Below are 60,948 nucleotides of genomic sequence, written 5' to 3'. Positions count from 1 at the left end.
ATGACTTGGGAGGAAAATATTTGTCATAGAAAATGAATTTTCAAGTGTTTGGTATAAACTCATTTTTCATGGATTTTTCCCCAAATAAAAAAGTTTCCTTGTTTCCCACGGAAAACTGCAAATCTACTAGACCCTGAAATTTTATTTTCTATAGATTATTTTTCATGAAGAATATTGTTTTTCACTAGATCCAAACATCCCCTTAATGTGATACAATATCAATTTTCTTTAATAATCTTCTACTTCCAAGACGTCAATTGAACATATTAAGATCAACCAATGGGCGCAATTCTTAGCCTGCCCACAATTATCCAAACCATGCCACCATCTTTTCTCTACTATGTTTTTTCAAGAAAGATATCACCTTTGGATAGGTGGGGGCAAGCCGGCCGGTATAGTCTAGTATTATTCAAAAAGTACTCTACCGCCTGTACCATAGGATGATCCAAACTATCCATTTGATGGGCCACAACGAAAATAGCTCGTGCCCAAAAAAAATCATTTCTATAGGATGACCCTAGCCCTTCATTCTATAGAGGAGGAACTTGCATATTACGGAAAACTCTATAGATAACAGGATTAGGATCATCCAATGGAAATGATTTTTTGCGCACAAGCTATTTACATTATGACTCATCAAATGGACCGTTTGGATCAGCCGATGGTGTGGGCCGTATAGTACTATTTGATAAATACTGGATACACATTATAAAATATGGGTTTTGCTAGGCAATTTTGTGGAAGGCCATTTTGCGGCTCAATTTTGCAGAAGACAACAGCCAACTCAGATGAATTAAATGAATAAGACAAAATATCTTAAAAAAACGTGTGGGAGTTCTCTTGTAGCGACTAAATCCCATAAAATCTTGGAAATTATAAGTTTATAACAGCCTTTACAAGCTGATTAGGAAAGTATGAGGTTCATTGAATTGAAAAGAGGCAGTGCAGATATCAATTTCCCATGTATTCATTCTCTAAAACGTGACACATTAACCTTATAAATTTGGAGGTCTGTTAAGCTAATATGCTTTTCTTAGGGACTAATCATATGAACTCCCAAATGTCAAAGTTTCTAGAAAATCATCCCTTCATATGAACTCCCTTATTAGGGGCACCCATCTGATATCCCAAACCACCCATCTGATATTCCAAACAACCTCTCTCTCTCTCTCTCTCTCTCTCTCTCTCCAACAAAACCAGACTCGTCAAACCCAGATCCTACCCTTCCTCTCTAGCTCCCTCCCTCTACAACAAGAACCAAAATTTACCAAAAACCCAAAATGGGTTTTGAAAAAGAAGCAAGTTCATCATCCCAAGCCCTAAATCCCCCAACAGAAAACACCCCTCTTCTCACCAAATCCCCCAAACTCTCATCCCACCCCAAAACCTTCGCCAATGTCTTCATAGCCGTTGTAGGCGCTGGGGTTCTCGGCCTCCCTTACACCTTTAAAAAAACTGGATGGGTCTTTGGAATTCTCATGATCACATTCGTCTCAATCCTCACATACCACTGTATGATGCTTCTGGTATTAACCCGTAGAAAGCTCGAAAAAGAGGGATTCTGTAAAATTTCCTCTTTTGGCGATCTGGGTTTCATAGTCTGTGGCCCGATCGGGAAATTCTCTGTTGATGCCATGATCGTCCTTAGCCAAGCTGGGTTTTGCGTGAGTTATCTAATTTTCATAGCTAATACTTTATCCAATCTCTTTAATTTTGATAATCCCCAAATTTTAGGGTTTCAGCCCAAAACCCTTTACATTTGGGGGATTTTCCCCTTCCAATTAGGGTTAAATTCAATTCAGACGCTGACCCATTTGGCCCCTTTGAGTATTTTTGCTGATGTTGTTGATCTGGGAGCCATGGGTGTTGTTATGGTGGAGGATGTGATGATTTTTCTCAAGGAGAAGCCTAATTTAGAGGCATTTGGAGGTCTTTCTGTGGTTCTTTATGGAGTTGGGGTGGCTGTTTATGCCTTTGAAGGGATTGGGATGGTGTTGCCTTTAGAATCTGAGACAGCTGATAAGAAGAATTTTGGGAAAATATTGGGTATGTCTATGGGTTTTATTGCTTTGATGTATGGGTCATTTGGTGCTTTGGGTTGTTTTGCTTTTGGGGAAGAGACAAAGGATATAATCACTACTAATTTGGGTAAGGGATGGTTGAGTACTTTTGTTCAATTGGGTCTGTGTGTGAATTTGTTCTTTACATTCCCTTTGATGATGAATCCAGTTCATGAGGTTGTGGAGAGGAGATTTTGTGATGGGAAGTTTTCCTTTTGGTTGAGGTGGGTTCTGGTTTTGGGGGTGAGTCTTGTTGCTCTTTCAGTGCCTAATTTTGCTGATTTCTTGTCATTGGTGGGGAGTAGTGTTTGTATTGTTTTAGGCTTTGTGTTGCCTTCTCTCTTCCATTTGCTGGTTTTCAAGACGGAGATGGATTGGAAATGGGTGGTTTTGGATGGAGGGATTGTGGTTTTGGGGGTTATTTTGGGGATCTCTGGTACTTTCTCTTCTCTAATGGAGATTTTTTCTGTAAAGGGATGAATCTGTAGAAAGTTGTATTATTGTAATTATAATGTATAATAAATGGTGGGTGTGTTTTGTTATTTCGAATGATTGTTTGATGGCACTTTCCTTTGTTTTGGGAGGATTTGACATTTGTATACATTTTTTTTGCTATTGGGTTCTTGATTTGTTTTTGTAGCAACTTGGTTGATGTTTTTTTTCTTTGAGCTTGATTTTTCTTGCCTTTTTAGAAATCCACCTTCAGTAATCTTCTGTTATGTTAATGTTAGAATAGCTATACCTGGCCTTAATTTAGGTTAGTCTGTTCTATTTAGTTTTGTTGATGACATGATTGCTGCTTATGGTACATTTGGGGCTTTGGGTTACTTTGCTTTTGGAATATAATCACTACTAATTTGGGCCTGTTTTTTACAATTGGGTTTATGTGTGAATTTGTTCTTCTGTGAGGAGGTTTTGTGATGGGAGTTTTCCTTGTAGTTGAGGTGGGTTGTGGTTTTGGGAGTGAGTCTTGCGGCCTTTTGGTGCATAATTTTGCTGATTTCTTATCATTGGTGGGGAGTAGTGTTTGTATTGGTTTAGGGTTTGTGTTATGTTCTCACTTCCATCTCTTTGTTTTCAAGAGGGAGATGGATTAGAAATGAGTGATTTTGGATGGAGGAATTGTGGTTTGGGGGGTTCTTTTGGGATCTCTCATACTATCTCTAATGGAGATTTTCTCTGTGAAGGGATGAATCTTGAGAAAGATATATTATTGTAATTATTTGATCATGAATTATAATCTATAATCAGTGGCAGGTGTGCTTTGTTATTTCAAATGGTTTTTTTATGGTCCTTTGTTTTGTTTTGTAGGAACATGGGAGATGTTTTTTTTCCTCTTTGGCATTAATTTTTCTTGATTCTTTAGAAATCCATTGTTTATGGTATATTTGGATAGCCATATCTTTTTGTATCTAGGTTTATAAGTGTATGAGTATGAGCTTCTCAAGGGGAATATGAACATTCCTCACAGGGGTTTATTTCCTTGATAATCTGTGAGGTTTTCAAGATAAGACTGATGAAATTTTGGTGTGAGAGGGTATTCTAGTAATGGAAATTCTTTCTTGTTTTTTTCCATCAATTATGTAAATCTGTGAGTTATATGTTTGGGACATGAAATTATCTCTTGGTAGCTCAATTGAAATTCTTGGAATAAGTTTAACTGTAGAAGACCTTTTTGTAATGGAGAGATCTATTGTGAGTCTCTACACTGACTGTAAAACCTTCTGAGATTGCGTACTCCATGCAAATTGGAAGCAAACTCCATTAGCATTAGCTGCCGATTTAGTCAACGGTTTCTAGTTGAGCAATAACTAGTGTCAAAACCACATATGGCAAGTCTAGTGAGTTTCCAATTACAATAGGACTGCACCAAGGATCAGCTCTAAGCTCTTATCTTTTTACACTAGTTATGGATGAGCTTACGAGGGGTATCCATGATGAGGTGCCGTGGTGTATATTATTTGCAGATGACATAGTATTAATCGACGAAACTAAAGCAGGAGTAAATGCTAAATTAGAGTTTTGAAGAACTACTTTGGAATCTAAAGGTTTTAGACTGAGTAGGACTAGGACATAATATATGGAATGCAACTTTAGTAATGTAAGGAGGCGGGACGAGGACGTAGTAAATATGACTGGACAGGAGGTACCTAAGAGGGATATCTTTCGCTATCTTGGTTCAATTCTACATAAGGAAGGAGAGATTGAAGAGTATGTTAACCATAGAATAAGAGCAGGTTGGTTGAAGTGGAAGCTTGCCTCAAGATTTCTGTGCGACCGTAAAATCCCTACCAAGTTGAAGGGAAAGTTTTATAAGACAGCTGTAAGGCCAGCCATGCTGTATGGCCCAGAATGTTGGGCCACCAAGAAGCAGCATGTGCATAAGAATGTGTGTACAGAGATGCGAATGCTTAGATGTGCGGCCACACAAGGTTAGATAGAATTAAAAATGAAGACATTCGTAAAAAGGTGGGGTGGCACCAATTGAGGAGAAGATGAGAGAGCATCGCTTAAGATGGTTTGGACATATCCAACGTAGGCCTTTGGATGCTCCGGTGAGAAGAGGCGACTCGTGCCAAATTGATGGAGTAAAAAGAGGTAGGGGTAGACCGAAAATAACTTGGGTAGAAACTGTGATGATAGACTTGATAGCTAGGAACATAACAGAGAACATGACCTTGAATAGGATAGAATGGAAGAAAATGATCCATGTAGAAGAACCCAACTAGAACCAGGATTAGAGCCAGGTAGCTTCCTTTTAACTTCTTCTTGAATTTTTTTTAAAGAATTCATTTAGCCGACCCCAACTAGTTTGGGACAAAGGCTTTGTTGAGTTGGGAGAGAGAGAGAGAGAGAGTCTCCTGTTGAGCAATAAAGGAACTATATATTAAAAGGTAACCGTCTAATAAGGGCGCGATAAGGGAATGACAATCACTCGTTCTTAAGACCAGCATCCTTAAGACCAAAGAGCAGATAAAGAGGGTGAGCTCAAGGGCGTGATAAGAGAACCACAACCGTTCTTAAGACCAGCATCCTTAAGACCAAAGAGCAGATAAAGAGGGTGAGCTCAAGGGCGTGATAAGAGAACCACAACCGCTCATTCTTAAGACCAGCATTTTTAAGACCAAAGAGTCGGGCAGACAGAGAGGGTGAGCTTAAGGGCGTGATAAGAGAATGACAATCACTCATTATTAAAACCAGCATCTTCAAGACCAAAGAGTCAGGGTGAGCCTAAGGGGGTGATAAGAGAGCGGCAATCACTTGTTCTTAAAACCAGCATTTTTAAGGCCAGAGAGTCGGGAAGATAAAGGGTGAGCTCTCCTATCCTTGTTCTCTTGTAACTGGATCCTAAGAAGCCTCCAGAATCTTTAGAAAAAATATTACTACAATCATATTTCTTCAAACATTGGTAGCCATCCCCATTGGAGTCGTAGAGTTAGTATTGTGGGGGGTAAATTCAATCCAACTTAACCACGCAAAAACTGAAGTGGGGTAATAGCCAAATATCTCCGAGTCTAAATTATATTATACTGCACATAAAGAAAATGATATTTCGACCCATTTCCCAGTATTTTTCACTTCCTATTGCTTCTTTTTTATGGAAAATGAAGCCATGGTTCGTAATATTGTTCAATGCAATGCCTAATCTTGGCTTCCTACTTAGATATTTTCAAGTCTCGTATGTATTTTTAACTTTTACTTTTGAATATTTTTGTCACCTCATGCATACTTATCAGGTCATGATTGGATTTATGGATTCGATTTTCTTGAAAAAAAGAAGAAGAAAGGTTTACTGGAAGTAATTTTTTCATTTAACTCATTTACTAGGATTTTCTTTGAGTTAAACTTTTCTGCAAAATATCCCCTATTTCATAGAAAATAACCACAATACCCCACCTGGTAAAAGAACTAGGATACCCCTTCATAGAAAATGACCAAAATATCCATATAATCATCTTAAGCATTCTAGTGCCTTAAACCTTCTGTGGGATAAAAAAAAAGTAGAATTTTGGTCTCTTATTATTCAATAGGCCAGACCATGTATGAATGCCAGACCTGCTAGAAAATGATCTTTCTGGGCAAGGCATGCATATAACCTTTATCAATTACTGCTTTCAACATGATATTCTATATTCCTCAATAAGACTTCAGTACAGAATTCAGCTAATTCTTATTTGTCAATCCCCAGTTCAATGACATCTATATCTCCACATATTAACATTGACTGACACATCCATTCGTTCAAGAGTCACCTCTCCACATAAAAGTACACCAGCTTCTCTGTGTGTCTCCATAGACACTTCAGGAGTGAGAAACCACAAAAATCAAACTCTTTCAACTCTCAAATCACAACTAATTATGAATATAGAATACTAAAGAATATTCAATTGGTACACATAAAATGAGATTTAGAACAAAAAAAAAGCATCCTGATGCAAAATAGACAAGCGAAAAAAATAAAAATTCAGAACTACAGAAACATGAAGAAAAAAGTGTATTCCTAAAATTACAAACAACAAGCAATCGAACGTCGCAGATAATAGCACACAAAAACTGGCCATCATACCCACATGAGAATACCCTTGCAGAAGCCATACTACACAAATCTGATATTGCAATACCTGCTAGAAAGCGCTCCAACCATCAGAACCCCGCTTAGGTGTTTGACTATCCAAAGATTTGAAAGGCCCACTTGAGCTAAAAGGATCTGAGTCATCAAAGGATGGGAACCCATGGCTCTGGTCTGTAGTGCTACGAATAGAATCAAATCTCGCAAGGCTCTCGCGCGGGGCAAACAATCCACTGTCGTGCATGTTGAAGGAATCAAACCTTGAGTGCATGCTGAAGGAATCAAACCTTGAAGAATTGTCGAAGAAGTGTTGTTCCTCTGACCCTTGGCTGTACGTTGGCGGGGACCCAGAGTTAAACAGTGGAGTGCTAGGAACAGAATCTGCAAAAAATGGGCTCTTCTCCTTTGGAAACATGCTACCTGGCGAGTCTGTTCTAATTGGTGTCAAACCCAATTCACCAGACCCAAAGAAAGGATGTTGCCTGTTTTCATGATCAGAATCCTGCATGGGAATATAAATTTTAAGATGAAAACAAATAAGAGGGGCTACCATTATAAAAAGAGGGTCTTCTGCATGTTTCTGTTTGGAGATAAAGAGGAATATCAAACAGGAAGGACAAAATCATCAGAAAACTAGGAAAAGTAGCAGACTTTTGATTGAGTGGATGAGAGAATATTTAGTTTACCTTGGTGTTAAAGCCCCATATTGAATCCGTATCATCGTTAGTGTCGAAGGTTGGACCCCATGAAGAGTCATCAACATACTTATCGCCGAAAATAGAGGCTTCAGCACCACCATGATCACTGCACAAACAATTGCTCAGAAGCTAAAATGCCTGGATCAACAATTAATATAAAGTAAAACCCTAAGACTACATATCCACTTCACAAAGCAGAATATAAGGAGGAATGCGAACCCTGGTTTTCCAAGAAATGACCTACTGGTCTGAAATTTCAGTCTCTACCCATCGACACTTCTCCAATGGTCACAGTTAATATGTCCTGATATTGTAATTTTAATTGGTTGACTAGAAAAACAAAAGCAAATAATAGAGCCCATCGGTGCAGACTGATTGTTAAAATATGGTTGTTCAGCAATGTTGATGGAAAAAACAAATGTCCTCAATAAAGGAAGTACCATGAAGTTTGTGTTCCTAAATAGAGGAAAGAGAATTTGGGCATGATAAATGAAGTAGAGACCCTGTTCGTTTAAGATTATGTCCACCGATTGTGAGTGCCAAACCGATTATTGGACTCAAATTTAGTCCAATAATCGGTTTGGCACTCACAATCGGTTGACATAATCTTAAACGAACAGGGCTAAAACAAACCAACATTAATAAAATACCAATAGAGCTCGTAGCTATCCCCGTACCTATGACTTTCTTTACCACGGGGTGAAGCATTTGCACCAGCATTGGTTCCAAAGTGTGAACCTGGGAATTCTTGAGATGGACTTTCCAATGCACTTCTTCCCATCGGACTCCCAGATGGGCTTCTAGCTAAATCATCTTCACTTGGGGCATATGCCGATCCACTCTCAGTGACCCGCTCACTCGTACTCAAAGGCTTCTCCAACTTACCATCAGCATTCGATGGAGACATATCTGCAACCGTTGAAGCATCATCCGCAGGAGCTTTTTCATTCCAAACAGTAGTAGACTTGGGCGGCTTTGGCAGAAGCACAACATTTTCGACATCAACAGTAAGCTCTTTGACAACCATGAATCCTGAAATTGAAAATGAAACATCAATCTATTCCGGATAGAGCAGATCTTTGATGAAAGGTTTTATAAGAGCAATTGAAAGTTTCTTCCACTAGGGATAAAGACCAAATACCATAAATGAAATTGATTTTTTTAGACTCTAAGAAACTAATAAAAAATAGGGGAAATACAAGATTACAAAGGTTCAGTGTCCCGCTCTCTCCTTCCCTCTTTAAACTTGGGAGTTTGTGAGCTCATTACCACTGTGAGGAACATAAGAAAATGTAAAGCTATTACTCATACATATTTCTTTGATCACATCAATAGCCACATCTAATCTCCAAAGACCAGCCAATTTATTCTTTGTCCATGAAATAGCATCAGATGAATCTTCCTTCGAAAGAAGGGTTCCACCACGGTCGGGGACGAAAAAGCCCAAGTGTGTCAACAAAGCAGACACCACCTCCTTGTTTGAGTCCTCCCACCCAATCGGTCCGAGGAAGGAAAGCACCACTTCCCGAAAATAAAGTCTAACCACACTAATACCAGTTGGATATGGGTTATTTAAAGAAGCACCATCAAAGTTGATTATATGAGGGTTAGGAGGTGGTGGGTTCCAGTTGGATTTTTATTTTCTCCTCCTTTTTTTTTGAGATTTATTTTCTCCTTCCTGTTTCTATCTAAAATGATCATCTCTCCCATTTTCTATGGAGGCCTTGATAGAGTATCCGCTAAACTCCTTTCCTATGAGAGCCTACGAGAACATGAGGCTGTTAGCCTCCCAATAATCCTATCGGGTGATCTATCTTTGTACTCAAAAGTACAATGGTTTATCGTAAACTCTAGCGACCCGTACATCTTCAACAGAAGGATAATCAGACAAAACTCACACTACCACTATACAATCACCCAAAAATACAAAAAAACAAGAACAAAAACAAGTACTACACCATTGCAGAAGTACAGGTTTCCTTGCAACACAGGTATCTCTGAAAGATAAATAGAAAGAAGAGTAAGAAAAATTATGAACCATAGCCCAATGACAAACGGTATGACTTAGAAAATGCCCACAATTTGAATTTGAATAAAAGCATGTAAAAGCAAGGAAATCCAAGAAGAGCGAGAAATCAGAAAAAAGACGGCTGGTCTCCTTCTCTCGTCTCCCAACTACGATTTTGAGGAAATTCGAGATTCTAAAATCCGCGTATCCAAAACGGCCTCTTAAGCTTGAGAGGAGTGTTAGAGAAAACATTACAGTGACTATGTTGTAATTACACATATCATTGATATATATATATATATATATATATATATATAATGTTTTAGAATCAGCAATAAATGATAAACAGGCCACGTGAATTGTGTTGGCTCTCATATCTCTCTTTTTACTTCCATCACCCTTCTTCCTCTTCTTGCATTATGTACAAAGGTATGAAACAATTATGAACAGAATTATGGAAAAAAGGCACATACTGTTACCCACGGAAGTCAATGAGTAACCTATTGATCTCAGATAATAACAAAGCTAAGTCTAGATCACAAGAATGCATCTGGCCAACATTGCATGTTTATTAGTGGGGATATCATCAGGAGATTCAATTAAGAAATATGTGAACAAAATTTTAGAGAACATGCGTAGCATTTAAAAATGTATCCGGTATGATAATTATTTTTAACATACCTTCATCTTCAAACTTATCCCAATCTTCATCCCAGTCAGCTGCTCCCTCTTGAATGCCAGGTTGCCAACCTTAATTGACAAGCATTGCAAATAATGTGTCAGGAAATGGAAAAATGAATAAGATTCAACTTGAAATGCCAGAAAAAAATGGAGTAAAAAAATGCACGTGAAGCATAATATGAATAAAAAAACAAGACCCATTGCAGAACCTGTTAAGTCTAGAACAGATAAACCTCAAAGTTACACTCCATCAAGTGTAAGTAGCTCACACTTGATGCAACCTAGGAAACAAAAACAGAAAGTTACTATGGAATTGAAGGTACCAAAAGGTAGCTCAACAAGCGCCGTCGGTTTAACGCGTAATCCATATTTCTTGCAACGTTCATTTAAACCTTTCACAAGCTCCTCAAGATCTGATTGTATCCGGTCAGCACGAACCTGGAAAGGCCAGCATTAAAGTGGGTTAAACTAGTTACACATAGCCCCTACCAACTTAGCGTAATCACAATTTACCTGAAGCAATCCATCAGCACTTCCACCTTGTTCCATTTTAACAATTGCATTATATAACTCCATTTTCCTCTCCTACAAATGCATCAGATAGAGTTTAACTAAATATTTACTTACAAAAGGATTAGAAAAGCACGATATATCAAAACAAGTTTACACAACTTCAATAAAAGCCAGCTCAGACAGAAACAATGTTTCAGCTGTCAACCCAGGAAACAAAGAGATTTAAGTACCTGAACATCACGAAATGTTGCCTCTTCAATGGTTAATTTAGATGCTACGTCTCCAACCTGCTTGTACTTCTCTTCATACTTCTTAGCCAGTGATTCGGCCTGAGAATTAAAGCATGTGAGACATAATTTCTGTAGGAAAGAAACTGGGTTTCGGAGAATTAATGCATGTGAGACATAATTTCTGTAGTAAAGAAACTGGCTTTAGGTCAAACAGGTGTACGTGAAGGTGCCTAACCAAGTATCTAGTGTAATACAGAACAGATCCCATTTTTGAAGTTCTAAATAATTGAAGTACAATTTACTGTGTTTGGGTACACGACTACATGAGATCTTCGAATAAGAGTCTGTTAACCAAACAACATTCAAGGTGAAGCAAACAAATTTTACAATAACTGCAAAATAATATGAAGCATCTATACAAAATAAAATCAATATTTGAATTTCAATATATGATGTTAAAGTATACAAGATTAAATACTGCCCTTCTCCAAAAGCTTAAGCTTTTGGAGAAGTCGGTAAGTTTCTAACATGGTATCAGAGCCAAAGGTCTCAAGTTCAAACCTCCCTGATGTCAAAAAAAATAAAAAAATCCACATGCAATGGTCGGCCCAAGGTGGGACCACATGTGCCACGTGCTTGCCAAGTGGGCCACATGTGAGGGGGAGTGTTAAAGTATAAAAGATTAAATACTGGCCCTTCTCCAAAAGCTTAAGCTTTTGGAGAAGTCGGTTAGTTTCTAACATATGCATTACATGTATAATGAACAATAAAATCTTTTTTTTAACTGTAAAAAATCCATTGCCGGGATATAAAATGAACAATAAAATGTTCTTACCAATAAAAAACCAATATATGAATTTGTATTCAATAATATAAGAAAAGTGACTTGTATAGTGATTGCATGCATAGCAACTAAGAATATGTAGATTAAAATTTCATTACAAATTCAAATAGTACAAAAAGAATAAGAGTCAAAAGGTGATCATAGTGGAATCGTGGTTGTAGCAGATGTTGGTAGAAGTAACAGGATGTGACCAGTCCTTTGTAGAAAATTCTGCTACAAAATTCAAAACATTGGACTCCAGCTAGTGAAGCCAACAAAACAACCAACAGTTAGATGAGCGTACTCAAATTGGCATGCAACTAGTCAATTTTTGTAATGCATTAAACTTGAGTGCACCTGTATCAATATTACACAAGGGCCTTAACACATGAACATGTTTTTCCCCATGTAAGAACCAATGTAAACTCCAAATTAGACCACCAATAAAAGGACTGGTCACATGAATTGTTCTAGGGTATTAACTAGGTACCAACTGCAGGCTCTTTAAAATCACAGGTCAAAGGAGATCCACACTGAATTGCAGTCAATGATGACCCTCAAAATACCTTACAAACAAAAATATTAACAACTTTTTCCGAATGGCATCAGATATCATTAAATAGCACGGAAATTCAAGAAAAAACATTATCACCTCATGATGCTCTTTTTTGGGAAATGATCGTACATTACTCTTTACTACAAACATACTAACCAATAGCATGATAAAAAGTACCTTCGAAGACCATTCTCAACATGCATAATTAAGCATGGAATGGGAGTCTAGGATGGAGTGCTCTGTTTGGTTGCCGGGTTTTTTTTGGTTCCTGGGATTTATGTGGTAGAAAAAAACTCCGAGGAGATTGGTGGGAAAAAAAAAGTCCTAGAAGTATCCCGGTAAAATAAAAATCCCATGTTTGGTTGACCGGACTATGGTGGGAAAAAAAAAAACTTTGTTTGGTTGCTTGAACTGTTGGGAAGAAAAAAAATTCTTCTCAAGCTTATTTTTGGTTCCTGGGATTATTTTGGGATGGGATGAAAAGGCAATCATTACAAAAGTGGGATTAAAAAAATTCACCACACAAGCAATCATTACAAGAGTGGGATTAAAAAAATTCTAGTGCTAAAAGGCAACCAAACATGGGATGGGACCAAAATTTTACTAAAACTTCCTGGGACAAAAATTTTACTGGCAACCAAACGGAGCAAGGTCATCGATTTTCAATATAAAATTATTTCTACAACTTCTATAGCGAAAACTTTAAAACTAAAAAGTCCAGAAATCAATTAAGAACATCGAAAAATAAAATGTATACAATACATATTATTTCCATTGAGCCAATATAAGAAAGTATCAAACATAGAAGAAATATAAAATTCCATGGCATTAAATAATAATACCTCACGCCGATCAGCAGATGCCCTTTCAGTAATCTCATTAAGTCGATTGTCACACCTACTCTTGTACAAAACCTGATTCCAAAAGAACAAATTAAGCAATCGATCGAAGAATATTTCACCTAACATGAAACAAAAGTCCTTGCCTACAAAGCTCTAGACATTTAGAATTGTAAAGCAATGGGTACTCGCACATATATCAGCTGTGTATCCTTCAGGCATACTGCATACCAATCATGCAAAGAAACTAGGTAACAATGTAAGAAGTCTCATCATCATCTAGACATAAAACGTATTATACAAGTAAAAGGCTAGAGCTTTTCCAGTTGCTGAAGATAACAACAACAAATGTATATCTCCCCCTAAAAGGCCAAAGCCATTGCCTTATGTACGTTATACCTTAATCCTAAATTCCCAATTCAAGAACACTAATCATCATTAGTGCTACTTTCCATAGCTTTATATTCAATCGCCCCTATATTTTGATTGAATAAAGAAAGCCGTTGTGACTAGGGCTGATTTTATTTATTTTTGAATGATGAAGCATTTTATTAATATGAAAGCAGGGAAGACCCATCGACCAATATGGTCAATAAAAACGGAAAGAAGAAATACACAATCAAACGAACAAACTACATCAAACAAGAAAAAGAGATTGAGGAAGTTGAAAATCTCCATCTAGGCCATGTCGACTCCAAATCGGGCAAGCCAGTCCACGTCACTGATAGCTGATCTCCTTACATGCCGAAAGCAAACTGGTTACACCTCAACTCTATCATGAATTTCTTCAATCATATCTTTGAATCTCGACGAATGGGGGCAACTCTCATCCATCCAACTGATAACATTGAGAGAGTCCTCCTCCATTTTCAGTTTGCTCGTGTATTTACATTCAGTAATCATGATGCCCAGCAAAAGTGTTCACTTTCGCCGCACTAGATTCCTTAGCACCAGTGGAGCAAAAAAAAGGCCCACTTTGTTAAACCGGCATGATTCACGAGAACTCTCCCTACTCCAGCAGGCCCGAGGTTACCAAAGCGCGATCCGTCGAAATTTAGTTTCACCAAACCAGGGTCTGCATGGGCCCACCTGGGAGAAGGCACCTCAAACCTTTCCTTGCTTGCACAAATCTCCCTCCAGCACCTTCGGAGGTCTGTACTAGAGGTAATGTTGGCATTCCCCTCCTTCCATAAGAAACAGATAGCTGCCAGTCACCCTACTCTCCATAGAATCCTCCCTTTTCTCCAAGGCGTGAAAAACCAACGATCCAATAAATCTTTCAGTCGAGTAGGGAACACCCACGACACCCCAAGTCTGCCAACGATGTGGTTCTCAACGTCCCTAGCAAACTTGCAATGAAAGAACAAATGGTCCATTTATTCATCTACCTCCATGCAAAGGGCGCAATGATCGACAATAAGGATTTTACGGTTGAATAAATGATCAACCGTCAGAATCTTATCATAAAAACCAGTCTATCCAAAGTTCCAAACACGCAAACTCTATAAGGTGCAGGGATGTGTCAAACTTTGATCAGATGCAAGGAAAGTGGACTTGGAACAATATGATGATAGAAAGACATGACATTAAACACCCCAGATGAGTTACAGATCCAAACCCTTGTATCACTGTCCAAACCTTTTTATTAGTGCCCACCTTCTTGATGTATCAGGATTCAAGCAAGAGGAGAGTTATTTTCTCGATCCCTCTATAAAAGAAGTTTCGCCTAAAGTTAATCTTCTAGGAGATATGCCCCTCATCCCTTGTGACTAAGGCTGATTTTAACTAACAATCATAACCTATAAGTCTATAAGGCATCCAGATCTTGAAAGCATTGGTTTTTGGATGATGCCACTTTGAGGAAGCATGAATTGTATATTTGGGAGATGCACACACACATAGAGCACAAACATTAAGCAAGTGTAATGCCCACAGCCCAAGAATTGTGATAGGGTCACGGTTGCTTGCCCAGAAACAGCCATCCAAACAGTATGGATGGTCACAAGTAGCATATCTTACGAAATCATATCAAGTAATAACACACACACGCACGCACGCATTTGCAAGTGCATGGACATACGAATGTACTTTCAAGAAAGGGTAGCAAAGTATTGGATGCACAAGTAACTAGAGTTGATGTAGTGTGTCTAAAGGACAAATAACCCATAGCATCACTCTTTTCTAAATGCGTGTATTGTCTCAACTTCTGGATTTCATTTTATCATAGTAGTGCAATGAAAAAGTTGTGTATCCTCTCACTAGATTCTCATTAGGTTCCACAATCGCAAATTACTAATTACAAAAGAAAGGCCTTAAATGATTAGTTACATGCATTATAGAAACATCGTGCTTAGAGATTTCTAGAGAGAGATCTTCAGATTTTGAGATTTTCTCAAGATAGTTCTGGAAAAATAACCACAAAGGGTTAAAAACTAAATAAAAATAAAAGAGAATTTAAAAAACTAACAGTAAACATAAATAAAATGGAAATTCATGGTCACATCACAACATTAATACAAAATATAGAGATCCTGTTCTCTAAAATATCATGTGATTTAATGATCACAGAGATAGTGAGACATTATTGCAAAATATAGAGATCCCAATCTCTACAATTTCACGTGATGTTAATGATCACAGAGATACTGCAGCATTATTGCAAACATAGAGATCCCAATCTCTAAAATATCATGTGATGTTAATGATCACAGAGATATTCTATGGATACAATCAATACAATTTAAGGGTAACATAAAGATTTACCTTCCATTAACAATAAGAAATTAACAACTGAAAAGTGTGAGTGTAGCAATGAAATGTTCAAAATATATAATTAAGAAGCCATAAAAAACATACCTATTGAAACAATAAAAACAATTAACAACTGAAAATACCATTAAAAAAAAACAATTAACAACTGAAAAGTGTGAGTGTAGCAATGAAATGTTCAAAATATATAATTAAGAAGCCATTAAAAACATACCTATCGAAACAATAAAAACTATATAAGAGAAAACCGCTTACAAGTTCTTGCATCTTAGTGCGGTAGAATTCGATCTTCTCTTTAGAATCAAGAATCTCCTTCTCCAATTCTTCAACCTTACATTTAAGAAAATGTAGGTCAGACAGATTTCATTCCATGGTGAGAACATCAATGTACATGGCCAAAAGGCAAACTTGGAAAAGGAAAGAACAGTGATGAAGTATATGAACACATGTATTGTTCTCTAAGAAGTTAATTATATTACTCATGTAAAAATTCTTCCTAAACAGTAAAACAATAAAACTATAACCTATGGCTAGACAATAACCACCGAATGATGCCTTATATTCAAATATTGAACATTCACAAGGATTTCAATCACATACATTTCCCTTGAACACAATCCTCTTCCTGAAAATTAAAATAAAAGCAAATAGAAAAAATTGAAAAATAGGTACTAGAGTAGGATGCATAACATCTTTTAGAAATGTCCTGTTGATTCAGTACAGGAAAATAATCTGCAAACAATAAAAAGAAAAGAGAGAGAAGAATTGACAGTTGTAAGATAAGCTCCAATGTGCTAGCAACCAAATAACCAACTGACTTCGTGCCCATGGTTCCAAATTTCAGCCGAAACAAGTGAGTTTCAGCCAAAATAGTTGGGTATTGATAGAAGCTGACACGAAATCCAGGAAAGTTTTGTTCGACATTTCAACTGTGTCCCACTTCGGTTTCATTTCGATCATGTCAACCGAAACAGTACAACTACATTACAAAAATCCAAAACTTCGATAAAAAACAAAAGCCTGTTTTCAACAAAAGTCCATGACAAGGCAAAGATTTGGCAAAGAAGATGATGGAAATGTCAACATTTATCAACTTTAAATCTCAAAAAGAAAAAAAAAAAAAGGAAGATTTTTAGCTGAAATTGGTGATTGTTTTGTACAAATTAGGACTAGAAACTTCATTTCTTCATTTAATTCTTCTCAATTTCGTCATTTTCTTTGCCAAATCTACTCCAAATATGTTTGGATTTCGTCATCTTCTTCGGATTTCGTCCTGCTCAGACTGTGTCATCTTCTTCATGGCATCTTCCCTAGATCAGTAAAAAAAATCTTCCTTAGATAATCTTTGTCGTGAGGTCACCGTGAGATTAGAAATAACGCCATCATGAGATGAGCGGTGAGGTTACTATGAATTTGTTCCATGTTTTCTCCATTGAGGTAATCTCGGAGCCCTAATTCCTTTTCCTTAGGTTTATGACTTTATATTCTTGCCTTATATTCTTACCCAAAACCCTAATTCTTACCTAGACCCTAATAATGATGTTTTCACTCAAACACGAAAATATGCTATTTTTTTGCATATTGTAATCTTAAGGGATCTTAGGCATGTGTCCATGAGGTAGAATTCAAGACATAATTATAACAAGAAAAATTAGTTCATTTAAAAAAATATTATTTTCTTTGACAATCCTTTAAAATAGGGGAAATCTTTAATTTTATATTAAAATATTAGAAACTAATAAACATTTTTTAAAACATAAAAAAACATAATAGACAATGAACTCACATAAATGGCATAAATCAATACTATTGTATTGTTATATTCTATATACATTTTGAGGTTAGAATAACCTTACTGTTCTAGACATGCGCAACAACGCATGCCACTAAATTTCATGATAGCTGCTAATCTGAGTAAGAAGATGATGACTCCTATTATTGGTGGGCGACCTCCTCTGCACGTTCTTCTTGAGTGACCTCCTGGCTATTCAAACCTCAAAGTATTCGGATGCACATGATTTTCTCACATGGTGTACTATCAAGCTATTTTGAATGGTTGCCTTGCGTATGTGATGGTTTCTAAGTGTGTATTTGTGCTTATTCTAGCATTTCCTAAAGCATCATCGTAAATTTTCATCACTTGCATCTGTTTTAAATCATTTCAGTGATTTTGTAAGGTTTTCAACAAGTTTTTTTTACCAAAACTGACATGTTTCCATCAGTCTTCAAAATGCGGATGCGGGCCAAAACGAGGTTTAAGCAAATCCTAGTCAACTCAGTTGGTGAAGCCGAGTACTCGGTTGGGACAGTTATAACTCGGGAGAGTCAAAGGAGTTTTAATTGACTTTATAAGGCAAAACACGGAGTTGGACAGGAACTTGGTCAAGAGAAATGGGAGACGACGATGATGCGGTGGAGTTTTGAAACTATGGTTTCCATTTCTGTGGTGATTGAAACACATGCCGAAACTGAAATCTAAAACCTTATCTAAGTGTGTGGGGTTTGACTAGTTCATATGGGCATAGTTAAGGCTATGAGCACCCACATACACAAACACATTGTCAAAAAGTTGAGTCATGTGGGTATGGGATGCCATATGACTCATGCACATGAAGAGGCATCATCATCTTCACAGGGGTGGCACCGCCGACACCTTATGCTCATTTTATATACCCACGTTTGGGATAGCTCATGCCTGTTGAGCAACCTGTCTTTGATTATTATGTCCAACAGTACAAGCAGGCATGTGATTAACATGTCGCTACAGAAGTACTTCTTTATCAAGGACCAAATTCATCAACAGATGTAACATGGCGATTATGACAAAGAGACGGATGATGTATTTGAGCTGGCACATAAATCTATGTGGTATTGACATAAAGCTAGGCTTCTTGTGTGTGTGTGTGAGTGGGTGGGTGGGGGGGGGGGGGGGGGGGGGGGGCATGAATGGCCATTGTACTTTATTTATGTTGTACGTTGTCATTATATTTTACTCAGCCATTATATTATACTCCATTATATTGTACTTTCTTTATAGCATTTCATAAAGTTTCATCTTAAATTTTCATCATTTGCACATGTTTCCATACATTTTTGTGATTTTACCAGACTTCTATTAACCACTCCAAAAAAAAAAAAAACAGACTTCTACTGAAATTTTCAACTGAAACTGACATATTTTCATTTCCGTGGCAACCGAAACGAATACTGAAACTGAAATCTAAAACCTTGCTCATGCCTCCAAGTATTTGAGAAGTATTTAGCTATCTTCTTTCTTTTTTTTTGAATGGCAAGTATTTAGCTATCTTATGGAGAGAAAAAAATCTGAATTGGGCAAATTAATCCAGAAAGCCAACTATAGTTTAATTGTAAGTGCCAAAAAAAAAAGTAATTATAATATGAAAGACAAATAAGTAGCAATTATGGTTACCAGAAATCAATACTCTAGATAGTAACTACCAATTCAAACATGAGAATTTTTGTTTATAGGAATACAAAAGGACCAAAAGATTAAAAAATCAGTAGTAATAAAGATATCGACCACAAAAAAAGAAATCAATTGTCCATAAGGAACTCTGAATGTGAAAAAAATGGAAAGTAAAAAGAAAGTGAAGAATAGGGAGAGATGATTAGTACGGTTAGACTATAGTCAAGTGACTGACTTTTTCTTTTTGCGAATGGTTTGACTGAAAAGGTCACATAACCAAGTCTTACCCGCACAGCTAGGTCAGAGTTATCTGATAAAACAACACAGAACTGGATATTTATGTCTCCGAAGTAACTGTCGAAATACATAATTTCTAAAGAATTTCGTAAATATACACTAACTAGCAGTCCAAACCAAGGTTTTAAATTTCGACCGAAATTGGTGAAATTTCGGGTTTCGATCGAGAACGAAATTGAAATCCCTTCTAATCGAAGCGTTACTTTATTTCGATTGAAATTCCAAAATTTAGGTTGAAATTTCACTTATCCTAGGGATGTCACCCAAAAATCTGGATTCTAGATAATTATTTAATATTATCCCGAAATTTCGGAAATTTCCGTCGAAATTATGCACTAGATAATATAGGCATTAAATGATTTCGTTAGATTTCGTCCGAAATTTCGGCTAAAATTCAGTTTTGGTGAGTACCGAAACGCATTCCGAAACCGAAATTTAAAACCTTGGTCCAAACATGAGAACTTTGGTAACCACAAAATTAAAAAAAGATTCAAAATAAAAAAAGATCAACTACAAAAATAAATAAATAAATGTCCACAAAGAGCTGTGGAAGAGGGGAAGAAAATATAAGTAACAGCAAGTGTGAAGGATAGTGAACAATATTTAGTATGATTAGTAGGATTAGATTGTAATCAAGTGTCTTGACCTAATGAAGATCACATAACTAAGTCTTAAGTTAAGACTCATCCACACAGCTAGGTTAAAGCCGTCAGTGGCTCAACAAAGACAGAACTGTGGAAATACATCATTTCTATAGAATTCCTTAAATTATCTCTAACCTTCGTACTACCCTTGAGATGAGGTGGGCCCTGACTGCACTCCACCCGGCGATTCATCTCAACAATCTCGTGCCTATAGAACTAAGCTTACCTCCTCTCTTTCATCGAATGTCTTCCTATCTCCACTAAGCCGATTATAAGGTTTTAAGGTGGCTTCCTTACGTGGATGCGGCTAACCAGGATCACATACTCCTACTCAGTATTCGTCACTCAAGAAAAATATATTCTATCCAATCGTCCATATAATTATGTCGAAGGTTCCTTACATTCATGAATGCTCGCAACCACATAACTCTGTACTTTTATTCACCATTGAAGGAAATAAATTTAAACCATTCATCTATATTAATATGTTTTATCAAGCTTCTGATATCAGTCTACATGTAAAGAGTTACCAATCCTATCAACGATCTGTAAATATAGCAAAAGTAAGTCATATGTAGAAGGTAGCCGAAAATTATTCAAGCACCCAAATCTGAAAGATTTCTTTTGGGAAATGGTGAGTGTATATAAAAAGACATGAAAGGGAACAAACTTAAAGGGCTTCTCGGTGCCAGCAATAGAAGCTCAACAGTAGGAGCAACCTAGAAAAAATGCATTATTATGGAATAGGGATGATAACTTTATTAGACGGCCACACCTGTTAGCGTTCAGAAAAATAAAAAATTTTTGGAAAATTATCAAATATAAGTGCTGGAAGACAGTTTCTCCAAAGCGAAGTGTATAACTCGTCTTGCACTCCTATCTCATCAGACAGTCATCAGGAAACTCATTCAACCACCCTACTAATTGGTTTCCCTTGAGAGCAGTTTTTTTATTATTATTATTATTATTTTTTGCTTTTGTTTTTGAGCCATAATAATGGAAGTATATAACAACATACAGTAAAGAATAGATAATATTGACCTGAGCTATCGGTAAACATGCACGGACAAGTGAGAGTATACGAAGGTCAGTGCAACAGTCCACATGAAGCACCCAAATAACATATGGAGAAACCCATATAGCTGGAATTGATAAAATCTCATAGGAAAGAATGCATCTTGTATCTAGATCTATGTGTAAGATTTTGCATTAGTGGAACAAAAAAGTGGCAAATCAAAAGCAAGTACCTTTTTGTCTGCCTCCGTTGCATCTTGAAACTTTGAGTTCAGTGCACTCTGCTCCTCCTTACTTAGTTGGTTTACAAGGTGTTTCTCCAATACCGGCACTCTAGACTTTGGCTGCATGGACTGAGCTGCACCATCAGCCTGGGGAGGGACTGGAATTTGGGGAGGTGCCTTCAACCCAGTTGCAGGTGTTATAGGTCGCATTCCAGGGATTCCTTGCTGTTGTTGGAAGCCTAATCAAAAGAATAACATGTAACAAAGACCAATATGAAAATAAGAAATCAAGAACAAAGAAGTACAGAAAAAGGAAGAGCTAGAATAGATACAAAAAGGAACACAGATCCCTGTAGAATGCTTTAGAGTATTGTATGCAACTTCCCAGGAAAAAATAAGAAAGAGGGCGGGGTCAAGATAAACAACAGCAATAACTATTTATCTGAAAAATACCAGGAGAGGGCTGCCAAGTTGCACCGCGATATGCAGTTGCGGGTTGACCTGCTGTAGGGAACAACTCATCTAGCCCAATACCGCTTGGGAGAACTGCAGGAAAGGGACGACCTTCTCTGTAGCGCTCCATCAAATATAGTGCAGTACAGAACTCTCTCAGTGAAAGCATGCTGTCGTTATCCTGGTCAGATAAGTCCCATACCTGCTTCAAGACCTCTGTCAAGTGCAGATAGAAATAGCTTTGTGAGCAACTAAGCATACCACACTTTGATGATAACAAGATTGTAGTCTTAAAAAATTAAATTTAGAAGATACAGAATTACTGACATTCCAAATAAATATTCCTTGGAAGAGAGAGGAAGAACAACAAAATACTACATGATACACTTGCAGTTCAAGCAACATGGAAGATTGAAGTCGAAAAAAGAAAAAGAGAACATTTTTAGAACATTGATAGAAAAAAAGAGAGAGATCTTAACTTTGATTATCGATGATGACATCTCATGGTTAGTGCTGTATCTATACTATAGGATAAATCGAAGCACCCTCCTACTTTGAAAGGGGACAGTAAAAGAAAAAAACCTAAGTGTTAGTCAAAGTAGATGCAACAAGTCTCTTCAACCTTTGGTCGTCACTTCCGTTTCTGTCCATCCCTAAAAATCCTCCATGAATCTCTCTCCCTTCCTCTTTCAAAAATCAAAACTAAGTTTTATTTAAAAGTAAACTAGCATTCATGGCACATGCTATGCCTAGTGTAAAATGGTGAGCCCCACGCAATCAAAACCTGAGGGATAAAATGGCGGGCCCCATCCTATGCATGGGTTTGGGTGGAGATGGTGCGCCCCACCTATGCGTGTAAAATGGTGGCCCCACTCCATCAAAACACCAAATGTAAACTGGTGGGCCCAACCCATGATAGCATAGGGGTAAAATGGTGGCCACAACTCCTCAAAACATGAGGTGTAAAAAAATTCATGAAAATTAATATTCTAAAGAAAAAATGTCAGGTCTATTAGGGTTGTAATTTTCCTTAAAAAGGGGAAACATGTATATTTTCTTAGAATAAATTTAAAACTAAAATATAATAAAATAAGGAAATAAAAAAAGACGTATAAAAAATGAAATTCTATATTATAGGATATTTCCCTAGAATTTCGAATATGTATTATATATTCCAATAAACATTGTAGCAACACAGGTTCTATTATAAAGTTGGGCATCAAGCTTGTAAAGCACACAATTTTATATTTGTTAGTTTGTTGGCTTAGTAGAAATTTTTTTATTTGTTTTTGTTCATCACACGTGCCTTTGCACTGGGAGCCTCGTGGACTGGACCGCCCTTTTTTTTATATGTGCCTTTGTACTATTGTATTCTAAAGAAGTAGTTGGAAGAGCACCTCTGGGCAGTCTCCAACTCAAGAAAAGATTGCGCGCCTGTTCACCAGTAATTTTCCCATCTCTGTCTTTGTCTACCTCCACAAACACCTTGGTATACGTTTGAATGGCAGATGGAGTGATCTTTGGCCATGGAATATGAGGCTGGCTAGATGCAGTACCAACAGCTCCAACTGAAACACCAGGTCCCGTTAATCCTGAAGTACTCTGAATTGCATTAAGTTGGTTCTGTTTAACCAGTGGTGGGGCCTGTTGAGGCTGATTAGTACCAATTGACAATGTGCTCAAAGGATCAAGTGGGCCCTGCTTAACTGTAGGTTGAGGCCCAGTAGTTGTTGGGGCAATAGCAGATGAGTTAGATGTGTTACTAACAGAAATTGTCGATGTAGGACCCGCTTGCTTTGGTTGAGATGGAGTTGCAGAGAAGACATCCCCTCCAAAAATTGAGTCAGAAGAAAAACCATTTCCAGAGACGGCCAATGCCTTAGCATCCTTATCTGTGGGTTGGAGTGACGATAAGCCTATATCTTGTGGTCTTGGTGAAACCACAGACGTTACCCCAGATGATGCTTGTGGTCTAGGTGGTAATGAGGCGGTTGGCCCGGGTGGTGCAAATCCAAACGCACCCTGCGTCATGGAGGGAGTAGTCCCTCTATTAGGGGCTTGTGAAGCTGCCCCCATTTGCATCCCACCCGGCCTCACACCAAGCCAATCAGTTGAGACATTAGATACAGCTGAGTTTGGAGGGCGAGGACCCCCCATACTACCTCCCCCCGGGAATCCTTGACTGGGACCCTGCATTGGAAGTGAGGAAGCACCGGTTGTGGCTTGAGAAGGCCTCATGAACTGATTTCCTTGTGAGGGGAAAAACTGTTGGTTCATACCCGCATTTGGAAGTACCTGTGGTCCTCTGAAGCCAAGATTTTGAGATGCATTTGGTGTCACTGCACCCATCTGAGTGCCAGGTTGTGCCATGGAATTTACCTGAGGTGTAGCAGTGGCCACTGGATTTATCTGAGGTGCAGGAATCTTAGCTGCAGCCGGACCAAATAGGGCTGCCTTAACCATATCAGGTGTGAGTTCTCTCCCACTTTGTGCCACTGTTACAAGTTTCAACGCATTATAGAACTCCGTCCGACCAAGGAAACCAGTCCGGTTCTGATCAGCATGCATCCAAATCTGCAAACAGCCAGAACGATATTATAATTCAGCAGGAGCAACAAACAGAAGTCACTAAAATATCCCTCTCCTGAATCTGATCAAAGCACACACACTAAATATATCTAGAGATTTCTCTATGCATTAAAAAGATCCATAATGCACTTCACATGAATAAATACAAGATTCTAGACAACATGGCTAAATTTTTAGCACATTTCCTTCCCTGGTCAATTCCAGAAGACAAGAAGTGTTGTAAAAGTTCAACACTAAAGCAGCAGAAACAAAAGTGAGAAACATTGAATCGGAGTCTATGAAATGAACCTTAAATTCCCTCTTCCTTTAAGTAGATATTCAAACAACACGATTTGCTAGGGAGTTACAGCCCGCTATCAAGGAAAGAGCTATCTTGATGAAGTTTAGGACCTTCTGTTTTAGACACTGATTATGGGTTTGACTCCTCCTTTCCACTTTGGATTCCATTGCTTTCACAGTCAGCCTTTTGGCCTTTTTAACGGTTTCTCTAATGTCAGTCACACAAACACAGTCACGTGCAAATATGTATGCATCAAGAGAATAGGAAAATTGCGAAGAAGAAGAAGAAGAAGAAGAAGAGGAGGAGGAGGAAGAAGAAACTGTGTTTGTAAGTGTGCCTTCATACTTAGTTTTGTGCTCAACATCACAGAATTGCTAGAAGTTAAGCTTTTTCCATAGTGGTGATTCCCTCGTGTGCAGTGTGGAGGGAATCATATATATATATATGATGAGTTGTTTCATATAAATCTCTAACATTCGTGAATATTATTATTGAAAGTGATTTGAAAATTGTAATTCTACCCCTCCCAAATCATAACGTCTTCCTTGGAATGTCTAGCAATGTTGGTGTAAATTTCAGAACCTGCTACTGCACATTTCTTGGAATTTTTCACATGCATAGAGAGAGAGAGAGAGAGAGAGAGAGAGAGAGAGAGAGAGCAACAATATTGCTTATGTGCTTGCATCCTTACAACAGACACTGTTCCATTACGACAATATTCCAAGTTATATTTTTTAAGCTTTGCAAACAGGAATTATAGCTTAAAAATATAACTTGGAATATTGTCGAAATGGAACAGTGTCCTTTGTAAGGATGCAAGCGCACAAGCAATATTGTTGAGTTGAGTTTGCAAACAGGAATCATAGGTCAGGTCCTTATAACTTCCATTTTCCAGAGTCTAAGCCTATGTGGTTGACTTGTAATATAGATCTAAGAAGTACACCCTTATTACTTTGTAACTTTTCTCTTTTACAACGGACACTGTTCCATTTCGACAATATTGTTGAGTTGAGTTTGCAAACAGGAATCATAGGTCAGGTCCTTATAACTTCCATTTTCCAGAGTCTAAGCCTATGTGGTTGACTTGTAAAATAGATCTAAGAAGTACACCCTGTTACTTTGTAACTTTTCTCCTTTCATTTGTTTGCATACCTAATAAAAGATCAAGAGCATGCATATATATCTTTTAACTGCCAGGTATTCCCTACAGCATTTGGGTCTTTTAGAAGCATAGTATCATATTTCTTGTGCTTGCTTCTTTTACAAGTCAGTTCTGCATCGGAGAACCAGGCAAGGACGAAGAAAAAAATCCTCAGAAACCCCAAATTAACAAGCCCAATGCCAGGATTAAACCTATCCGACCTCTAAACAAATCACTAACCACCACTGCCTTGGAATTCTTCAACATGTGGGAACTATTCCCATAGCATAAACCGGACATGATAAAGAAAATGTCAGCATCTTCTAGTGGAATGGAGGATAATGGTAAGTCCCAAGAAAACTAGCGGGTGTGAAACTTAAAAAGATCCGCTAAGGGCGTGTTTGGTTGCACAAAAACTTTGATGGCTTACGGGTTTTGCTTGGCATTTGGGTGTCACATCACCAAAACCCCTTGTTTGGTTGCCAATTTAGCATTGACATCCCAGGAGACTCCCAGGTATGTCTCTTGGCTAATAATTGGATGTCTGGTGATCTGTCACCCTTTGCCCCTCCCTATGATATCCAAGCCATAATCAACAAAAAGGAAGAATTTTGCTTGGATTTCTTGGAAATGATGTTTCTTCTCTTTTTCTTCTCTGTTTCTCACTCTTACCACTCTCATCTCTCGTTATATTTATATTGGTAATGACACCCTCTACGACTACTCTACAAGGTTGAAAACCAAACACTACTTACTGCTATTCCCTGAGGTAAGTACCAGGCAAATCAAAGGAACTAGCTGAGGACTGAGTAGAACTTAGTGTCAGAAGAAAAAGTATTGGTCATTGACTCCCATCCTAAACAACTAATTGAACCACACAACAAACGCTTGCTTAGAATTTTCACTCCAACTCAATCTAAAATTTGACGAACCCAAGCGTGCTTCAACTCCAAGTGTCATGAATCAAATTCAAGCCCGTCGGACAGTAAAAACATGAACGCAAAGAAATGAATCAATCAAAATGTTGCAAACAGCCAAACACCCCATCTCTTCCAATACTATAACAAATAAATCAAGAACTGATGTGATCTGGGCTTGATGGCTTTGACATCTTTAAGAAACATTTTATTTATAGTTTTTATTTTTCTTTTGTAGACACTGTCTATTTTGGTATTTGATTAAGCTATTAAAACCTTAACATGAATCTTGGGACTGGTTTGTACTAATTTCAAGTGTAGCTCATATAGCTCCTATAAGTTCTCCAGATTAACCCGCGAACCCTCTTTTCTGCATTAAGAACTAGTCATAGATATCATTGAATTACAGTTTCTATTCATCAAAAATGGCCAACCTAATAAGAAATTCTCAACAAATGATTCCAGAAAAACAAGGGTCAAAGGGATATTCATACAATCAAAGCACACATAAAATCAAAACAGGAGTTATCTAAGGGAAGTAGGGCATAAAAAAAAACCTGGGCAAGGATGTGTTTGGGCAAATTGAATAGTTGAAAGAAGGCCACAGCTTCAGCACCACTAATCCTCCCATCCTGATCCAAATCCGCTCTCCGAAAATACGCATCAAAAACCTCCATGTTCGGAGCTTGGTCTCTCTGAGCCATTCTAAGCCCACAAATGAATCAAAATTCGGAGGAATTCACAGATCGGGAAGTCAAATTATAATAAAAAACCCCAGGTTTGGAAACTCAAAACGAATGGGGAAAAGGAGGAATACAAGGATCACAAGGAAGGGAATTCAAAACCCAAAAAGTCAATAACAGGAAGGGATGAAGATGAGGGTTTAGAAGATCTGAGCTACGGAGGAACGGGTGGAGAAACAGAGAATTGGGTTTTCTCCATGTAATCGAAAGGCTTGTGGGTGTTCTACGGTTGGATCGAGGATGGACGAAAGATAGATTTGGGGGAAGAGACTTTCCACGCTTTGGGCATTTGGAATACAAAAACCCCTCTGTCTTTCTCTCTCTCTCTGGATCGAGGAAATGATGACAGAAAGAAAGGACGGATTTGAGATGTTTATCGTTTCATTAATAGATGGGTCATGGTAAATTCGCTCCTACTGTAGGATAATTCGCATCCCTATTAACGTGAATTGTGGCAGACTTTAACGCTTTTTAAACGTCAATTCACGTTCAGGGATGCGAATTATCTTACAGGGGGTGCGGATTTAGTATTTCCCTAATAGATCTAATCAAAGTGCAAATTCCTGATTGTAATATTATGGTGGACCCCACATGATGTTCACAGGAAACAGTACCCATAAGAGATCTCGACCATCAGATTAAATAGTTTTTTGGAAGCCACTTCAATTAGGATTAGACATGATCTTTTGAGGAGCATTGTGAATTTGTGATCCATTTTTGGCCTGTTTATGGGGAGAGAGTAAAGCATTTTTGGTGTAATCCATTGAACTTGAGTGATCATTAATAAGGAAAAGTATACTTCTGTGTAATCAGCACTACTTTATTTTGATGAGGGCACTCCTGACTTTATTCAAAATACGGTATGACCCGCACCATAGGATGATCTAAACCATCCATTAGATGGGCCACAGTCTAAATAGGTTGTGCACTAAAAATTATTTCCATAGGTTGATCCTAACCATCCGATCTATAGAGGGTTAGCATCAAGCCTCTAACATTCAGATTTGAGGGTTAGGATCAACCTATGGAAATGATTTTTAGGGCACAACCTATCTAGGCTGTGGCCCATCTACTGGACGGCTTGGATCATCCTATAGTGAGGGGCCATGCCGTACTTTTTAATAAAGTGAGGAGTGCTCTCATTAAAATACAGTAGTGCTGATAACATTTCCCATAATCTATAACATCATAGTTTGCAATGTGATTCCCAGTAGTAGGAAAAAAAATTGAATTTCGAACCACAGAAATTTTGAATTAGCTTGCAATGAAATTCATATTCATTATGACAGATTAGTGAATTAAGAACCAATCAAACGTGAATTTGATCGTGTGTACTGAGAACAAACTATCTAGGGTTTAATGAAAAACAAAATAAAGTTGAGAAAATAAAAAAATGACAGATATTTTAGTAAAAAACGATCAAAGAGCTTAAACCATGCGAAGATTACAAAGGTATGGCAAAGTTCTACAGCCCATACCTCATACAATATCTCAACTCTAAACCCTAAACCCTTCACCCAAACACAAAACTTGTGAATTTCATCTTGCGGAAATGCCTTATGAGGTGTTCAAATCATCAATGCATACCCATTAATCAAGCCTAAGCAATGCTTGAACCCAGTCACTGTAGCAAGCTTTGTCAACATGCCTACTAGATTCTCAGTGTGTATCTTCTCTGGAAAAAAATTACGCCATCAAATACGACTTCACAGATAAAATGACACTTGAGGTTGATATGCGTGGTCCTTACACAATACACTTGGTTTTTCACAGTGTATATTCAACTTTGGCTATCGATGTAGAATTGTCGTATACCTTGGTCCCATCAGCCATATAGTTTCTTTCATGCCCTCGGTCATGGACTAGTTTTTAACTTTTTATCATAGACATCACAACTATCAATTGTATAATTGACCTCTAGCTAACTCATAGTACCTCTTGAAAGGGCAAAGACATAGCCCGTAGTGGTCCTCATCATATCCAGGCACCCAACATAATCAGAATCTACACAACCAACAAAATCTTTAGTGTCGTAATCCCTATCAGACCCTAGACTAACAACCGATGTTCCCTTTAGATACATAAGTATCTATTTTATTGCGGCCTACCAGTGTAAACGTGACATGCATGGGACCTAGGACTACCTCTCTTTGTTTCCTTTTCTCTTCTTTTTTTTTTTTTTTTTTTCCTGCGTGGGGTTAGGCAGTAGCATAGTTAGGCTTCTAACTTGGGATTTGCTAGCGTCCATCGCAGATGGTCTGTTGCATGTCAGATGAGCCACACAGGCTCACTTTACAGCAGCTTTTGTCTTCATTCATGATGTGGCTGATCTGACATGCAACAGACCATCTGCGATGGACGCTAGGATGCTAGCAAATCCCATCTAATTTTCCTCTTTATATAACTAAGTTTTATTCTTTTTATACAATTTAATTGCCATGTGAGGATATTTGTATACATTTAAATCATATTATACAACAATATATGGCAAGAGGAATTCTAGACTGAAGGGAGCCCTTCCAAAAAAGAGGTAAAAGGGCTCTCCTATTTGCTAGACATCACCATCATGCATTAATAACTGCTGAAAAGTCAAACATGATGGTGATGTGCAGCCAATGGAGGAGCCCTTTCACCTCTTTTTTGCAAGGGCTCCCTTCAGTTTAGACTTCTTCATATGGTAATACATAAATTTCTTATAATATAGATGTTTGCTATGTAAGTAAGTTAATCACTATGAAATTTTACAGCTACAATTTATTTGGTAGTTACAGAAAAATTTATATTTGAAAGATATTTTGGCGTAGATTGTAGTCCCCTGTGTTATTGGATTACTAATCTGGCAGGGGTCCAACAAAATCTCAGCTTAATTAATCAAAAATATCCCTATCACATTGAGATTTTTATTTTATCACTCATCATCATCATCATCAGCAAGGGAGTCATAAGTGAGCTTGATGACATCAGAGATATGCCCTTTAATATTAGGCACTTCTCTTGTGTAATTTGTCAACAAAGCTGCATGAAGGATTAGTTAGACATAGCAATTTTTATATGCTTAAGTTAGTAAAAACATAATTTCCACTCAATTCTTTATGACAAAGCTAACATTAATTAAATGTCCTATCTTATGTTGGTATTATGATACTAAGGCCATGTTTTGCAACCATGAATTTTTTTCATGATAAATTAGTTTCTCGAGTGATGAGAGAGCAGGGTAAAACAGGTGGAAGAAGGAGAGACTTGAGAGGAAACGAATGAGTAGAGGATGAGAAGTGTCTAAAATGCAAGGAAAAAAATCAATCATATTTTGGGTGGAGTTTTTTGTTTCCTTTTTTTCCAGGCTTTTCTTACCCTCTCCTCCGCCAGTTCCTATCGTGTGTATCCCTCTCCCACCCTTCCTCACCATTGCTATCGTGTGTATCCCTCTCCCACCCTTCCTCACCATTGGATAAACTAATAGTCCAAGGCAAAAAGAATCATGCTAGCCAACACATGGCCTACATGCTTATCACAATCAAATATTCTACAGTGATATGACTCAAAAATTATGTTTAACGACATATTTGGAAACCATGAAAAAATAATTTGATGGAATCCTTGTTAAACCTCGTCTCACTCATTATCCCCTCAAATCTCTCTCTCTCTACGCCCCTTTTTTACACTAAGGCCATGTCTGGCAAGTGGTGAGAGAGGGTAGGTAGGAGTGGGAGAAGGAGAGTTTTGAGAGAGGGCACGAATGAATAGAGGGTGAGAAGTGCTTGAAAAACGAGAAATTATATGATGTAAGACCTTGAACATGTACTCATCATCCCAAATATCTGTCAAAGGGGGGAAATTTCGGAAATATCCACCAGAGCGCTGCGGGGGGGGGGGGGGGGGGGGGGGGGGAGAGGGGGGCTTTGATTATCACTGCCCAAAAATTATATTCGCTCCCCCCCCCCCCCCCCCCCCCCCCCCCCCGGCCCACAACAGAAATCGTTAACTTTTAACGCATTTGGTGTTAACGGTAGCTACTCTCCACCCTTAAGGCCATTGGATTAAGATGCCAGATCAATCGGTGAGTGGGCCCACAACTCTTATCTCTCTCTGAATCTACGCACCCGGCGCACGTTAGTAAGAAGTAGAGAAAGAGAACGTAATGCCCTCATAAAAGCGCGTAAGGCCTACCGCCTACGACCATTCTTCCAAATTCCAACGAGGAAAAAGAAGCTTTGAACCAAAACCAAAAAAGGCCCCAAAACTCAGTCTCCGTCTCAGGTAGAAATTTCAGAGAGAGAGAGAGAGAGAGAGAGAGAGAGAGAGAGAGAGATGTCTTGTTCTTCATCATCAGAATCAGAGGAAGAAGACGAGGGTACTGATGCTTACCGGAAAGGAGGATACCACGCAGTGAGAGCCGGAGATCCGTTCGCCGGAGGGCGATATGTTGCTCAGAGAAAACTCGGTTGGGGTCATTTCTCCACCGTTTGGCTTGCCTATGACACCCGATTCTCCGTACTTTTTTAAAAACATTTCTCTTTATTTTGCTCTTTTCTTTATTTACTGCTCTCTGTTTTTCTCAATTGAGTGCTCTTTGAAAAGATGGTATATTTCCTTCATTTTCTGATCTGGGTTTCCTTTGTTTTGGGGAGATTCGTCTGATGATTGCTGTATTTGGGAAAGATTTCGTATTTGGTTTGATTTGTGTATTTGAGAGCAAATTTCTGTTATGGGTTTTTTTTATCTGTTTATTTTAGTCTCAGATTGATTTGGATTATTGGTTCTAGATGCTGATTTTTTCTACTCTTTATTCATTTTCTGTTTCTGATTTACCTTTTTATATTCTGGGTCCTTCTATTAAGCTGCTAATTGTTTGAATTCTGAAGAAATTGCATCCTTTATGGGTTAACTTTTTTTTATCATTTATGGGTTATCTTTTTTTTTATCATTGATGGGTTATCTGAATTCGGCCTATTCTTTTATGGGTGACCACTAATTTGAAAAAAAAAATTCCAATCAAATTTTGTTTAAGCACATTTAATAAATCAAAATCTAATATTGGATCACAGAGATCATCATATTATCAATCAATATGATACCATGTATGATCACTATATTAGCTCTATCAGTCTTAACAAAACTCTCTCCTTTTTGTCCATCTCATCTTCTTTTTTTATCCCTTATTTTCTGGGTTTCTTTTCCTTGTTCGACCTTCATCCATTTTTAAACTTTCCTTTGCATAACTTACTTGCAAGTACTGTTTTTCTCCTCCATTTTCACCCTTCTCTGAATCACCATTCTTTCCTTCCTCTTGCAGAGATTTGTGGCTCTTAAAATCCAGAAGAGTGCGGCAGAATTCGCTGAAGGCGCCCTCCACGAGATCGAGGTTCTCTCTGCAATTGCCAATGAAGATTCCTCAAATTCCAAGTGCATTATCCAATTGCTCGACCACTTTAAGCATTACGGTCCGAATGGGCAGCATATCTGTATGGTCAGTGAATTCCTTGGAGACAGTTTACTCCGCTTGATAAAACGCAATCATTACAAAGGCCTTGAATTGAATAAAGTTAGGGAGATTTGCAGGTGGGTCTTGTTGGGTCTCGATTACTTGCACCGAGAACTTGGTATAATTCACACAGATTTAAAACCAGAAAATGTTCTTCTTGTTTCTACCATCAACCCTGCAAAGGACCCCATTCGATCTGGTGTTTCACCAATCCTTGAGAGGCCTGAGGGCAATCCAAATGGGGGAATTGTGGCAAATATAGATGAGAAGAAGCTGAAGAAAAAGGCAAAGAGGGCGGCAGCGAAGATCTCAGTGAGGAGAGAATCAGTGGAGGGGATTTCAGAGAAGCGGCGGTGGAGTTTAGAAGGAATTGATCTGAGGTGCAAGGTTGTAGATTTTGGGAATGCATGTTGGGTTGATAGGAAATTCACAGACGCTATTCAGACTAGGCAGTATAGAGCACCTGAGGTTATTATTGGGTCTGGGTACTCTTTTTCTGCTGATATTTGGTCTTTCGCTTGCATTAGTTTTGAGCTTGCCACGGGTGATATGCTGTTTGTTCCTAAGGGTGGCCAGGGATTTGATGAAGATGAGGTAGGAGGTTTCTTGTTTCTTATTTCTTTTTTTTTCTTTTTTTGTATCATTATCTTTTTTCGTAAAAAAAATAGAACTATGGTGTTTCTTCTAGGTTGATGATAAATGCTGTTGTGAGTCTTGTGACTTGTGAGGAGTCAGTTCCTGAAGTGTGATTTGTGTAAATTCCCAAGATCAACGATGAGAAGCCATAGGGCTGATGTGGATAACCCCACATCTAGGACCAATCAAATATGAATTAAAACACTAAAATAAAGTTCCAAATAAAAGAAAACAAACATGTCCTCAATTGAGGTTTCTTTCTTTCTTTTGTCCTTATGCTTTTTTGCCACATCTGTATGCTTTGTTTCTCCTTTGTTTTTCTCTATATGTATTGACCATCTCGGTCCCGGTTTTCTGTTCTTTATCTAATAAATTCTAGCTGCTATTCAAAAAAAAAAAAAAACACTATACTAATCTTAAGGTTAAATCACATCAAGATGGTAGAATCTCTCTTTGATGGGCTAATACTTTTTTTCTCGGAATGACTGAAAATGAACTCTATTTTTCGTTCTACCAGAAGATTCTCCAATAAGTAGTTAATTGCTGAACTTCACGATTTTGGAAATGACCATGATCATTGATTAGAAAATGATGAAATGCATCTGATTAGTTATTTTGTCTTTTTTACACAACCATAAAGAGAAAGAGTAAACAAGCTGTGATACTTTTTCCGTAAAATGTTGATGAGGATAATTAGTAACTTTATGAACTTTTATTACGACTATCCCCATGATCATAGATAGGATATTGATGGAATTTATGATTGGATACTTTTTCAAATGCCTTGGCACAAGAAATTTGGTTTCTTAAACTGATTGATTATCTATGAGTCGGTGATTGTCATCAAATCTTATAAATTATTGTCATGAGATGGCTCAGAAGGACGAAGTTATGAATTTTTCATTTGCTTGATTCATTATGATATCGTCATATAATTTATCTTACATATTGATAATCTGTACCTAGAATGGCCTGATAGAGTTCTCGATTTTCTGATTGATTTTGTGAAAAAATATGAAAATTTCTTTATATAAACGATTAGTCTCTGAGATAGCTTTGAGTGTTCTTCATGACTGTGTCAAGTTTCTTCAGTTCATTGGCAAGTAGTTACTAGCTAATGGCTTGAGAAATTGAATTCTTTTTATGTTTTTTCCTTCACTTGTCCTGCAAAATGCATGAAATTCTCTGAGGTTCTGGAAAACATGATGTGGAAATATTAATTTTTCCTTGTCTTCATGAAATGAATATAATGTTTATTCCCTTTTTGGATAGGCTAAACATGCACCTTAGCTGTTGTGAATAGGTATGGGATTTATATTGTGAAATGTCTGTGGATGACATCGTATTGGTTTCAGGATCACTTGGCTATGATGATGGAACTCCTTGGAAAGATGCCTCGGAAGGTGATGGCATTTTTTGTTCTCCCAATCTCTAATGATTACCTAATATTCTAAAAGCCTAAAACCAGATTCCTCCCACCTTTTTACACAGGTTGCTATTGGGGGATCTCAATCGAAGGATTTGTTTGACAGACATGGAGACCTGAAGAGGATCAGAAGGCTGAAATTTTGGCCATTAGATCGGCTTCTAGTCGATAAATACAATTTTTCTGACTCTGATGCGCAGGAGTTTGCAGATTTTCTGCGCCCCCTTCTCGATTTTGCACCAGAGATGCGGCCGACAGCAGCACAGTGCCTTCAGCACCCATGGCTCAAAAGCATAAATCTGAAGCCAAATGATGAAAAGAAAGACTTGGGTGTTGAAAAGTTGGAGGTTGGGATGAGCAGGCTGCAGGTTAATGTGGCTAAATGATGGTTGGATTTAAGGCTTTGGCATGTTCCACCCTTTAAAAATCTCCTCTCCAATTTGGGTTGTGTATGTAATTTACCCTAGGGGCTTTAACTTTCAATAAGATTCATTTGATTGGTTAGAAGTTTATAATTAATTATACTGTTGTGACACTTGGGAGGAAGTGACTTCAAGGAAGAGATTGGGGTTTAATGGATGGGTTATGAGCCTACAGCTGCATCAATGATTTCGAGACTTATGCGAGGAAGATATGTATCTAAAAATACATTAAGGGGATTGAAGATGGTGAGAGTATCTGGTTGACTGGGAAGGAAAGATAGGGAGGAGAGTCCACACATTAACGGGATTGAAGATGGTGAGTATCTGGTTGACTGGGAAGGAACGATAGGGAGGAGAGTCCCACAACATGCTTTCATTGATTTTAACATCTATAAAGTGTATATATGTTGGCATTTAAAACGCAATGCCTATTCCTTTCAGGGGACCTTTTTGAAAATAAAAGACAGCTCAACTATAAGGTACTGGCACTGCTTGGCCTTATCAGAGGAGAGCCCATGTGGGCAGTGGGAAGCTTTTGCTTTTTAAAGAGGGGCCTGGTCTGTCTATGAATGAGTGCTGCACTTTTTAGTCGAGTTGTGTAAGTTCGCGATCACAGACTTGACTTGTGACGGACTCCATTTAAGGTGGAAATTTCCTTTGTTTCTTTGCCAAACTTGTACTCATGATTATGTATTTCTAAAATTAACTTCAGTTGCATCTAATAGATTATATTTGTCATTGATTTTGTACTTGGCTTGGTAGCGTGGAGATCCATCTCTCAACTTGTCGCTTGATTTTGCTCTGTTTGGATGCCGGGGTTTTTTTTTTTTTCCTGGGATTTATGTGGGTAAAGGTTTAGTGGTCACATCAGCTTTTTCTTGCTGACATCAAGTATAATAGTTGAAACTGAATGGCCTTTCAATTTTGAGATGTGATATATATGTTGTCTGCTTTCCTTTTTCACTCAAAATACTCATAATGAAATTTGGAGCAGTTTGTGTTGTGGTAAATCATTTCTTTACTTATTACAGTCATTTTTTATTTGTCTTAATGGCCATGCTTCTTTATTAGCACTAGTCCCTGCCCGTTGGAAGCTTTCCAGAACTTCATCTTGAGATTGCCTTTTATGTCTGTTTTTTTTAAATACTTCACCTTGAGATTGACGTTACCTCATTCTATCGAGTTCTTTTTTTTTTTTTTTTTAATGGTACTTTGCAAGTTCAATTCTCCAGGATTACACTTTCTCGATCTATCAAGATCTTTACTCACCAAAATAAAAAAGTTCTTTACTCATTGAACTTGTCATTTCATGAACGTGATCTTTCACTATATGTGAAAAACATTATACAAGGATTACAATGGATTAACCCAAAACTTTCAAACATGCAACATTTTCTTTGCTTTCTCAATCAAGACTGTACACAAGAGAAACCCAAGAAAAAACTCGACGGTAACCCGAGAAATAACCGCACAAGAAAATACAAGAAAACTCTCTCTCTCTCTCTCTCTCTCTCTCTCTCTCTCTTGCCTCCTCTTTGCGACCGTCACACAAAGAGCTTCTCTGCCAAAAAGAAAAATGCTTCTTTCTTCCTTTTATACTCAGGTCTTCCAAAAAACCTAAAATAAGCATTTCTATTCTTAGCTTTCCACTAAAACCATGGGAAACAAGTCAACTTTCTCAACAATCTTCACCTTGACTTGTTTTCAGGTGATCTGAAGATTTTCCATTGAAGTTGTCACAGGTCTGCTGTCACCGCAAATCACCATTGGCCTTCCGAAGTACAAGCTAAACATCATCGAATCATCCTGCTTCTGATCACTCATCTTGACTCGATCAACACGGCCCCATTGACACGGTCAACCATGGAGAGGGATCTCAATCCATCCTCCCCATCGCATGTATTTTCACTACGCCATCGTCTGCAACCTAGAAACTCATCTCTGCACCAATTGCGAAATAGATCCTACGCGCGTGCACGTCACCACTCCTCGGTGTAAAATTTTCTTGGCACATGATGGTGGGTCTCACGCTAATCAAACCATGAGGTGCAAAATGGTAGGTCCACCTTATGCATGGGTTTTGCACTTTTGCTAGAGATGATGGGACCCACCATCAGAACATGAGGTGTAAAATGGTGGGTCCCCAGCATGTGATATAATATTGGTTGGAACCATGCTACGGTGTAAATGGTGAAATTAAAAAAAGACGACTAACAGAATGTTTTTATTCTCTGAAATTTGGCATTAGATTTCTAGGGGAATGTTAAGGGGCTAATTTTTCCTCGTTCAAAAACCGACTAATTAGTAATTAGCACTTCCTTTCAAGGGAAAATTTTTTGTAAGAATTTTTTTTTTCGAAAAAGGTGGATGACAGCAGAGAGAAACATGCTGGAGTCGGTTCTGCCATTATTTTCTTCATCCCTGGTTTCTAGTGAATCCCCCCTCTCATCAGGACCCGTGATCCTCAACTCTTAAGGGGGGGTCGTTAAGCAAGCCCCTGGTTTGCGTCTTCTCAGTAAGACTTGAGACTAAAATACAAAAGTACCAGGATCATTCTCGAGTGGGAATCCCATTCATTCGCTTCATAGAGGAGGAGGGGAAAAAAACAAAGGGGAAGTGATACCCCCAACCCCCCTTGACCGGCTGTGAAGCCACAACCACTCAACCAGTCACACACTCTCTCTCTCTCTCTCTCTCTCTCTCTCTCTCTCTGTTGATGGGGCCCAAAAACGTTATTGTTTAGTTCTTTGAACAAGGTGGGCCCCACCCATTCTCTCACAACCAGTGCTCCATCCCTTATCTAATTGAACATGAATCCTTAGTGGGGCCCAAGTATGAACACTTGAGATCTTTCAAGAAAGTGCACACCATAAAGAGTGTATTTTTTTTTTAAAATAAAAAATTCACTTGAGCTTACTTTATTCAAAGATCCAAACCGTTCATTTGTTGCGACCCACCGTACATAGGCATTGCCCAAAAAATTAACTCCCTAAGATGATCCTAACTCTTCAAATTGTAGAGATTTTTATACTGAGGCGTCATCATATTAGATTGGAGGGTTAGGATCATCCAATGGAGATGAATTTTGGGGAAAAACCTATTTACGTTGAGACTTAACAAATGAACGGTATGGATCTACAAAGGTGGATATAATAAAAAGTATAATTTTTTTTTAAAAAAATCAATTTAGCCCACCAGATCCGAACCGTTCATTTGATGAGCCCCACTGTAAAAGATACATAGGTTGAGTTAACCATTGTGGAAACCAAAATTAATTCTTATTCTTTGGAGTGCTTCCACAATTATTTTTTAACTCATTTCTACTCATATATTTTTTTAGAATAGAATCACATTCTCTTGTCGTCGAAACAATTGATTTTAGGGAAATGTTATCAGCACTACTGTATTTTGATGAGGGCACTCCTCACTTTATTAAAAGTACGGTATTGCCTGCACCATAGGATGATCCAAACCGTCCATTAGATGGACCACGGCTGAAATAGGTTGTGCTCCAAAAATCATTTCCATAGGCTGATCCTAACACTCTGATCTGAATGTTAGAGGGTTGATCCTAACCCTCTATAGATCGAACTATTTAATAATTATTTTTGCAAACTAGGGACTTCTAGGAGTTAATGGTAAATAATAGCGCTGCAACAGGGTCAGGTTTTTCAAAACCCTAGCCCAACTCTGGATCCCATTATCTCGGCCCTAACCTGAGTCAGGGCCGAAAAAGCTCAACCCATTGCCCACCCTATAGGGCTCAACGCGGCCCTGGGATTGACCCGTGCAAATACATGTTAAGAGTGCCAAAAATAAAGCAACAACATATCATATAGAACAAAATGATTAATAAACAGAGAAAGGGAACAAAATAAGACAATATGAATTCAAAAGCAGAGACAATTAATAATAATAATCTAAAGAAACATCAATCCAAGATAATAGAAAACATTAGCAAAAAAACATGCACATATGGTTCAACTCTAAAATAGAAAACTTAGGGTCGGCCTGACCCGAGGTACAAACCCCGAACCCGACCCAACCCTGAGTCAGGGCCTAAAAAATGAACCCTGACTCGCCCACAGGGTTGGAAAATCCAGCCCAGACCATGTTCGGGCTGGTGGGTCAGGCCTGACAGGGCCAAACTTCCACCCCTAGTATAATAGATTGCACGCAATCAATCAAGCGAGACTTGCAAAAGAGAGAGAGAGAGAGAGAGAGAGAGAGAGAGAGAGAGAGATTAATAGCAATTAAAATAAGAAAGAGAAATCGTTTGGGAAATAGAGTTTACGTTTTTAAGGTTGTAATTAACCTTGGGTGACCTAAATTTTCTAAAAATTAGGGAAGAGAAGAGATATTCATGAGGGGGAGAGATCTACGCAAGGGGAGACAGATATTTAATTTCTAAAGGAAGAGGAGATATTTATGGATTTATGCAAGAGGGAACCGATATTTAAAGTTTCTCTTATTTAGAAGGATGCCAAGTTGATGGCAAGCCAGATGCCGACATTGCTTTTCCTAATCGATTAGGGAAAGTGTAGATGATTTCTAATTATGAGTTTTGTGCTACCTAACGATAACTCAACTTATTAAAAAAACGATAACTCTCAATAAGAGTCTACGATTAGGAAGAGTCCTATGCAGTTTAGACAACTAACTTAAGCAAGAGTCCCGAGTCAATTTGAAAACTAAATCATCTCCTGAAGCTTTAAATGAAGGTGTAGCATCAAAACTTTCGATCAAGAAAAGTTCAGGGTTTTCTCGATTAGATCTCCCAAACAGCTGAACCGAGAGGACGTACAGTATTGCAATCCAGATTGTTTGTCATCCTCTATTCAAAGTCAGTATAATTTTATATTTTTGCATTGTTTTTCTTGGTAAGATCTATTGCCTTGAACCGCTTGCTCCAACCGTTCTTCTTCGTTTGTTTTCTATACACTTCTCACACTTGAACGGTGATCTCAACTTCAAACCCCATCTATAAAGTTACTCTCTCCTTAATTCTCCTCCTACCATCAAAAGATGGGTCATGGATTCCCTTGACGATATCAATCTTTCAGAACCCTTTCACTCTCCTCCTACCAACAAAAGAAGGGTCATGGATTCCTTCCACGCTAACAATCTTTCACATCCCTTTGACTCTCCTCCTACCAACAAAAGAAGGGTAATGGATTCCTTTGACGGTAACATTCTTTCAAATATTCTCTCACGGCTGCCACTGCCAGCAAAGATCTTAGGTCGACTCAAGTGCACCAGCTCAAGGTTGTGTAAGTTAATATCTGACCCTTTTTTCATAGCAATGCAAGCACAAAGATCCAACAAAAACATCTTAGGCGACAAACATCCTCATTTTTTCATAGCAATGCAAGCACAAAGATCCTCATTTTTTCTGAATATGAAGGGCCTGTTTGGCTACGAAGATTTTTTTTCATGACAAATTATCTTCTCCAAGTGGTGATAGAGGCTGGGGAAAACAAGGAAACAAAAAACTCTACCTAAAATCTGATCGATTTTTTCCTTGTTTATTAGTCACTTCGCACCCTCTCAAGTCTCTCCTTCTCCCACCCGCACTACCGCAAAGCTAATTTATTATGAAAAAAATTTCATGGTTGCCACACATGCCCAAAGTGTTTCTTTGGGATTGATTTTATAATGGCTAGTTGTGCGACAAACAATGAATAACTATTGTACTAGAGTCTCTTCTCGAGGACCTTCACATAGTTTTGCAATTTTGTTGGCCTTCATCTATATTAAAAATAGGAGCCCGAATATCAGTTCTCTATAAAAATATTTGTTTGCAGGATCGTCTAAACTTGAATAAGACCATATCCCTGATTGCTGTTGTTAAGTCTATTTATCGACTTTTTTTTTATATCTTGTAACTATTTTTGTCATTTCATCCTGTATTACCAATGAATATATCATCCAAACGAATGATAAAGCTAAGGGCACCATATAATTTCTACCATTACTAGAGCCCAATTGTACGGGTGCGCGCTCCATGTCAGCCCTGACCTCATAAAATTACCATAAATACCCCTTTATCCCAAAGAAAATGTGTGACCACTAGGACTATCACTGTTGGGAAAAAATCCTAACAATTGTAGATTTTATAGCATTTGTGTAAAAGGCATGCAAATAAAATTCTCTCCATGTATGTATACATGCATGCATGTGCCCCTACATGTTGGTCTGTAGAACTACACATTTGTCTCTCCCACTCCATCATGGCAATGAATTCCTACTCATCCCATATGAAAGTAACCCAACCAGAAACTAAATGGAAGCCTCAAGGCAATCTAGAGAACTTGTTTGTATGAGAATCCCTTAGAACAAACACAGGAAGCTGAGAAAATCTTCCCCGACTCTCTTCACCCACCCTTCTGATGACTAGAGGTTGATGCTCCCTCCAAAACATTTCTCGACGAGGACTAAACCCTGTTCCTAGAACCCCTGCCAAACCCTTCATTCAGAAGTGGACCCCGAAGAATATAGACTGTCCTGTGTAGAGAAGTCCGGTCCCAATGACTCTAGAAAAAGGCCTAATCCTACTCTGTAATCCTGTGTTGTTACTTTGAGAAGCTGGTATGGAAGTAAAGCTACCGGCTTCTCAGGGCAGAGCCAGGAATTTACACTTGGAGGACTAATTTACACTTTGCCTGCATTGGTCATTGGAGGGCTATGGCCCTAATAGACGACTATATACGGTAACTTGATGTATAAGCTGTATCTATTGTCGGACTAATATACACAAAAGCTCCACTAATGTTAAACAAGTCATTTAATCAGTTTATTTTTTTTACTGAAAGCTAAAATTTAAAAAAGAACCCTAGCCTTTTTATCGAGGAAGCAAAATTCAATTATATTAAATGATTAGGGCGTTGATATTCCACACACACAGCAAGAACAGTTGGTGGGCCTAACAGAAACAATTGGTGGAGTGGTGGGCCCATCTTTGAAAAACGCAGGCCCCGCCCATACCACACCATAGGATAATCCACACCGTCCATTTGATGGGCCCACTACAACAAAAACATCCTTCACCGACATTCAACTAGCTGCGTTCAAGAAGAGTGCCACTAATATTATACATGCACCGACGTTTGTTAAGTTAGACGTTGGTAATAAGTGGATGGGATTCACCCACGGTCATGAGCGTGGCAGATTAAAATAACCAACAACGTTATTTTTGGGACCGTGGGTGATACAAATAACGCTTGTCTTTTCCACTTCCCGCTACCCTTTTCTGCTTCCCGCCTCTCACTCTCTCTCCTCTCTCTTTTTTCTTTGATTTACTTTGGTTTGGGTTTTTGGTTTTGAGATTTCTCTTCAGCTTTGTTCGGTGGGGATTTGGGTCTGGCTTTGAGTTTGGGTTAGGGTTTGGTTTTGTTTCGTCCAGATTTTCGCTCAGGTAAATGCATCTCTTCCTTTGTCTATGCCATTTAGGGTTTTCTTAACTCCATTCAGCTCTTTTTCCCCCTTTTATCTTTCAATTTCATTCTCGTGTTTCCTCTCTGAACAGATAAACGCCATTTTCGTCCTCTTAGATTGCCTAGGGTTTTCCTCCTTTGTGTTTTTCTTCTTCTCTGTTTTATATTATTTTTTTGAAATCTCTTTTTTTTTCTTGATGTTTTTTATCATTGTCATGGAAGAAGAAATTCAAGCTATGATAGGAAGATATGTTTTGGGATTTTCCCCTCTTTGATGGATTTACCTCTTTGATTTCATTTCTACGCCATGTTTGTTTTCCCCCTTAGATTTCATTTCGATCTTTTATAGCGTGTTTGTTATCGCTCTTTGATTTCATTTCAATCTTTTACAGCAATTAAAAGAGAAACTGGAAGAGATAAAAGAGAAAAACTGCAAGAGAAGGTATGGTTTTACCTCTTTAATTTGATTTCTATAACATATTTGTTTTCCCTCTTTGATTTTATTTCATTCTTTTATAGCGTGGCCATGACGAGGTAGACGACATTGACCGTGTTGAAATGAGCAGAGGTAACATCCTTGTGTGTGTGTGTTTTCATTGAACTTCAAAGAAGCTCTTATCTCTGTTTTCCGGTGGACAATATTTCTTCTTCCCTGTAGGGTAACATCCTTGTGTGTGTGTGTGTGTGTGTGTTTTTTTTTTTCATTTAACTTCAAAGAAGCTCTTATCTCTGTTTTCCAATGATCACTGACAATATTTCTTCTTCCCTGTAGGTGTTTCCCATCATATATAGCTATTTCCAATTTTAAGCGAAGCAATCTTTTCTATGCGAGGTAATAGATTATTACTTTAGCCAACTAATTACTTCATTTCTGCTAGCTTATGTTAAAAGCCATTATTAACTACCAAATGCATCTATATTGTTGTCCCTCAAAGGTTTTTTTATACGTGTGCAAAACATAATGGGCAGAGGTAACATCCTTGTGTGTGTGTGTTTTCATTGAACTTCATAGAAGCTCTTATCTCTGTTTTCCAATGATCACTGACAATATTTCTTCTTCCCTGTAGGTGTTTCCCATCATATATAGCTATTTGCAATTTTAAGCGAAGCAATCTTTTCTATGCGAGGTAATAGATTATTACTTTAGCCAACTAATTACTTCATTTCTGCTAGCTTATCTTAAAAGCCATTATTAACTACCAAATGCATCTATATTGTTGTCCCTCAAAGGTTTTTCTATACGTGTGCAAAACATAATTGAAGAAGAATCCATTCATTTACGTTTCAGTAGTTGTCTGTCCAGAAAAGTTTAACGGTATCTTTGGATGCATCTACAAATTTTTTGCTTATATCTTATATATGCACACAATTTAGAAGTTAAATATGATGATTTGCTAATGATGGTTACAATTGTTTTAGAAATGATTAGTAGTGGCTTCTCAAGAGGCCTTCAGAGAGTAGAAAACCATGAGCAAAAAGTGCCTGATATGAAAGTAGAAAAACAGCTGGGTTTAATTTTTATCTAATTATGTAATTCCATTGCATTTTTTCCATTTTTATCTCCATTTCTTCACCGTGTGTTTTTTGTTCGAATCTCCATGATTTGAGTTTTTGAGTGGTGGAGAGAAGAGGCTTAAGAGGCTATATATCTTCTTTGCAATCCGGGTCCTTTTGGAACCAATTATGTAGACAGTTTTGCAGTTTCTAAAAAATTTCTTTGCCTGTTGCTGTGTTGATTTCCGGATGCTACAAGTGTGGAGGCCAAAGTTATTAGACAATATCTCATATGTATGCGTAAGCTAATCACTTGCTTGTAATTAGTTGGGCATGACACAAGTATTTGCCATCTTAATTTTAGTCCCTCACTCCAAAAGTAATTAGTTGGGCATGACACAAGTAGTTGGGCATGCGTAAGCTATATATCTTCCTTGCAATCCGGGGACCAGCCTTACCATGCCACTTGTGTGCCACCTCATCAATTGCCAACCTATAAGACAATTGTATTCCACTTGGATGGAAGGTTCTAGACCTCCACCTCCAGTCTATAACTAGAGGTGAGGGGTCCAGTAAAGGTCACTTTTCCCGATTGAACGAATTCTTGCAAATTCTGAAATTCTTCTCTTGGGAGAGAGAGTGAGGGTGAGGGTGAGGGAGAGAGGGATGAGATCCTTTAGGAGTCTTTCATCCGTTAGAAGTCTTAGCAGTTTTGTCGTCTTATCAGTCAAGAATAGAGAAATGAACTAATTGTTTGTCGTCTTGCAAACTCAATGACCACTAGGACATTAACTGATTGTTTGTAATATCTTTTAGATGGGTTTCATTCTTTATTTTCTTTGCATAACGATAGTTGGATGATGATAAGGGAAATGAAGGGATATTTTTTTATAGATTTTTTCACAATTTTCTATTTTTTTCTTAATTTTTTAATTTAAAATTTTTGAAAATTCATGAGGCCTTACACCTCATGCCTCACACCTCTAAAAACTTTGTAATTTACCACAATCATTACTGATAGAAAGTTTCAGGTATAGAAATGAATCCTGCAAAGCATAATAATTGTCTTCCTGCCTATTTGTTGGTGGGAGTGCACAATCAGGTACACAATTATATGGAAACATCATTTCTGGGAAGAAAAATTATCATCCTCAATTGAGTTACTCATGTCTGAAACAACATTTGGATGCATGTGGGACCCATTCACTTTTTTAACATGCAGCTAAGTGCATATGTTTTATTAATCACTGATATAGATCTCCCTTTTTTATATTACAGGTCATATCTTTATCATTCAGTCATGGCAAAGAGGAAGAATATCCCCACCTCCCATGACTCACAGCCACCCTCCATGAGGAGACATACACCCCCCCCCCCCCCCCCCCCCCCGCCCAGAGGATAGAGCCTCACGCACCTTGCATGGCAGTTGAGACGCTCCCATCTTACATGGAAGATGAGATACTCCCACCTTCAAAGTGGCAAGAGCCGATCACACATTCAGAGATACAGGAGACGAGCCCACATTTAGATGCACACGAGCTTATCCCACCTTCACAGGATCTCCATATGTCTTCCCATTTCATCCCCTCCTCATCGAAGAGGACTCGAGGGGCCACACATTGCAAAGATACATGGGGTTCTAAAGAGAAAAAAATTGTGGAATTTAATGAGCTTGGGCAGCCCAAGTGTCCAAAAGCTTGCAAATTGGCGAATTTCCTCGGGTCTGTAGTGAGAATGGGTGATAAATTGCCGCTTACTTATCTTGACTGGAGGAAGATGCCGAAGCAAAATAAAGATGACGCATGGGATATTGTTATGGTATATTGAAATGACAGACATTTGTCTTTGTTTCTTCATCATCAAATTGCCAATTATATTATATTCCGGTCTTTTTATTACATGTAATGTAGGAAAAATGGGCTTTTGGTGATAGCCATAAGGGTTGGGTTATTGCAAACATTGGAAGGAAGTGGCGGGAATGGAGGTGTACCCTGAAGACAAACTATTTTGACGAGGATCTTCTGCCGCCACTAGATAGAATTACTAAGTCGCACTACTGATTTCTGTGTGACCACTGGAGTACACGAGCATCGAAGGTAAGATTGAATGTTAAATAAATTTTGGGTTCTTCTACATACAAAATAATGAAATTGAATATTTTTTGGATGTCATGATTTAGGACCTTTGCATTCAAAACAAAGCGAACCGCGCCTTACAAATGATAAAACACACCGGTGGGACAAAAAGCAACGCAGTGTTTTGGAAAGATGAGGTAATTTCAATAATGACTTTAATTGATTTACTTGTCAGCTTTTCGATACTTACAAACAATCATATTTTTCTATGAGGACAGACCGTCAAGAATGGTAGGCCTCAAAGCCGTGGAGATATCTTCATACGTACCCACTAAAAGAAAGACAAAACGCCTTATGATGAAACCTGCAAAGCTATTATAGTAAGTTTTGTAACATTCGTAGTCAATCTACTATATTACTCTTGATATTACAATTTATATAAAACTTGATTATTTCACCTTCTCTTTATTGCAGGCACAAATAAAGGACATCCAGACTCAGCATCCCGAGTCTAGGTCCTCAATTGCCCCAGATGATGACTTAGGGCGGGTCTTTGGTGCAGAGAAACGAGGCAGGGTGCGCATGCTGGGACCTGGCCCTACGCCGTCTAGGTTGTTTGGCTCGCCATCAGGTGGTGGGATGTGGCAGGAGAAGGCTACATCACTTGAGCGGGCCAATGAACAACTGAACGATGAGGTGACGCGTATGAATGCGAGGTAGTCTGAAATGGAGCGACAGATAGCGACGCTACTTTCTCATTTTCAGGGCGTTGAAAGTAGCAATGTATGTATATAATTTATTTTTCATTTAATAGATCTACTTGTTCAATCGTTCCTTCACATATCTATGTTTTTTTTTTCTTAGGCATCTGACGATCTTACTCCTCTGCAGCAGCATGTACCCCCCACTAGCAGCGAGGGAGATGAGATTCTGGTAAGACCGGAATAAATTTAGTGACTTTTAATCTATATCATATGGCAAAAACTGTCCGAATTAAATAATATATGATTTTTTCTGATTATTTGGCTTTTCTAAGGTTACATTAATGAGCATTCGGCATGCGGGGGTCAGAGTTGCACGTGGCGTTCATATGAGCGTCGATCCATTACATGTAGTTGATGATGAGCCATTAGGGGAGTTTTTCACGGAGATCCAAATATCGGTCGCAGTGCTTCCGGACGAGGCTCTAGTAAGACCGTCTGAATTCTTCACATGTATGGGAGACACGGTAGGAGCACCAATCGCTTGGCCATCCCACCTAGTAAGTAAATGATATATAAGGCATGAATTTATTGGTGGTTGATGATATTTTTATTGACAAGTATACTAATTTTTTTCAATACTTTTGCGTTTCATTTGTTTTCAGGTAAGACCAGGATAGATTCTTTGAGCCGCCTTATGTTTGTGGCTTCCCTTGCACTTAATTAGTTTTTTTGATCCATTATATTACACTTCCTCATCTTATTGTCGTAGAACCTTTTTGGTTTTTGTATATGTTTGGTGATGGGGATGGTGATGGTAATGCTGATGGTGGGGGAGGTGGTGATGGTGATGGTGATCCTTTCCATTAAACACTCTGTCTATTTTTTGTAAAATTATACCTTTCTATTCGCTTGGGAAGATATGCTTATGAGCCTGTACATGAACTTATATTTTCTGTTTGGTTCAGAAATGAAACATGGATCTTTGATGACTAGAAAGAAATGCTATATTGTTTTATTATACTTACATTTGGAGATTTTAATCCATCCCTAACCATTTCTTGCGTGTGTATATTTAGTTGGAATTCTTAATGAAAACGTATTACTTGAGTCAGCATATACGTGTAAGACCTTGCATGCTGAATTGAAAGTTACTTCCTAAAAGCCAAGCGATCAGTCAAGAATCTTGTGTTAACTTCATCAATTTCAGTGGTGTGGAAACAGGATGGTTTGGATAAAGAGAAAAATGATCCTTTAGATCCCTTTGCGTTTTGTACAGGATACTACAAGTCCTGGGAGGGCATTGGATCAAGAGAAAAATGATCCTTTAGATCCACATAATTGAAATCGTGAGTTTTTTTTTTTTGTTGCCTCTTTCCTTCTATGCTTCTATGGTTTATTTGATTTGGGTTTTGCTTTGCACAGGGTACTAGAGGTCATGGGAGAGCTTTGGATCAAGAGAAAAGTGATCCTTTGGATCTACATAATGGAAATCGCGAGTTCTTTTTGTTATTTGTTGCCTCTTTCCTTCTATTTATTAGGATGTGGCAACACTATTGATATGATCTTTTGTCTCTTTAGTAATTGTTCATCTATAAGTGTATTCAAGATGCTATCTAATTGTACATCTACATTTATGATATGCATAATCTGGTGGTGGGTGGGGCCAAGATGAAGAAAAGACCCTTGAGGGAGATAACCGTCCATGGGGTTAGGCATGGTGGGGTTTATTTGGAATTGCCGAATTGGTATGCAAAAATCTCCTATTTCTGTTATCTATTTTGAATTTTAGAATCATGATTTGGTTTTTGTTTCTAAAATTTTCTATTCCTATGGTGTTCTCTATATCTTTCATGAAAGTATGGTGCAGTCCTTCTCTCCTTCTGGAGGAATTGTCTCAAGTGTGTTACTATCACTTCATATGATGGCCGGTTAACATTTTACTTCAAATTTTTCAGCAAGTAAGCTTTTTCCATGATGTGGCAAATTGTTAGGTAACCAGTTAAAATTATATGGTAATTGAAACATTTGCATGGTATAAAGTGCTTGAATTTGTATGCTAGGGATCATGGGTCCGGTTGGTGATGTGTCTACAATGTCCCCATTTGCACATGGGAGTGTTGCTTTGCAAGAATCCGACCTTAACCATTCCCAACTGTCATATATTTGCACATGGGAGTGTTGCTTTGCAAGAATCCGACCTTAAGCATTCCCACCTGTCATATTTTTGCAAGAATCCGACCTTATTAATTTACCTACAGTTCAAACTCATCTCCAGCTATAGATGGTAAAAGATTATCATTAAAACCATTAACAATCATGAAAGTGTAATTCATTTCAATTCGGGCAAATTGTATGTTTTATGTGACACTTTGAGTAATGCGGACAATATGATTTTAGGTATAAAACATGGGATTTTAGGTATAAAACATGGGCTGTGCAACATTAGTATCATGCTATTAGTGCTAAAATCTGTGAACACTTTGAATTTCCAAATAAAATAATATTAATGTTCAACATTCTATTTGATTCTTGGTTGATGCAATGCTGGGCATAGAATTCAAAGTTATGTCGTCGTTTTAATGTTTAAAAGCTACTGATATCAAACATTTTGAACCTATTTAAATAGTGAGGAATTATATGATGAAAGGCTGTATAAACACGTAAAGGTGGTACGACGGAAGTACCACCCTTGATATTTGATCCAACAGCAGCTCCTAAAAAAGTGAGCTGCTGTTATCAAGGATGGGATGATGGATACTTGTTTATATGGCCCTTCATCATATAATTTCTCTTAAATATTAACTTTAAAATCAGTGTCTCTATGCCCACATATTCATAAAATCAGCATTGAATGGCTTCGCATGTCCATTTACTGAGGAGCCTGTGATCACTACGTTAGAACAATCAATAAAGACTTCGATCAGGTGAGGAGGCTTTTTTCTTTCACATATTTATGTTTTAGGATTGAGTTTTTATATGATGAAGAGCCGTATAAAGCAGTATTGGAGAGCTGCTGTTGGATCAAATATGAAGGATGGGATCTCCAATACTGCTTTATACGGCTCTTCATCATATAAAAACTCATGTTTTAGTAGCTATTATCATCTCTTAAAGAAATCCTATTCAAATCCTTGTTTTTTTATTAGGACATTGAGCAAGGGATAGGGACCAAAACGGCTACTGAAGCAATTGACATTCTTGTGAAGTCATACAAGTCATCCATCACTTATCAACAAGTATCAAGACATACCCATCAAAAAAAAAAAAAAACAAGTATCAAGACACGAGATATGCAAAATGGTAAGCCCTGTAGTTGAACCTACTAGTATTCTAAAAGCCCATGGGTCAATTCATAACTTGTTGATGCCTAAGCAAGTCGACCCGGCTAAGGTTTTCCTAGACTTGGCTTGGTCGAACAAGTTCATTGCTGTTTTAGACAACTTTTTATGACTTTGGTCTAATTATATTTGTGCTAATGACATGCTTACAAGGGCCCATTTGATTTGATGAAAGGAGGATCTTTGGAGATGAAGGAAATCCAAGCTAGTTTCCTTACTCAATCCGTTGTCCTCACCAAAAGATCCTTTGTGAACATGTACAGGGACCTAGGCTACTATTGGCTACGTCTTGCAATTTACGTCGCAATATCTCTGTGCATTGGCACCATATACACTAACATTGGCTACAGTTTTGGGTCAATTCAGGTGGGATTTATTAAGGCATTTGTTTTATGTTTCTAGTTTACAAAGATATAATGATAGAAGTTTTTTAAATTTGTAGAAAATGATTCACCAAATGATCCTTATTTTGGTTTCGTTTTCTAAACAGTCATTATGAGTATTTTGGTATTTTACTTATGCTTTAAGAAAACTTGTTTTTACGTCTAAATTTTAGTTCCACATCTGTAAGTTTTGAAAACTTAATCCCCTTGAAATGAAAACACAAGCATATTATATCATGCTATAGAAAATCACCTACAACTCAAGAAAACAAGGATGAATATGTTAGCTCATATAATTTTGATTGGTTTTTATTTTTTCAGGAGAGAGGGTCAATGCTCATATTTATATCTTCATTCTTGACATTCATGACGATTGGTGGATTCCCATTTGAATGGTTGCACGAGATCGAACAACTATAAGCTATTGTATTTATCCATGTTCCACGCCAGTGTGATAATTTATATGGTTTTCTTCTTTTTTACAATCTTTGCTTGTAACTTTAGCTTGTTTACAATCTTCAATATATTGTCCTTGCTTGTAAATTTACTTTGTTATATAATTATAATTTATATAGATGGTTTGTTTCAATGCCTTTGTAGTGTGAGGTTGTATAATAGGATCCCTATGTACATGTTACAGGTTGTATCTCCATTTGATGGACAAATTCAAAATAAAGGGATTTAAAAAAAAAAAAAATTATCTATATTTACCGACGGTCAGGTCGGTGATTTCAACAATGAAAGTGGAGCCATATCCTATTCAACAACGTTTTGTGAGTGTCAGTCTTATCATCGATGCTCCAAAACCGTCGCTGAATAGCATATTCACCAACGGTCAGTAACCGTTGGTGTACTTACCAACACTCCAAAAACGACGGTAAATATATGTATCCAAAGGCCCACTTGGGATTTAACGACAGTCGTAAACGTAAATAGGTTGCGTCCCAAAATATCATTTCTATAGGCTGATCCTAGCCCTCCCATCTAAATAGAAACTACATCTTATGCAACCTCTATAGATTGTAGGGTTGTGATCATCCTATGGAAATGATTTTTGGGGCACAACCTATTTACATTGTGGCCTATCAAATGAATGGTTTGGATCATTATATGGAGTTGGTCGTAAAGTAACATTCAGGCCCGTCCACAACATAGAACGATCCAAGCCGTCCATGGTAGGCCCAATCGTAGGCTCCACCGATATTTTTCAAATTGAAGCGCACCGTCCACAACATAGGATGATCCAAGCCGTCCATGGTTTGAATCATCCTATGGTGTGGTTCGTACCAATTTAAGCCCCACCCATATTTTTGAAAATGAAGTGTACCGTCCAGACCATAGGATGATCCGAGCCGTCCATTTGATGGGCCACAACCAAAAATCATTTCCGTAGGATGATCACTACCCTACAATCTATAGAGGTTGCATAAGATGTAGTTTCTATTTAGATCGGAGGGCTAGGATTAGCCTATGGAAATAATATTTTGGGACGCAACCTATTTACGTTTATGGCCCATCAAATGGACGGTTTGGATTATCCTATGGTGTGTTATGGGCGGGGCCTAAGTTGTTCAAAGATGGGCCCACCATTCCACCAACGGTTTCTGTTGGGCCCACCAACTGTTCATGTTGTGTGTGTGGAGAGAGAGAGAGAGAGAGAGAGAGAGAGAGAGAGAGAGAGAGAGAGAGACCGTTCAAATGGTGGGAAAACGTTAGCCAGTCGTCAGGGGGGCGGGGAGGGGAATAGCAAAAGATCCATAGTCTTGTAGGTTTGTAATTATTGAATATAAAAAAAAAAGGAAAAACTTTTTATTCTAAAAAATATGCTCCATGTCAAACATGGTAACCAAACACTGGAAAATTTACTAGGGTTTTCCCGAGAAAATGTTTTACCTCGATCCAAACAGCCCCTAATAGACGGATATATACTGTAACTTGATGTAAAAGTTTGTAAAAGTTTGTTTCTGTTGTCGGAGCAATGCACATGGTCGCGGCCCATTCTCCAGAATTTGCTTAATTATGATGCTTCTATACCATAAATCGATTTTATTTTGGAAGAGACACCCAGGGAATCATAATACCACCTCTAAGGGCGGGTAACGAATACCCCAAAAATTCCGACGTTTTCTCCGCCCGGTTTCCCCATTCCGTTACCATTGGTGGAACCAAACACTTGAATCACAGACTAAAGAACCAGATACCCATTATGCTCTGTTTGGTTCTCTTATTTTGAGAGAAATAATTGCCGAAAGCCCCCTTCCTGATGTTGTCCACATCCAAACCCCTACTGGAGATGAAACTCAGGTTGTAGAATATGAATGGAAGCCCAAACCTTGCAAAACCTGTCTTGATTTTAGTCATTCTTCTGAAGGATGCCCTAAGAACCAAATGCCTCCTCCCCTTCTCTCTCAGCCCATCTCGTTTCCTGTTCAATCCAGAAAGGAATGGAGGCCAATCACTAAGGATAGTGATAAAGCTGTTCAGCTAAGTTCTGATTCTCCAATTGCTCATAATAGGATCAGCTTGGATCATCCTGAAACCCCTTCTACCAATAGTGCCTTATCTAGAAATAAATTCTCAGTCTTTGGCCCAGATATCCCCGAGACATCTACAAAGCAGACCAAGCCTCCGGACCTTTCTCTCTCTTTATCGCCCCCATTGTCTGAAGGTCCATGGAATTTAGTTCAGAGCAAGAAGAATAAAAAGGGAAAGTCAGCTGCTTCCCTCCTTAAGCCTCCTTCTTCCTGTGTGCTGCCATCCATCTCCCCGATCCCCTCTACTGGAATAAGGTCCCCATTTCGTGGGCTCATTCCGGGAGGCTGATCATGAATTGGGGTCTGCTTTTGGTGCTGGTGTTTTTGGGTCTGCTGTTAGCTCCGGTGCTGTTTGTTTTTGTGGTAGCTGTTCGAATTTTGGCAGTGTTGTGGCTGTTGTTTTCATTTTGCTGAATTGGTTAGGTTGTTCTCCTTTGTTTGTCTTTGCCGTTTTGTTGGGTGGCCTTTGGCTCCCTTTTGATAGTTTGTTTGCCCTTCTTCTGATGTGCGAGGGGCTTGCTTTTCTGTTTTCTTGTAATATCTTTATTGATCTTTCTTAATATATCTGGTCGGGGTCCGCCTAACCCCAGCTTACCTATTTCAAAAAAAAGTAATTCGCCCGAGTGTGTTTGGTTGGAAATTTAAACAAAATGGGGTGTTTGACCGCCGTGGATTTCGGTCGCTTGTCGGTGACGTGGCAGCCTCAAAACTCGCCCGAGAAATTTCACCAATTCGAAGAAATAAGGGGAGAAATTCTCGGCAAATTAATTTGGGAAATGTTATCAGCACTACTGTATTTTGATGAGCGCACTCTCACTTTATTAAAAGTACGGTGTGGCCCACGTCGTAGGATGATCCAAACCGTCCATTCGATGGACCACAGCCTAAACAGATTATACGCCAAAAGTTATTTATATAGGCTGATCCTAACCCTCTATAGATCGGAGGGTTAGGATCAACCCTCTAGCATTCAGATCAGAGGGTTAGGATCAACCTATGGAAATGAATTTTGGGGCACAACCTATTTAGGCTGTAGCCCATCTAATGGACAGTTTGGATCATCCGGCGGGCCATACCGTACTTTTCATAAACGAGAGTGCCCCCATCAAAATACAAATACGGTACTGTTGATAACATTTTCTTTTAATTTTTCCGTAATTGTCACAAGTTCATAAATTTTATGGGTAGTTTTTTTTGGTAATTGTCATATTTTGTTTGTAATTTTCCTTCTTTATTACCATTTTTCGGTAATTTTTCATTTAAAACTTACCATTTCTATCGCAAATCTAATAAACCCTAATGATTACTTTTTTTTTCTACTTTTGCTAGCCACTTTTTCACCCATTTACTTCTTCCAATCTTTGCATCAAGACGGGCCACAAGCCGAGCAAGTGGAATTGGCGAAGGTGGCTAGCAAATTCCTGTAAAAATAAAAAAGGGAAATGTTATCAGCACTACTGTATTTTGATGAGGGCACTCTTACTTTATTAAAAGTACGGTATGGACCCCACCATAGGATGATCCAAACCGTCCATTAGATGGGCCACAACCCATGTAGGTTGTGCCCCAAAAATCATTTCCGTAAGTTGATCCTAACCCTCCGATCTGAATGTTAGAGGGTTGATCCTAACCCTCTATGGATTGGACGGTTAGGATCAACCTATGGAAATAATTTTTGGAGCACAACCTATTTAGGTTGTGGCCCATCTAATGGACGGTTTGGATCATCCAATGGTGCGGGCCATACTATACTTTTAATAAAGTGAGAGTGCCCTCATCAAAATACAATAGTGCCAATAACATTTTCCAAAAAAGATCTCCCTAACCAACCAAACACCTTACGGGAGATTTGCTCTCAATCTCCTCTTTGACTGATTCCCTCTTGATTTACTTTCAATCTCCCTTTGACTTCTGCTTCTCCAAATCCTCCCAACATCTACCGGCATCCAAACAGAGCATTATTGTTCCCAATACATGATCCAAACGCGCCCTAAATGTTTCATTAGTGGCCAGCTGTCAAGTACTTAGTGGAAACGGTATTTCTCGATTCGCAATAAGAATTTTAAATCTAAATACTAGTGATCAAGCCATCGTTCGATGAACTTTGATTGTTGATCGGATGGTCCAGATCACTCACACCGTGCACCTGCTATCTATAATCTATAATCTATAATCTATCTATCTATACTATATACTAAGTGCGTGTTTGGCGTACCGTTTAAAACACTGTTTTGGCGTTGGAAACACCGTTTTGGGGCCAAATGGCCGTTTGGGAGTGTTTGGGTGCGCAGCCACCGTTTGAAACACCGTTTTGAACCCTCAAACGGCGTTTTGTAAACGGAGGAGGGGAGGTCCGTTTGCAAAACGCCGTTTTGAACGAAGTTTTTGGGCTGTGGGTTTTTACGTGTTTGCCCTCACCAAAACCCATTTTTATGTATATGCTTGCGATTTTATGCGTTACGTCAAATACCAAAAAAGTGGGGGTGTTAATATCATTATTGAGGACACAAATTTATTAAATTGTTAATATTTAATTCAAAACAAGGGGCTGCTGATATCATTATATGATCACTTAATTTTGATTTTTTAAAGATAAAAGAATTAAAAGAAACCCTAGTTTCTTACTTTCTTCATCTACTTTGCAAAGTTGCAAACCCTCTCACGCCTCACTGCCTCAGCGCCTCCACTCGTCCATCAAATCCTGCAAATCCAGCCGTTAAGAAGAAGGAGAAGAACCCCAAAGGTATAGCCATTTTTTTTTTTTGGCAATGATGTTCAATTTTAGTAGTGTTTGAATGAGATCCTAATGACCTTTTAATATTTGGCCTAATGAGAGAGTAGTTGAGTTACATTGAGGCCAATCAAACAATGCCTTTTTTTGTCATTTTACCACTAAAACTCTGTTTTGGGGCATTTGCAACCAAACACACAATACCTCCGTTTGCCGTTTAATATGCCGTTTTAATCTGGCCAACCAAACATGAAACGCCGTTTGGCAAAACAATGTTTTGAACCAAAACACCGTTTTGCAAAACAGCGTTTTAAACGCTATTTCAAACGGTACGCCAAACACACCCTCAGCATGTTTCTTTTCATTGTCTTGGCCTTTTTTCTAAGAAAAGTTTTCCTTAGAAAAAAGTTTTTTCCTTATAAAAAGGGTATTTATAAGGGTATTTTCGTAGTTTAAAAACAATCTAGGAGTATTTTTACCCGACTTCAGCGTATATGTTTCGCGTTTTTCTTCTCTTCCAGAATACTCGAACTCTCTCTCTCTCTCTCTTTACAGAAGAGAAAAAATATTCTCTGGTTCTTAAAGTTCGAAAATCTCTATCCCAAAGTAAAACCCTAACCCTAATTTCAGATTTTAATCTCCACGTGGCAGAAATCAGGTACTCTTCTCTATGCAATTTAGCACTATTCCGGTCAGTGTGATGGTGATCACGTTGGCGATTTGAATCTCTGTTTTACGATTATTGGATTCGATTAGATGTGCAAATTTTCTCGAAATTTAGCTCGGTTCTGATGGTTTATATTGATTTTGATGTTTTGTTCCCTCTCTGCTAGTGTTGTGGTCGAGAAATTGAGTCTGATTTTTGGGGTTTGATTGAAAAGTATGTTCTTTTGAAGTTTTGGACTGGCACGTACTCGATTAGGGTTTAGGATATATGGATTTTGTTTAGTTGGATGAATTTAGGGTTTAGTTTAAGAAAATTTGTTGATTCGGATGCTTGTTTAGTTTTAGTTTGAGGACATTTGGAGAAATTTCAAATTTATGCTTTATGCTGTGAGAGTTGTGATGAGTATAGACTGTAGTTCCTGTTTTGAGGTTTGATTTTGTGTTGCTTGGTTCTTGCATGGTCTGGATGGAATCAGTGGAGCGATGAGAGGGTGGCAAATGGGTGTTAAATTTCAAATGTATGCTTTATGATTTTGAGATTTGTGATGAGTATAGGGTTTACTGGTTTAGTCCCTGTCTTTGAGGTTTGATTTTGTGAGAAACTTTCTGTGGAGTAGTTCTTGCTTGGTTTTGGTGGATTGGTTGAGAGAAGAGATGAAGGCAAATGGGTTTAGTATCGATCAGTTGGAGTCGGATTTCAATGTTCGCTTGCCTCCCAGGAAGCGACTCCTTGCCGGGCTGAAGAAGCAGTGTGAAAGTGCTTCTTCTTCGTCCTCCTTTTCGAATGAATTCGGTGCCCATCTTCGTGATCTTTTGAGTGTAGATTCTAAGAGTGCACATCTTTCACCGGAGCAGATTGTTGAGGCATCAAGGTCGGCAGCTTTGGCTGCAGCGGAGGTTGCAGTCGCAGCCAAAGCAGCTGCTGTAGAGAAAGCGGCGATAGCTGCAAAGGCAGCGGCTACTGCCAAGAGTGCCCTTGAATTAGTTGCATCCGTTTCAAAAAAAAGGACCCATGATAGAATTCAGAGAAAAAACAAACCCAAGAAACATGTTCCTGTTACAAAAAATAGGACCCATGATAGGATTCAGAGAAAAAACAAACCCAAGAAACATGTTCCTGTTAAGCTTTTGTATAAGGGTCCCCAGCGGATTGAGAATCATGAAAGAGACGAAGAACTGGCACGGAAATTGCATCGAGCAATGAATAGTTCCCCTAGAATTTCGAAGAAGTCTGTGAATTCCAACTCGAAAGTTCAGTGCTGTGAGAAGCAAAGGAAACTACCTGTTTTGGGAAAAGCTAAGGTTTCTGGTGAAGGTCTACCTTTTGTCTTTGATACGGATGTTAAAGGAGCTGATGGAGAATGTTTGGAGCCCGTCAGAAACATAGGAAGCTCAGATGAATTAGAAAAGAATGCATTGATGCCTACTGATTATTTTGGTAATGAGAAAGTTCAAGGGGAAGGGGATCATGAAATTATGAACTCCACAAGAAAACGTCACCATGAGTTTGAGGCTAGAGGTGTCATCGGTGGAAAGAAAGCTAGAATAAAGAAAAAAAAGTTGTCTCTAAGCCTATGTAGTAAAAGAGATCGTGAGAAGCCCAAAGAGAAACCAGAATCCGATGGTTTTCCATCAACTGAAAAGCCAACGTTTGAATGCACTGCTGAAAGTATGCCTTCACTTGCTGTGGAATCTCGAAACGAAGTTGACATGTCAATTGAGGCTGTACCAATATGGAATTGCAATGAGTGCACGACACCCCAATGCTTTGCTGAAAGTAAAATTTTGCATCCTTTATGTTCTAATCCTACAGTGACTACAGTTTCTACTATGATTAAAGTTGATCAGTGAGGTAATATTCTACATCTTGGTTACAGAGAGTGTCAATCTTTTATTGCAATTGTCTGTGGCATAGTATGGTTAGTATTACTTGCCTATATGGAACTCTTGCCAACCAGAACGTTGAAAATGTGCCCTCTATATTTGCATGCTTTATAGTTCCAACTCCACATGATACAAATGCCTTTTGACAGTATATAAGCAGGAATTGGTTACATGCTTCACTTCTTAGATTGCCTGTTCTTCACTTTATAGTACTGTATTGAGCTGTTGGTGAGTCATTTAATGACTGAATGTTATTAGGTCCGGATAGAATTCGAAGAATGAGCTCGTAGTTATCTGAGTGTCATGTTCTCATTCAGCATTATGTGTGGCATGGTATTATGGTAAATACTTACATAAACTTCGGAATATTCTAAAAGCTTCATTGTGTAATTGTCCTGTTGTTGTTGTTGATGTCTTTGTTTATCTGTTATTTTATATATTATTAATTTAGATTCGCAAATATCGCCGGCTTATTCAATTTACGAAGAACTTATTGAGATAAAATAAGTAACCAATAATATCAGTTACTTTATTGCAGTACATTCATTATATTGTGATAAACAAGAGACTGTGATACCATTAGATCATTAATTTGCAATCTGATTAACGAGATTTTATATGGTGTAAGCCCTTATAGTCCCTCATCAAAAGATGCCAAATCTAATTTTGACAACATACATATGTGCTAAAGACACCTAACCAAATATGATTTTTGTAACTTATAGCCTCCACGAAACGAGCAAGACTCTAATAACTCAAAATATCATATTAATTAACGCTTGACTTATTCAGACTTAGAAACCCAAATTAGAAGACCCTAATCCATAATGATTCGGGAAATGTGTTTTTTCTCTTTTAAAGGAAGATGGTGTTCTAAATCAGTAGTGCTTAATTAATGAAAACTTAAAAGCTCAAAATGGAAATTGTTACTTACTTACTTCTAAGACTACAATTGGAAATGTGTTTTAAAAGGAACCTGAAGAAAAAAGTTGCAAATATAATGTAACCATCAGAGACATAATGGAAATCAACTTGGATTTTCTAATTTTTCACTAATCGTACAGAACGCATGGTTTATTGCAGCTTTAATTCGCTTGTATATGATAGAGTGAGTATTTGATCTTATTCATTTCAAGCAGATGTTCTTGATTTGAAGTAAAAAAAAAAGGGTATAGGTGCTGGAGAAATCTAAACCAGGACCCATACTTTTCAGTCACTAATATACATACTTAAAAGTATGGATCTGTGCCCATTAAAATGGGTCAAAGTATACATTCAACATGGAAAAAAAAATCAGTTCCTACAGCATAAGAATAATTGATTTAGATGCCAACTTGCCTGATTTTCCCCTATGGACACGGGCACTAGTAAGATCTGTATAAATGTCCATAATTCCTTGTCTTTTTTGCCGCAATTGTATCGGCTGTCTTGGCTCACTAAGCATAACTCACATCCTTACCATTGTTTTAAATTTCGGCCCAAACGTATTGTATCGGCCGAAATATTTCGGCCATCGAAACGAAATTCACATGAAGTCGTTTCTTTACAAGATTCACATCTAAATTTTACCGAAATTTCATCGAAATTCTGAAATATCGCCAAAATTTCGGTTGAAATTTCTTTTTTGGACTTTTTAAAAAAATTTCCCCCAAAATTTAAAAAACGTACACCAAAATGTTATAATTTCCACCGAAATAGCCGAAATTTCAACTGAAATCGCTGAAATTGACTCCGAGATTTTAGACATTTCAGTCGAAAATAAAAAAATAAACGAAATCATAATCATATTTTTACATGATTTCGGCTGAAATTTCGGCCCGAAACCGAAACATTTCGGTTTCAGTGAATTTCAGCCCGAAACCGAAACATTTCGGTTTCGGTGATCGTCGAAACCGACACCGAAACCAAAATTTTAAACCCTGATCCTTACACCTTTGCATCTTCAGCATTGGCACCATTCATCTTCTTTGTTGAGGTCACCAGTTTGTGGCCTTTGTCATCAATTTACATCATCTTCAAGACCCTCTTATGTTCTCACTCAACTTATCCCAGCATCTTCCATCCGAAGATATATTGCCCACTAATATTTATACTATCACTATTTACTCTTAGCTATAATCCTCTTCCGAATTTTCATTTGATTGTATTAAGTTCTCCTGGCCTTTTTGTTTCTTCACAGTTTTCTCTAGTTCATAATTGAAGAAGTAACAACTTTCAATTTGGTTTCCTCTGTTGTTTGATTGCTTTTTATATGAATTAAGTTT

The 60,948-nt window shown here is 38.1% G+C and overlaps 4 protein-coding genes and 1 long non-coding RNA gene across 7 annotated transcripts in view; 4 read left to right on the top strand and 1 right to left on the bottom strand.

Moving 5' to 3' along the window:
* Positions 1-1,032: 1,032 nt before the first annotated feature.
* On the top strand, positions 1,033-2,699 carry LOC143886703 (amino acid transporter AVT3C-like). Its single transcript, XM_077390786.1, has one exon. The coding sequence runs from the start codon at positions 1,281-1,283 to the stop codon at positions 2,538-2,540; it is 1,260 nt and encodes a 419-aa protein (XP_077246901.1). The 5' UTR covers positions 1,033-1,280; the 3' UTR covers positions 2,541-2,699.
* A 3,694-nt stretch (positions 2,700-6,393) lies between these two features.
* Positions 6,394-27,820, bottom strand: LOC143886702 (uncharacterized). The gene is made up of 13 exons (XM_077390785.1): positions 27,291-27,820; positions 23,204-24,380; positions 21,807-22,022; positions 21,363-21,592; positions 16,003-16,077; positions 12,982-13,053; positions 10,761-10,859; positions 10,531-10,602; positions 10,341-10,455; positions 10,018-10,086; positions 8,006-8,360; positions 7,317-7,434; positions 6,394-7,132 (listed from the first exon to the last, which is right to left on the bottom strand). Exons 1-13 carry the CDS (start codon positions 27,435-27,437, stop codon positions 6,686-6,688), a joined length of 3,192 nt encoding a protein of 1,063 aa, XP_077246900.1. The 5' UTR covers positions 27,438-27,820; the 3' UTR covers positions 6,394-6,685.
* A 3,794-nt stretch (positions 27,821-31,614) lies between these two features.
* LOC143886701 (uncharacterized) lies at positions 31,615-36,191 on the top strand. Its single transcript, XM_077390783.1, has 5 exons — positions 31,615-31,743; positions 31,774-31,967; positions 32,770-33,552; positions 34,950-34,997; positions 35,086-36,191. The coding sequence occupies exons 2-5, from the start codon at positions 31,785-31,787 to the stop codon at positions 35,404-35,406; spliced, it is 1,335 nt and encodes a 444-aa protein (XP_077246898.1). The 5' UTR covers positions 31,615-31,743; positions 31,774-31,784; the 3' UTR covers positions 35,407-36,191.
* Positions 36,192-50,660: 14,469 nt separating this feature from the next.
* Positions 50,661-51,412, top strand: LOC143886284 (uncharacterized). Its single transcript, XR_013253730.1, has 2 exons — positions 50,661-50,852; positions 51,191-51,412. It is a non-coding gene; the product is annotated as an uncharacterized LOC143886284 (long non-coding RNA).
* A 5,243-nt stretch (positions 51,413-56,655) lies between these two features.
* The window catches only part of LOC143886700 (uncharacterized), a 9,009-nt gene continuing 4,716 nt past the window's right edge, over positions 56,656-60,948 (top strand). For 2 of the 3 annotated variants that reach the window (XM_077390780.1, XM_077390782.1), the window contains exon 1: positions 56,656-58,652. In XM_077390780.1, the coding sequence (XP_077246895.1) occupies positions 57,455-58,651 (1,197 nt within the window). In that variant the 5' untranslated portion in view covers positions 56,656-57,454 and the 3' untranslated portion in view covers position 58,652. The remainder of the gene's footprint in view (positions 58,653-60,948) is intronic. The other variant, XM_077390781.1, reaches the window with a different exon arrangement.

Source organism: Tasmannia lanceolata, unplaced genomic scaffold (genome assembly GCF_043159265.1).
Source record: "Tasmannia lanceolata isolate RefF3 unplaced genomic scaffold, GAP_Taslan_0.1 ptg000011l, whole genome shotgun sequence".
Classification (NCBI taxonomy): Eukaryota; Viridiplantae; Streptophyta; class Magnoliopsida; order Canellales; family Winteraceae; genus Tasmannia; species Tasmannia lanceolata.
Note: the sequence above shows the minus strand (reverse complement) of the source record. Positions and strands in the feature narration are given on the sequence as shown.

Coding starts and splice junctions, on each gene's coding strand:
- LOC143886703 (XM_077390786.1), top strand. CDS start 1,281: ATGGGTTTTGAAAAAGAAGCAAGTTCATCATCCCAAGCCCTAAATCCC.
- LOC143886702 (XM_077390785.1), bottom strand. CDS start 27,437: ATGGCTCAGAGAGACCAAGCTCCGAACATGGAGGTTTTTGATGCGTAT. Junction 22,023..23,203: donor GAGTTGGAGACTGCCCAGAG/GTGCTCTTCCAA, acceptor TGCACTTGACAG/AGGTCTTGAAGCAGGTATGG. Junction 13,054..16,002: donor GCACTAAGATGCAAGAACTT/GTAAGCGGTTTT, acceptor TTTTGGAATCAG/GTTTTGTACAAGAGTAGGTG.
- LOC143886701 (XM_077390783.1), top strand. CDS start 31,785: ATGTCTTGTTCTTCATCATCAGAATCAGAGGAAGAAGACGAGGGTACT. Junction 31,968..32,769: donor CCTATGACACCCGATTCTCC/GTACTTTTTTAA, acceptor TTCCTCTTGCAG/AGATTTGTGGCTCTTAAAAT. Junction 33,553..34,949: donor AGGGATTTGATGAAGATGAG/GTAGGAGGTTTC, acceptor TATTGGTTTCAG/GATCACTTGGCTATGATGAT.